This window comes from Nansenia antarctica (genome assembly GCF_963989245.1).
Source record: "Nansenia antarctica genome assembly, chromosome: 6".
Lineage (NCBI taxonomy): Eukaryota > Metazoa > Chordata > Actinopteri > Argentiniformes > Microstomatidae > Nansenia > Nansenia antarctica.
In genome coordinates this window covers 32,836,614-32,892,534 of record NC_137676.1, presented here as the reverse complement: position 1 = coordinate 32,892,534, position 55,921 = coordinate 32,836,614, and the positions used below count along the sequence as shown (strand labels likewise).

The following is a 55,921-nucleotide window of genomic DNA, read 5'->3' as shown; positions in this document are numbered from 1 at the left end:
ACAATCTAGACAATTTGATGGCAGCTACTAGATTGTAAACATAAGTGCAATATTGTAATACAACTGTGAACGTTCTAAACCTGCTAACTGCGACACTTTAATGAATGTGCAACACATATTATGTGCAATATGACAACCCATGTGTACATAAGGTTCAGATATAGGGAAAAGTTAGGATATTTATAGCATAGCATAGTGTACAGTACAGTGTTTTATTGTATAGTATAGTAGTATAGTATAGTAGATAGTGTACATAGCCTTATTTATGTCAACCAGCTCTTTTCTCTTTTTTTTATTTATCCTTGGCTCTCTTGTTTTTAGTCTTTTTTCCAAGCACCAGGGGAGCCCCCCCTCCTAAATTTCGTTGTATGGTACCTGTACTGTATTAATGACAATAAAGACCATTCATTCATTCAGTTAGGTTTCCATTCAGCATTTTATGTAACCCTAACCCTAACCCTAACCCATCCCCACCGTCCCCGTCCACCGTCCCTCGTCCCCACACCAACTGCCTGGATGTGTTCGGCAGACCTCATGTAGCGAAATGAAAAGGCAGGCCAGAAATGTAATCAGGGTGTCTGCAAGGTGTTTTGTGTGGCACAATGTTATAATGGATGACATCATAATCGGGTACCAATGGAATAGAATAGAGTCTTGGTGGGTGAACATTCTGGCAGACAGCTCAGTTGCAGAAAGACAGCGCATTGGTAAGTACACTCTTTCAAATTGTCCCAAAATTACAGACACGTATATCATGAAGAATATTTTCCAGCCAAATACATGTATGATAGTATGATAGATAAATCTTCTTTATCTATACAGTATACTGTGGTAGATTGACATAATAGGCTAGGTGCACGATCTCACTACTTCCTGAAAGGCAGCTGGTATGAACATATCCTGTCTCACTCTATTGGTTTAATTGATTAATCAGCTGTGCGGTAAACCGTTGGAACACACAGTGCACAGCTGATTAATCAATTAAACCAATAGAGTGAGACAGGATATGTTCATACCAGTTGCCTTTCAGGAAGTAGTGAGATCGTGCACCTAGCTAGCCTATTCACCCACGGAACTATGGGTTGGGAGTATTGTTCCTCAGTTAGTCGATCTGTTCCTGTTATTTGATATCTCGGCACTACACTGGTGACCCAGTCAGTCTCTCTGAAGTATCCGAGACTGAGCCGAACTTGGCAAATAACGCCATTATTCTGAAATTGCCTGAGTTTTGGGAGACGTCCGCGGCAGCATGGTTCGCTCAGACGGAGGTTCAATTCGCCCTCCTAGTGCAGCAGATTAAATCAATATTTCATAAGAATCGTTCACTTGGTGATACAAGCACCAAATTTGGCACAAATGATGTCCAGGATGTACTTTCTAAGAAAAGTACGGTTTCCAGCTGAAAATCCAAGATGGCTGCCACTTTTCAAGATGGCCACCTCATCAGATGCAAAATAACGTTTTTTGGAGTAGAACTTGAATGAACAGAAATGGGTTAATGGTCCAAACATCAAAATGAATGTATCCTTACTGGAACTCAATTGTGTCAATTGGCGTCTTTGGAGCAAACTCATCCTCAGGTTTTCCATGAATTTCAGCTTGGAAAGTTTGTGGTCCACAAGACTCACAGGGAGTTCTCAGGCTTACCCATTGACCAAGCTCACGAGCAGGCCAATGCAGTTGTGGTGGTGTGGTGGATGGTGTCTGGACCAGAAGTTAGCCAGTTAGTCAACCAGTATGAGTTGGCATCTCAAGTCAAAGAAGCAAACAAAGATGTCAGGCATCATGAGCAGACCAGTCAGTCTCAGAAGTCCTTCACTGACAAGGTCCAAAAGTTGTTTGATGTGATGAAGGATCTGGGCAATCCTTTCCAGGAAGAGTCCAAAGATCTGCTCACATTGGACACAAAAACCATCGCACATCCCAGTGCTGCTGAGCTTGTAAGAACTCACTTTGAGAAAGGTCAAGCTGCCTTCAGAGACTTTTTCAATGGTCTGGGGGATGAGGGTTCCTTCTATAAGCCCATTAAAAAGAACAAAGCCGACTTATTTCGCCAAGAGGCAGCTGCAGCTTCCAGTGACATGAAGAAGCAGGTACTCAAAGATGACTGTCGTCTGTTCTCGCAGCTTTTTATATCGTGCCAATCACGAGAGTGTGACCTGCTTGAGTTCTTTAAGCATGAGAATCAACCTTTCCCTGCTGCACTGAGTGACACAGGGAAACTCCACTCTGGCCAGAAGTCTCAGCTTTCAAAAATTCTGGAAGCTACCATTTCTCCTCCTGACAAACAACCAGAATGTGATGCCATTATCATTGATGGTTCCTCTCTTGTGCATTCATTGTCTCCTACGACATCAAAGACCTTTGAGGAATATGCTGTCCAGGATGTAGTTCCTAAAATCCAGACCTACTCATCAAAGTATGAGCGAACAGATATCATTTTTGATGTCTACTGGACTTCAAGCCTGAAGGCTGAAACTAGGTCAAACAGAGGTATGGGAGGTCGACGAAGAGTGACAGACAAAAACAAACTGCCACCCAACTGGAAAAGCTTCCTGCGAGACAGCAACAACAAGACTGAGCTCTTCATGTTCCTAGCCGACAAGATAGTGACCCTGTGTCTCAACAATGTCATAGTTGTGACCAAAGGGGAGCAGGCTCTATCAAACAAGCCCATCAGCCTTGAAGGCTTAAGTCCATGTAACCATGAGGAAGCTGACTCCAGAATCTTCATACATACTCTTCATGCAGCCAAGCAACAGATGAAGTCTGTGTTGATCAAGGCATGCGACACAGATATTCTTGTTGTTGCAGTCAATGTTTTTGCGACTCTTCAGGATGCAGGCTTAGTAAGGCTTTAGGTAGAATTTGGCCAAGGTCAGTCCATTAAGTGGTTGCCTATCCATGACATGGTGCTTTCTCTTGGCCCAGAGAAATCCAGTGGCATGCTGTTCTTTCACACCTTCACTGGCTGTGATGTTGTGTCAGCTTTTCGTGGCAAAGGCAAAAAAACGGCATGGCAAGCATGGGAGGTTTGCCCTGAAGTGAGCCCTGTCTTCAAAAAGCTCAGTCAGTACCCACCTATCATAGAAGATGCAGACCTCAACATCCTTGAGAAGTTTGTCATCACCATGTATGACAAGCAGAGCACTACAGGCAAGGTTGATGAGACAAGACTAGAATTATTTGCGCGGAAGCAAAGGTCTTATGATGCCATTCCACCGACAAGCGCATCCCTCGTTCAGCATGTGAAACGGCCTGCCTTCCAAGCTGCCTGCATATGGGGCCAGGCAACAGTGTGCAAAATGCAAATTGAAAGCCCTGCCAACTGGGGCTGGAAAAAAGATGGTGAGGTCTGGCAAGTGGTCTGGACAACCCTTCCACCGATTGTTCAGACGTGTGAGCAGTTGACGAAATGCGGCTGCAAGACTGAATGCAGAGGACGATGCAAATGTTATCGATTCGGCCTGAAGTGTACCCAGTTGTGTGCCTGTGAATGTGAGGACTAAAAGAAGAAACAGCCATGATTGCCAGCCATGTTTTGCTCAGAATTGTACAATGCAGCCTATGCTTGGACATGTTTTCTGTGTTTCCGCTAACTACAGTATAAATGAAAAAAATAATATAATAATAATAATAATAATAATACAAAATACAACAACAAAAAATTGGGGGGGAGACAAAGACAGCCTCTACGTGGCCTTGATTGATTGATTGATTGAAAACTTTATTAGAAGATTTGCAGAAGTAGGTACATGAAAGTACATATTACATACAAGGTCAACTAACAGGATAAAAACCCAAGAAAGCCACTGGCTTATTTCAATTGGGGTCCTTGATAAGTAGCTTACAGGTCCAATAGCCAAAAGTGAAACTAATGTCTTTAATGCATCTTTTAGGAAATTGCTCAATCATTCTGGTTATTTTGTGTCCTTTTTGAAATGATAAAATAAAATAAATTTGTAGCACTGCTTAAATGCAATATGCGTATTTTGTGTATCGGAAACAACACCAAGAGAGTGTTTTTAGTTTAATTCCCATTTTATCACCATAATATTCAATAATTTTGATATTCTAAATGCAGAATTGGATTTCTCACACTCAAAAACATATATTTCAATGTATAGGCCATCAAAATAGGATTATTCAGTCAAAAACGCTGTTTGAATCAATTTCGAATGGCGGCCATCTTGAAATATGGTGGCCATTTTGTTTTATCAAGTGGAAACCGTACTTTTCTGAGAGAGTAGGTCCCAAAGCACTTGTGTGCCAAATTTGGTGCTTGTATCACCAAGCGAACGATTATTTCATTAATCTGCTGCACTATCCGTGGGATTACAGATGACGCCTCATTTCCACATTGTCTCGGCCCTGGGGAGCTCCACTGCAGCCAGGACGCGAATTTGCGAAACCTAGGATGGTAGGGGAAGGCAGGGCAATACCGCTACCTGATTGAGGTTAGGGTTAGGGTTAGGGACCGGGTTAAGGTTAAGGTTAGGGTTAAGGTTAAGGTTAGGGTTAGGGTAACCATAGGGTTTCCAATTCAAAATGGAATAATCCCGAGAGAAGCCCCGACAGGTGCACATAACAGGCGCACCCCTGCGCTATCAGAACGAGCTACCCCAATGTCACGTCGGAATTCGACGTTTGGATATGGTTTGTGGGTATACAATGTGACAAATTGAATGTTAACAAGCTGGTTAATATCAGAATAAAACGTGCAGACTGCAGAATGAGTGTTTCTGGTTTATTTTATGAAGCTGGTTCACATGACTAAGGTCAGGCTAGTACTGTATTTACACTGACTGTGTTGCCCAGTCAATAAACATGTTTCCTTATGACTTCTAACTTCTCTGGGCGTGAGACACACGCATTTCAACCCTTTCACACGCCGCATTTCAGCTAGCTAGCCAAGGAGTCTGGCTAATTAGATGGTAGACTCGCCAGCCAATGAGGGGGCTCATCACGAGTGCTTCGCCAACCAATCAGGTAGCGGTATTGCCCTGCCTTCCCCTACCATCATAAGTTTCGCAAATTCGCAGCCAGGACGGTGGGCTTCATTACATCTCCCCCTGCCCTGAATAAATATGCAGCGTTTAAGACTCTCCTCCTCAAGACCTTCAAGCTATCACGGTCAGACCGACGTCTGTTCGCAATTCAGGGTCTGGGAGACAGCAAGCCTTCCAGGCACATGCTAAATCTGCTAGGTACGGAAGAACCACATTTCCTATTCATAGAACTGTTTCTTCGGCACATGCCGCCACATGTCCAGACAGCGCTCGCTAATACAGCTATTACTGAAACCCGCGTTTTAGCCGAAGAGGCTGACCTCTTCTTCCTAACTACCCAGCGTTTCGTCCCTGAGATGTTAGCCCCGACACACAGTTACACACCCCCAGACAGAGACAGGCTAGCTAACAAGGGCTCTACGACCACCGACAGCCGTGCTAGCCCAGGCATGTGCTATTTCCACGCACGCTTTGGAGCGAAAGCGAAGAGGTGCCTCTCTCCTTGTAACTACAACTCGACGGGAAACACCAAAGCCTGCGCTCAGTAGTGGCCGTGAGCGTGGGCACAACAAACCGGCTACTGCTCATCAGAGACACTCTCTCCGGGCGCAAATTCCTCTGCGACACCGGTGCACAGAGGAAAATCCTGCCAGCTACAGTAGGTGACACCGTCGGTGGAGATGGCCCACATTTAAAGTACAATAACGACACCCCCATCCGCACCTATGGCACAGAAACTGTAGGCCTGTGTTTCGGGGGTCAGCGGTTTTAGTTTAGTTTTAGTTTATTGTTTATTTCACAGGGACAGTGCATATTAAAATACATATGAGACACAAATGCAATATGCCAGAGTTAGCCAATAAGGCTAGTTTAAGTCCGTAGTCCCTGGCCAGATGTTCAGTTGGCACTTGGAAACCTAAAACAATAAAAACAATTAAAATCAACAAATCAAGTACTGGTTAGGCAGGCATAAAAGCAACACACATATTACATAGAGGCACAGACATCAAAGCCGAACATAGTACAATACAAACACCTTACAAGCAACATGCACTTGACTTACTTGACTTAGGTCCTTTTTCTTCGGGTGTGAAGAGTAGGGCCTCCAACGAGTTTACGCCACCGGTCTCTGTCCCTCGCCACAGCAGCCGCCGCCTCCCAGGATCTTAGACCCAGCATGTCACGCTCCCTCTCGACGGTTCTTCTCCAGGTTTCTTTGGGGCGTCCCCTTTTTCTTCGTCCATCAGGGGTCCATCTGAGGGCTATGCGTTGATGGTCATCCGGGCTTTTCCTCAACACGTGGCCGATGTACTTCCATCTTCTCTTTCTGATCTGCGTGCTTACCATCTCTATACCAGCAAGTTTTCTCACTTCTTCGTTTGACACCCGTGTAGGCCAGAATATTCTCAGCATCTTTCTTAGGCATTTGTGGACAAATGTGTCTAGGCACTGTTCGTCAGCCGCTGTCATCTTCCATGTCTCACAACCATATAACAACACTGAGATTACATTCGACTGAAAGATTTTCATCTTGGTCTTCCTCCGATACTGACTGCTGTTCCACAACTTCTTTAAACGATGGTAGGCGTTCCTTGCTTTTCCTATACGAATCTTCATGTCTTCAGAAGCACCACCTGACGTTGTCATTGTTGCACCGAGATATGTGAAGGTGTTGACGTCCTTGAGATCTTTCTCATACACTGTGAAGGCTGTGCTTTTCTTGGCGTTCATCCTCATCGATTCCGTTTTGTTTGCATTGATCCTTAGCCCTGTTTGTAGACCATATTCATTCAGACGGTCAAGCTTTTGTTGTGCATGACTCCATGATTCTGCTAACAATACTATATCATCTGCATAATCTAGATCTTCTAACATGTTCATCATTTGCCACCTGATCCCTGTCTTTCCTCCACTCAGTGTTCTCCTCATTATCCAGTCTACAACTAGTAGGAACAAAAAGCCTGACATCACGCAGCCTTGCTTCACACCTGACTTTACCTCAAACCACTGAGACTTCCTGCTGCCATGCAGTACTGCCACCTTGCAATTCTTGTAGAATGCCTTAACCGTTGCAATAAACTTGTCTGGTATTCCATATGCCTTCATGATCTTCCATAGGGTGTCCCTGCTAATAGAGTCAAAGGCTTTCTCATAATCTACAAAAATGAGGTAGAGGCTAGAATTCCATTCAAGTGATTGCTCTATGATATTGCAGAGGATAAAGATCTGTTCTGCTGTGCCTCTGTTCTTCCTAAAGCCAGCTTGCTCCTTCCTAAGCCTTTCATCCACTCCATCTCTCAGTCTTCTTACAATACATCTTCCTAGAAGCTTTGCTGGTATTGACATCAAGGTGAGTCCTCTCCAGTTTCCACACTTGGCAAGGTCTCCCTTCTTTGGTAACTTTACAATGAGACCATCTTTCCAATCTTCAGGGACTTCTTCAGTTTCCCAAGCCAACCTGAATATCTTCTCAAGTTCCTTGACAGTGACAGCCTTGTCAGCTTTCAGAACTTCTGCTGTGATGTTGTCCGATCCAGGTGCCTTGTTGTTTAACAGGTCATCCAGTGCACTCCTAATTGCATCTCACTGGAGATGCAATCACTGCAGACAAGAATCTCTTCAACTCCATCGGTATCCACCTCTGCCAGTATCTCTGGTTCTGGGCGATTCAGGACCTCAGCAAAGTGCTCCTTCCATCTCTTCAACACTTCATGTTCTGATGTCAGCAGTTTGCCGTGCTGGTCTTTGATGGCATCCATTTTTCTTGGCTTACTGTTGCAGAGCTTCTTTGTGCTTTCATACACACCTCTCATGTTTCCAGCCTGATATGCAGTTTCAGCTTCTCTTGCTAGGTCATCAGCCCACTTCCGTTTGTCACGCTGAAGGCATCTCTTCACTTCTCGTGCTTTCTTCGCAAACTCTGTCTTCATCTGTGCTTTTATCCTCTCAGATTTTGCGTCTTCAACTTTCTTCTTGAGCATCCTCCTTTCGTCTATTTTCTTCCAGCTGTCTACACTTATCCAGGGCTTGTTTTTCCCCCTCTGGAACCCCAGAACCTTTTCTGCAGCCTCATTGTAGGTCTTCTTAAAGTAGTTCCACCTCTTCTCCATGAGGCCGATGTTCTCCATTTGTGTGTCCACAGTTTCTCTTTCTTCTTCTTCCACTGTCTCAGCTAAACAGCTGAACCGGTTCTTGAGCTCCAAGCTGAATTTCTGGTTCACATCTTTAAGCATCAGCTTTTGGTAGTCGTAGCGTTTTCTTCGCTGCTCCTTTTTGCTCACACTGGCTAGTTTCAGCCTGAGGGTTCCAATGACGAGGTGATGGTCACTGTCTGCATCTGCTCCTCGGTAAGCTCGAACATCGGTCACAGATCTCTTGTGCGGGCCGTTGATGGTAAAATGATCTATTTGATTTCTTGTGGTTCCGTCTGGCGAGGTCCATGTGTACTTATGTATATCCTTGTGAGGGAACATCGTTGATGCTATGGCCATGTTGTTGACTTCACACGATGCTACAAATCTTGCTCCGTTTTCGGTTCGGTCACCTTTTAGGACGTGTCTGCCCACAATGCCCTCTTCTCCTTTCATTTGGGTTCCAATCTTCGCATTGAAATCGCCCATGGATATGATCATGTCGTGTTTGGGAATCTCAAGCAACATGCACATTACAGGGTTAAAAGCACATGGAGCTACATTACATTCAGCATGCACCAGGACAGGGTACATCACAGGGCGGCACACAACGGTGAAGCACAGCATGGGCACTACAGACACAGACATAGACATAAGGTTACGTAGACAAGACAGTGGGACAGCATGGCAATGAAAGGCACAGGCAAGCAGCTCAGCACTGTCACATTCATAGGCATTTTAGTGTTGGCAGATTTGGTGTGTTATGAGCCAAAGCTTTAGCTGTCGAGAGAAGGCTGTGTATGTGGTGGGTTCCCTGATGTGATTTGGTAGGGTGTTCCATTCTTGTGCAGCTTTAAATGAGAAAGCAGACTGACCAAAGGTGGACTTCCTCAGTGGGACAATACAGTTCCCTCTTGCGACTCCTCTTGTTATCTGACTTGTGTGTGCTCGTTGTTTTACAAAGCCACTGAGAGGAGGTGGGGCCAGATTGTGGAGAACTTTGTAGACTAGGCATAAGTTGGCATACTTGATTAGATTGTCCCAGCTGAGAAGGTTTTGTTTTTTCAGTATGTGGCAGTGGTGAAATCTGTTTGTTTTTTTGTCAAGAGTTTTCATGGATTGTTTATATAGTGATTCTAGAGGCTTCAGGGTTGTGCTGCTTGTCTGTGACCAAGTGGTTAGGCAATAGATGATGTGAGACATAATCATGGCGTTCATGAACATTTTGGCTGCTTCAAGAGACATACAGTTGCGGATATATCTAAAGGTTGCTAAACTGTGTTGAACCCTGTACTGTTGCAAACCTTCTTAACCTGTGACTTGAATGTGAGGTTGGAGTCGATCATTATGCCTAGATATTTAATCTCTTTAACTATCTCTAGCTGTTGACCAAGAACCGATATGTGTGGCTCAGCATCGGTGGCGGTACTTGCTTTCTTGGTGAAAAACATACTCTTGGTTTTTGATACATTTAGTTCGAGGCAGCAGTGATTTAGCCATTCGGCTACGTGAGCCATTGCATTGGTTAAGATGAAGGCGGCTTGGGTCTTTGTCTTGCTGTGTACAAAGATAACTGTGTCATCAGCGTACATTTGGGTCTCTGCATCCGGACAAACAGATGGTAGGTCGTTCATATACATGCTAAATAGGACCGGACCTAGCATGGAACCTTCTACATGGGACTTCGTCACGGCTGACATCTCCTTCCCCCTCCTCAGCGCGGATTTCCTATGTGCTCAAGGACTGCTCGTGGACGTCAAGAACAGCCGCCTGGTGGACACACTGACATGTTCCTCACTTGCGTGTGTCCGCGGTGAGGCGACATACGGCGGGCTCTCCAGCTCACTCTCAGAGGGAGACAAATATCACCTTCTCAGCGAGTTCTCCAGATTGCCACAGCCCACCTTTTCCGCCGCCACTACCGAACACAGAGTGGAGCACGACATAGACACTAAGGGCGCCTCCATCTATGCTAGGGCCCGATGACTCAACCCCGACAGGCTAGCGGTTGCTAAGTCTGAGTTTGCCAATATGGAGCGCCTTCATCCGCCGCTCGAACAGCCCTTGGGCCTCACCGCTCCACATCGTTCCACCGCCTCAACGATGCTACGACACCCGACCTCTACCCAGTCCCCCACATTCAGGACTGCTCTGCGCACCTGGTGGGCAAGCTGGTTGTCTCCAAGGTGGACCTGGTGCGTGGCTACCACCAAGTTTCTGTGCACCCCTCAGACATCCCTAAAACAGCGGTGATCACGCCATTCGGGCTGTTTGAATTCCTGTGCATGCCGTTTTGCCTTAAGAATGCAGCTCGGTCCTTTCAGCAGCTGATGCATTCGGCACTCAGAGACATGCCATTCATCTTCGTCTATTTGGAAGACATCCTCGTCACCAGCTCCTCGGAGGAGGAGCACCTGGCACATCTTGGAGACCTCTTCACAAGGCTCAGTCAACACGGCCTGATCATCAACCCGGCGAAGTGTCTGTTCGGGTTACCCTCCATCCATTTCCTCAGGCATCTCATCAACAAAGATGGGACCGCCCCCCTCCCATCGAAGGTGGAGGCCGTTTCCGTCTTCCCCCGCCCACACACAGCTCAAGCACTCAGAGAATTTCTTGGCAACTGGGTGGATAAACTCCTGTGGGTCATGCTTGGCCTCAGGTACGCCCCCAAAGAAGACTTGTATTCCTCGTCCCCCAAGCTTGTCTACGAGCAGACCCTACGAGTCCCCGGGGATTTCATCCCGGACACCACTGTCTCCTGGTCTGCAGCCAGGCAGCGCTCCTTACGATGGCCCATTCAGGGTCCTGCAGCTCAGGGACAAGAGCCTGGTGGTGGACTTGGTGGTAGGCCTGAGACTGTCCCCCCCCCTCCTCAGCCCCTGCTTTCCACACCGGCCAGGGTCAGGTCGTCGTCCCTCCCCGACGCAGGGATTTGGACAATGGACTCTCGGGGGGCTTGTGTGGTGGATTGACATAATTCACCCACAGAACTATGGGTTGGGAGTATTGTTCCGTACAGACTGTTTACCGTGCTGTAACCTCAGTTAGTCAGTCTGTTCTTGTTACTGCTATGAGTGTGTTGTTGACAATCGTTCATGTCTATTAAACGTCTAGCTTTGACATTTGATACGCCGCCTCTGACTCCCGCCTCTCGGCACTACAATAGACAGATTAAAATGGCACATAACTTGCCGGTTTTCCGTTCAATGTGACTCTATGTAGCGTGTGAGTCTGTGTCTGGGGGAAGACCATCCAATGTGACTATGTAGCGTGTGATTCTGTGTCTGGGGGAAGACCATCGGCGGTGCAGGAACAAGTTGAGAGTGCTGCGGCAGGCCAAACACTCCAGTCCATGGGAGCAGCTGGGCAACAATCCTAATAAGCCCCGGTCCCCACTGGCTAACTAAGAACCCGAACCCCCTGGCTGACTGGCTCTTCTGTGCCGGTGACCCTAACCGGTTCACAAACACGCCACCCCCCAGGATGAGTGTGAGTCCTGTAGCGAAAGTGGGTCTGACACCCAGACCGCAGCGCACCCGTCATGCCTTGCCCGTCTCCCGGCTCTGACTTAAATGTCCTAGCAGAGTCTCTGGCAGAGTTCACGTGCAAGGCTACAGGTGAGCCTCCCTAGGCAATCACACTACAACATTTTAAACCTTTTCCATTACCAAAAAAAGACATTGCAAGCCCACAAAGCTTCTTCTGAAACATATTTTTCTTTATTAGTTTGTAGACTTTGATAGCCAAACCAAACACTGTTTTCTTACTCCCCATGTCATTTCCATTATAAATTGAACTTCAATGTAAATGGACTGGACTGATATAGCGCCTTATTCCAAAGCGCTTTACAACGGCCTCTCATTCACCCATTCACTGAACACAGGTTCAGTGTCTTGCCCAAGGACACCTCGACATGTGGCCAGCCGGGGACCAAACTACCGACCTTGCGATCATTACACGCCGGCTCTACCTCCTGAGCCACAGCCACAGCCACATATGCGTCAATGTGTTTTCCTCTGTGGCTCTATGGTGTTCAAAGGAAGGCCAGTTTACAGTAGCTACAGTCAGTGGCTTGTATAACAGGGCATGTCAAACATTATCATGACTTGATTGGCCACAACGCATCAATTGCATATGAACAGAGGCTGAGGCAGCATAGACAACAATAAATAGATGGGCTGTTAGAAGAACCTGGGTTTATCTCAGTGTGTATAATCTATGAATGAATGAATGAATGAATGAATGAATGAATGAATGAATGGTCTTTATTGTCATTGATATAGTACAGGTACCAAACAACGAAATTTGGGAGGGGGGGGGGCTCCCCTGGTGGTAGGAAAAAAAAAAAAAACTAAAAACAAGAAAAAAAAGAAAAAAAAAAGAGCTGGTTTACATAAAATAAAGGCTATGTACACTGTCCACTATACTATACTATACAAATAAAACACTGTGCTGTACTCTATGCTATGCTATACCTATTCTAACATTTCCTATTCTCTGAACCTTATGTACCCTAGGGTTGTCATATTGCACATAGTGTTATTGCACATTCATTTAAAGTGTCGCAGTTTGCAGGTTTGAAATGTACACAGTTGTGTTTCAGTATTACACTTGATTTCAATCTAGTAGCTACGGTGGCCGACAAGGGCAAACGCGCTGCAAATACCGAAACGCGCTGCATATAGAGAAACGCGCTGCATATAGAGAAACCGACAAGGGCAAACGCGCTACATATAGAGAAACGCGCTGCATATAGAGAAGCGCGCTGCATATAGAGAAACGCGCTACAGAAACGCGCTGCATATAGAGAAACGCGCTACATATAGAGAAACGCGCTGCATATAGAGAAACTCGCTGCATATAGAGAAACGCGCTACATATAGAGAAACGCGCTGCATATAGAGAAACGCTGCAATTCAGTTCACAACACAACGGAAGTGTTCTCACAACACAACGGAAGTGTAGAAAACGCTGCAATTCAGTTCACAACACAACGGAAGTGTTCTCACAACACAACGGAAGTGTTCTCACAACGGAAGTGTTCTGGGGGGGAACGATAAGTGGAACGGACCGGAGACGTGTTTTTGAAGAAGTTCCGAAAAGCAGTTCTGAAGAGGTTGTGGAGTAAGAGGCGACATAAAAGGTACATATTATATTTCTTATTTATGTCTGCAGATAACATGTGCTGTATTTCAAACCAAAGGGCTCATTCTATGCCCTACACCCTACGAAGGGTTCGTAGAAGCTTGTGCAGGGGAGGGATTCTTTATTGGGAATTAGCCGTTGGATCGTATTCAGACATAACGTAGGCTGGTTCTGTCAAGATATTTGTTGGCATTATGAGGAGGACAGGTGACTTCCTTAAACCTGTGAGAGGGAAGTCACTTCCCCTTGATGTTCAACCACAATGGTCATCTGACCAACTGTTGGATGCTGCTTTAAAGAAGCTGAACGATTTGGACATGAAAGATGTTGCCTATGTCTTGCTGTACCCCGATGGTCAGGAAGTTCGAAACATTCCAGGAACAGACACCGCTTTCACAGTGGAGAAATACAAGGAGGCCATTGGAAAGGCCTACCAAAGAATAACACTGTACATTTGCCCTGGTGAACAATTCACAAACAGTTGTAAGTGCAAGTTTCCACCTTGTTTTAAGCTCCACTCTGTAAAACTGAGGCAATGAGTGAAATTCATCTTTATACCCACATCAATTATGCCAATTATTATTTTTCAAAGGTTACAGTGGACAGTCTTCAAGTGAAGATGATGACGGTGTGGTTCAAATGGTTAATTTGGCATCTGGAGACAGTCCACTTTCAGACACCGTGGTCAGTTTGCATCATGGCATTTCTCCTTAAATGAAGTGAATTGACAATATTTTGATAATATTTTCATCTGATCTAATCTGTCATTTGTGTGTTGTATGCAGGTGTGGGACGGTCCAAATGAAGTGAGCACTCCAAATGAAGTGAGCACTCCAAGAATGGAGAACATTTTGCAAGGGTAAAACACAGCACAGTCAACATGAACTTTTCTTGCACAAGCAGCACAATACAGTACAGCAGTTTAAATTGTTGTTTTTTTCCAGACCTGCCAGACGCTTACAGACAGCATCTCATCAAGTAAGAAAATCCATATCCTCTAGTGTTGAATGTGTGAACCTGAAATTATGAAATGCCTGTAAATAATTTCATTAATTCACCAAGCCAAACTACATGTAATGTGTGCTGTTTTAGTTACTAAGCCAATAACACTGTCATTAAATTAACTGCTAATTTTTGGGGTAAAACTAGGATGGAGGACAAACCGCAGTCCAGGAACAAGACAAATGTGCCCGGGGTCAGAACAACTTCTACAGGTAAGCTGTGTTGACAGATGCAACCTTTACACATTTGCTAGTTTACTCAGAATTGTGTGGATTTTCAATGTATTTCTTGCATCTTTGTCAAATGTTTACGGGCAGTGTGCACCAATATGCCAAATGTGCTGGTATTGTATGTTTTAAACCTAATGTTTTTCAAAGAAACCAGACGAGGATTGACATCTGAATTTAAGCCGTAGGTATTTTTATTTTTCAGCTCAGTGAAGCAGGGTGCACAAGGCGACAGGAAGAAACCCGTGTACTCGGATTCTGGAGAGACTATCTTCTTGACACAGAAGGTTTATTTTAATTATCTCATCATAAACACACTCCCTACCCTGCAGAAGACCTGAACAGTCCCCAGATCTTTTAATTATGTCATCTTGATATCATCTTCTATTGCTGGCAGTTCCATTGAAATATTATATTTTACAACTAAACTAAATCTACTTTTTTCAGAGAAACAAACAGGAATCTTCCACCAGGACATCCTCATGTTCGCCACAGGACTCGACGCACTGCCTCCCTCTGGGATCCAGCCACCACCCAAACTGCTTTTTCTGCGGACATCACGCTTCCCAATGAGCAGAACCTGCGCCAACACAATAGAGATACCGATGGCCATGAATTACAATGAGTTTCAGAACAACATGGACTTTGGGATACAAAATTCCCCAGGGTTTGGACTACAGTAAACTAAACTGGCTTAACTAGATTTCAGTAGTTAAAGGGTTAACTTTGTTCTTTGAAATGTGTACTCACATATCATGACATATCAGCCATGTTCTTCAGTCTGATATAGTTCTGTACACCAGACTGCCAGGTCAAGGCCTGCATCAGACCAAGCCTTCTCTGCAGGTTCTCAAAGTGTCCCTGGAGATGCTGATCTCCACATGGACTGTAGGTAGACTCCGAAACAAACTGGCCCAGTTCGTGTGGTGGGACTTTGAACCCACAGTCAGTTCCGCCAAACCTGTGGGTAACAGTTAACTGGCACACTAACTGTACTGTTTTCATTAAAACATTTTGTTATAAATGTATCATTGTATCAAATAATCATTTTTTTGAGAAAAGTATTTCAATTGAAAGCTACTCAACAGGCAACTACAGTTGATTGCATTTTAGACAATTAGAAGTACATGTGAATTGTGAATGTAGAAGTACAAGAATGAAAAAATTATTTTAATTGACCAAACCTGTGAGGCAGGTTGTACATGACATCTGGTTTCCCAGATGGACAACGAGACTGGTGAACAGGTCTGATGGTGTGTGTGTTCCACTTTTCCCTGCATTCATCAAGGTCCCACTGTAGCACACCCATGAACACAAACCGCACTAGGCATGTGTGCTCATGACTGCCACTGAACAAATCTATCTCCCTCAGGTCATTCATGAGGTCCATCCAGAATTGAGATCTGAAAAAACACTCAAATTAGAGATGTAGTTTGTTGTAGGTGATGCATTTCCATGTAATGGATTTAGAATTAGCATAATGATCATCAAACAACAGAAAACCTGCAGTGCCACAAAAGGTATTTATTAAATAGAAGGGGTCCCTCTGTGTTTTAAGGTGTTTCTGATCAGTTCAGTGGAATGGAAATCAATGCTCCAACAACTAGATGTACCACCAAGTAATCAGAACGAATGAAATTCCATGGGTATTTTAAGATATACTGTGTTCCCTACTAGGAAACTTACATTTCTAATAAATTAGTCTACAATCTAATCATGACCTCAATCTTACATTCAGGAAAGTAGGCTTCCATACTGAAAACTATTGCATTAGTATTCCCAAAGGTGTGTTGTACCCCATATTCTGCAAACAAACTCAAATACAATCATCATGTCTACTCATAGGGCTTTCACACCGGCAAAGAACCGTGCCGGTTCGCGTTCGCGTTCGGAAACCTTGGTGCTGTCTGGCGAACGAGCCCGCGTTCATACCAGTGTAACCTGAACCATCCGCGTTATCAACCCTGGGTGATGAAGGGGCGGGATGGACAAACATAACACAACTAGATGGCAGCTACTTCACTGGAAATGAAGATAATATCTTCCACTACAGTATCTGAAATAAACAACATTTTCTGTGAAACAAAACAAAAGACACTTTCTACACGCGTTATTTTACTAATCAGCTGCTCCGTTACTGGAATAGAAATGGCTTACGAAATTCGCGTTCGCGCATGTCCGCGCGCGTGTGCGTGTGTGTGTTTGCTGAGCATGTGAGGAAGATAGAGAGAATAATGACACTTTTGATATTGTTTTGGATCACTAATGATTAGATTTACATTAGATTACATTTTGTCTACTTCCTCCTTGCTGGTCTCTGCAGCCTAGAATAGGACACACCCACTGACGACGTGACTGTTCTACGTTTTGGTTCGCGCTTGAGAACCACTATTTTTTGGTGCCCGCTGCGAACCAACTTTTCAGGTTCCGAACCAATTGAGCTTCGGTCTGAACGCGCCGGCCGGTTCCAGACTTGGTTCGCGTTCGAACCGGCACGGTTCTTTGCCGGTGTGAAAGCCCTATCACTGTTGCCTTCAGGTGCTGCCAAAAACTGTACATGTTTGCCACATGAGCCACAGAAGACTTGAACAGTCCCCAGATCTTGGCCACAGAAAGGACAAAACATGGCAGCCTGGAAGACAGGCATTGATATGGTTTATTATTTAATATTAACACAATTATAGTATTAACATTAATACTAACACAATTATAGTATGGAACCCCAGCCAGGCTGATAACCCTCCGTCGCGGGAGGGGAGAGTGCCTCAGTCGGCTGTGAATTCCCAATAAAGAATCCCTCCACTGCACAAGCTTCTACGAACCCTTCGTAGGGTGTAGGGCATAGAATGAGCCCTTCGGTTTGAAATACAGCACATGTTATCTGCAGACATAAATAAGAAATATAATATGTACCTTTTATGTCGCCTCTTCACTCCACAACCTCTTCAGAACTGCTTTTCGGAACTTCTTCAAAAACACGTCTCCGGTCCGTTCCACTTATCGTTCCCCCCCAGAACACTTCCGTTGTGAGAACACTTCCGTTGTGTTGTGAGAACACTTCCGTTGTGTTGTGAACTGAATTGCAGCGTTTTCTACACTTCCGTTGTGTTGTGAGAACACTTCCGTTGTGTTGTGAACTGAATTGCAGCGTTTCTGTATATGCAGCGCGTTTCTCTATATGCAGCGCGTTTCTCTATATGCAGCGCGTTTCTCTATATGTAGCGCGTTTCTCTATATGCAGCGCGTTTCTCTATATGCAGCACGTTTCTCTATATGCAGCGCGTTTCTCTATATGTAGCGCGTTTCTCTATATGCAGTGCGTTTCGGTATTTGCAGCGCGTTTGCCCTTGTCGGTTTCTCTATTTGCAGCGCGTTTCTCTATATGCAGCGCGTTTCGGTATTTGCAGCGCGTTTGCCCTTGTCGGCCACCGTAAGTAGCTGCCATCAATTTGTCTAGATCAGCGGTTCCCAACCTGTGGGCCGCGGCCCACTGGTGGTCCGCGAGAGTACTGCAAGTGGGTCGCCAAATCATGGGCAAAACAATTGTTTTATTGACGTTTTTTTGTTACAAAAACGTTTTAATTTTAAAAAGATAAAAAATCTTGGATTGAACAGCCTTGATCGTATTGTGTGTGGTGTGCGCCGATATTTCCATCCGAAAAGAAGAAGTCAGCTCGCTTCTTGATTGGCTACATTCCATCCCGGACTCGCGAACAGGGTTGCCAGATGGGATCGACATTTTCCACCCTAACCACAGTCTAAAACCGCTAATTCCACCAAAAAAACCCGAGCCCATCTGGCAACCCTAGTCGGGAGTCGGGAGTTGCCCACACACAAGGATGTTTGGTCGTAAATATTGAACACATACAACATTTACGATCTTGGTATTTGATCACCTGCTATATAAAACATCACCGCTCGGCTTTAATGGTTTAACGCTATTTATTTTTATTTTTTTTGCCACGCTCCCTCTAGTTTTTGGTCAAATGACGTCATTGTTTTGAGCGCTCGTGCGCGTTTCATGCGCGTGCACGCGAAAAAAAGTTGCGCGCGCTGCTGAGTGGGCGCGAATACTGGACATATCTGTAAAGTGGGCCGTGAGTCCTAAAAGGTTGGGAACCGCTGGTCTAGATTGTCCAGGGCCTAGAACCTAGGTCTTTGCTGTGTTCAGGGCCTGAATGGCCCTGGGGTAGAAGCTGAGCTTCAGTCTGTTTGTCCTTGCGAACATGGTCCTGAACCGCCTGTTCGAGGGCAGCCGAGCAAAGTGTTCGTACCCAGGGTGGGATGGGTCTCTGGAGATCTTGGAGGCCTTCCTGAGGCAGCGTGTGTTGTACAGCTCTTCCAGAGAGGGGAGGGGGCGCCGGTGATCTTCTGGGCCGATCTCACGACTCTCTGTAGCGCATTCCTCTCTGCGGCTGTGCAGCTGGAGAACCAGATGCAGATGCAGTAGGTGAGGATGCTCTCCACTGCGCAGCGGTAGAAGGCCACCAGCATCTCCTGTCCGATGTGGTCTTTCCTGAGGACTCTCAGGAAGAAGAGCCGCTGTTGTGCCTTCTTGATGATGGCTGCTGTGTTGTTCTTCCAGGACAGGTCATCCTGTATGTGCACCCCCAGGAATCGGAGGGTTGAGACTCTCTCCATGCTCCCTCCATCGACGAGCAGGGGCTGGACCTCAGATTTTTTCCTCCTGAAGTCCACGATGATTTCCTGGGTCTTTGACTGGTTCAGCAGCAGGTTGTTAACCTTGCACAGCTTGCTCAGCTGCTCTACCTCATCCCTGTACGCCGCCTCGTCCCCCACCGAGATGCAGCCCACCACGGTGGTGTCGTCTGCAAACTTTACGATGGAGTTGCTGGGGGTGAAGTCGTAGGTGTAGAGGTTGTAGAGGATGGGGCTTAGCACGCAGCCCTGGGGGGACCCAGTGCTGAGTCTGAGGGCTGTGGAGGTGTGGGAGCCCACCCGCACCCTCTGGGGGCGGTCAGACAGGAAGTCCTTGATCCATGCACATATAGAGTGTGATAGTCCCAGGTCTAGTAGTTTGGTCACTAGCCTGTCTGGAAGGATGGTGTTGAAGGCAGAGCTGAAGTCCACAAAGAGCAGTCTCGCGTAGCTGTTTCCCCTCTCCAGGTGGGATAGAGTGGAGTGGAGAGTCGTCGCAATGGCGTCCTCTGTGGACCTGTGGGCTCTGTAGGCGAACTGGTATGGATCCAGGTTGGGCGGGAGGCGTGTGACTATGTGGGCCCGGACTAGTTTCTCGAAGCACTTCATGATGATTGGTGTGAGTGCCACCGGGCGGTAGTCGTTTAGACAGCTCACCGTGCTTTTCTTCGGGACTGGGATGATAGTTGAGGTTTTCAGGCAGCGTCCTATAGGACCCTGGCATAGGACCTATAGGATACTGTGTGCATATATAATTCAGCATGCTGTTGTTGGGTCCAGGCAATCAATGGAAATCAAATGCACAATGATAAGCCTTTATAATATGCATATTATGCATCCCCATCCAATTCAACACTTCATACAACAATTCTCTTACTGTATATTGGGGGGGGGGGCATTTATAACATTTTTGATGGGGGAAGTTATCTTTTCATGTTGTTCTATGGACAAGCCAAATAATTAATTAGATAGTGGTCTCACTGTTTTGTTAAGTGTTTTATTGACATTTTCACAACTATTCCTACCATAACAACTAACAAATCTGAATGAGACATCTTGCATTTACATGTTACATGTTATTGGGTCAATTCAGTGGAACTTTGTCCTCAACTGTCACTTGTCATAAAAACAGAAAGTAAAATATAAAATTAACATTAAAATACATGTCCTGTTTTCAACATGAAAAATTACAGGGGGAGTGAGAATGTTCGACCAATTGTGTTCTTACGATATTGCACTTTGAAAATGCCACATTGGATCTTTGGAATATATTCACAGAGAAACACATAATAAATAGCGGTTTTGATAACCTCCTCGACCATGGACCTGTACATTGCATAGTGTATCACCTCATTTATGAGTATTCAAGGAGTGTCTGGATTCAACAAAACAATGAGATAGAATATGCTTCACTATGACTGTTAGAACAATGTATAAAACAGAAAACACTAACCTCTAGACCTAGACCTCTAGAAGATTCCAGTAAAATAAAATCCTCAAATTATTATTATTATTATTTTTTTTTTTTTACTCGAATCGTTTTCAAATACAGAAAATATTCTAAAACCACATAAAACACTTGAACGTCCTTTCTGCACGTTCAGCAAACCGAGAATTGGCTTCTGGGGTTTTCCTGAATGAGCTCAAGCTCAGTAAAAAGGCACCATAGAAGAAACGGACACATTGACGTCGACAACACTATAGAGTTCTATGGCGCAGCACACTGCAGTGGCTCGGCCCCTCAGGGGTCTATGAATGACACTGCGATGTATCTGACGCCCGCCGTGGTCCGGAGGCCCTCATGGTAGTGGGTGAGGCGTCCAGGGTGCATGATGGACCAGCCTTTGCGTGGCGCCTCGATGGAGCAGTTATACCGAATGAACCTGCATCCTCCACCCTTTATGAGAAGAGCCAAACACAGAGACACCGTTACAGGACCATCCAGCCTGGAGACTCACAGTCACACATACACTATTTAACATTCAGTGAGTGAGAAATATTTCTTCTGGGCCAACAAGAAAGCACTTCAAATACTTGGCTAATACTTGAGGTGATCTTCATTTAGCTCTCTTGGCTCAATTGTAATCAATTGAACAAGTACAAAGTACAAGTACAAACCCTGCCTGACCAGTGCGCAAAGTCGACAGCACCCCAAATATTTTCCAAATTATTTCCAACAATTTTCGATTCAGTCAACTTATACTGCAGGACTACTCAGGAGAAGACTGAAGGCTTTTGCCACAGGAACTTACATGTAAACAGGAATGAAGTCAACAAATAATAAACTGTAAAACCGTGACAGTGTACAGACAGAACTTTCTTCTCTAAACATGACCAACCAGGTGAGGTGACATCGGGTTTGGTGTTTTTATTGTCTGAGTACGAAAAATGCAGAGTAATAACACTGATGTAATATGACAGATATGAAGAAGAAACAAAATAATTGTTATTTTTTCATGTCGAAAGAAGAAAAGATGACATTGAAACTCTAATGAAGAGAGGTGGGATGGGATGAAAACATTCACTATCTATAACAACAAAGAAATGGTCTACATGCTAATGACATTTCAGAAGACATACTATAATAATAACAGTGATCCATGCCGAAATTATGACATCACCTTTTGATTTGCAGACCATGCCATGACCAGTTAGCCTTTGCAATAAAGCCCATATTCTTTCCTTCCTAATATGCTACTCTTACATATTCATTTCTCATGGACATCAGTGCGCAACTTGTTTGTCTACACATGTAAGTGAATGGGTTATATTGGCCTTTTTGTTGCTGGGAGAAGGACCTACCGGAGATATACCGATATATAAATATAATAATAATAATAATATATAAATATAAACGTATATATATATACATGTATATATAAAATGTCATATATCCAGGCTTTAGTTATGAAATCTGAGGCCCAATATTGTGTTACAGACTTATCTAATAGATCAGAGGGATGGATGGTGCTAAAAGCTGAACCCTACTACATCCCACTGATCTGTCAGATAAAGACTATTCATATTTACACCGTGTGGGCGGAGTCTGAGTTTACACTTTGAGTTTATTCCACTGGTGCTAAAACAAGTGAAAAACCTGGTTGAAACGAAGTAAAAGGATCAGCATCTCAGCATTAGCCAAACACACTCACCTGGTAATCAAGCCCCACTTGATTGAGTGCAACATTTATAGTGAATGTGGACGCGTCATGGTGGGGCCTTAGAAGGGGCTGCTCGTCTGGCTTATACCTAACTATAAAGGCCAAGTCAAACTGAGCCTGCAGAGAGAGAAAGACAGACAAACACACAGACAGACACCAGGGGGGTGCAAAGAGTCATGCAGGCATTCATAGGAGGAGCCGCTGCTGTCAGGAGAGGGTGTGTGTGTGTGTGTGTGCGTGCGCCCTTTCACCTAGAGGGAAAAAAAAAGAAAGAGCGAGCGAGCTCCCTGATGCACTCCCAGAAAAAGAAGAGATGGGAGAGGGGGCAACACACCTGCACCATGTCCCTAGGCGGCCATTTTGAAAGGTGTTTGTCTGTGTTACCTGCCAGTTTGACTGTGTACCGTGTCAGGCACAGTACTCATTTACCTGATAGTCAATCTCTTTTCTGTTGAGAGCTACGTTAATAGTGAAAGTGGAAGCGTCGTGGTGAGGCGTGAGCAGCGGCTGCTCATCAGGTTTGTACCTCACCACAAAGTTGAGGTAAGAGGTACACTGATGAGAGAAGAGACGCACGTCAGCAGGAAGACATGGGACACTAGAGCTCTCTGGCCATTTCCTCTAAGGAAACAACACATGTAAGTATAATCTATAAGATGTTTTCTATATGTATTGTAGGGATAATATAGGCTATTCTAAACAGATTTGTATCATCAAGTGTGTGTGTGTGTGTGACACAACAAATCATATGGATCTTTATCATTAGAAAATCATCCGAAAAATGTCTTGTGAATACATTTACTCTCCAGGAAGATACGATTCTTTCACACCACATTCGATATCTAAAAATTCTGAACTACCATACTAATAAGAAGAGATGGTCTTATTGTACATACTGGAGAAAATATAAGTTATATATTCTGCTCATATCTATACAGCTAACACAATACAACATGTTATCAGCTGAGAATGTCTGAACTGTTTTTGCAGTAAATGCTCTCCTTGGTTTCTCTACAGTGCAGGGTTGACTCATTTAGATCCTAATAGTATTTCTATCATGTGACTGTCAACTTGCATGCAAGATATTTGGTAAAATAGACCTTACCTTGGTGTAATACCCTGGAAACATCTTCTCAGTGATTGGTGCGATGTAATCCAACAGGAGCTTCTGCCACTCTTTCTCATAACCAACTTGGTTCATGTGGATATCAATAGTGGGGACGTTCTCATAGCCACCCTGAATCCTTTGGTCCTAAAACATAAAACAGCACCATGATGAACTTCTCAATAGTAGGTATAATAGATATGTCAAGGATGTATACAGTGCCACACCATTTAGAAATGACAACCCTTTTTAATACCCTAAAGGTCTGGAAAAACGGTCTTGTTGACAGATAAGACTAATATGATCATGTACCAGAGTGATTGCAACAGGAAAGAAAAAAGGATCTGCCCAAGATTTACAGCATACCACCTTTTTGTGAAACATGTACGGGCATGTATAGCTGCCATAAGAACTTGTATTAATTGATGATATTAATCCTGACAGCAGCAGAATGTACAGAATGTATATCTGCCTTAAGAACGTACTAACGTGTCTTCATTTATCATACTGTTGAATGAACAGAAACAGCTTGTCTGCTTGAGCACAAGCAAATGCCTCCAAATGTATTGGACAGTGTTTCGTCATAGCAACTAGGGACTTTTTCAGTGCCAAAAGATAGAAAGCTCTTGACTGGCCAAGTACATTTTCTGATTTAAATCAAATCATACATTTATGATGATGATGATGATGATGATGGAGATTTTAGGCAAAAGACAGCATCTAGTGGGGTCAATGTGTCACAGACTTCAGGCAGTTATTAAGGATTGTTAACCAAACACTAAACATTTGTACTTTATTTGGACATTTATATGATCTTTTCCCAATATTTTCGAGCCCTGAAATAGAGGGAATATGTCTAAAACATTTAGCTAACAATATGCTAATGAATGAATGAATGAATAGTTTAATGACCACACGACCTAGGTCGGTGGAATTTGTTGTCGGTACAGCTCAAACAGCAGTGTCAAAAAACATACACACATTGTACATGACTATTACATGGACATGAACACACATAACCACAAGACAAGACAAGAACATATTTACAATTTACAATTTATACAGTGCAGTGAGTCAGGTGTTGAGAGTCCTTATGGCAGAGGGGAAAAAACTGTTTTTGAAGCGGGATGTTTTGGTGGCCAGGGATCGGTAGCGCCGTCCAGAGGGCCACAGTTGAAACAGGTGGTGAGCAGGGTGGGAGGGGTCAGAGATAATTTTATGTGCTCTATTTGTGGTGCGTTTGAGATACAGTGATTCAACTGATGGGAGAGGGGTGCCGATGATCTTGGATGATTTCCTTACTATTTGCTGTAGTTTCCTTTTTGATTTACTGTCCGAGCTGCCGTACCAAACTGTGATAGATGTAATAAAACATACAGTACCGTATTATCACCACCTGACCACTTCCCAAAGTGTTCCATTTCCTCAACAATGTGGTCGCATCCAGTATCAGAGAAGAGTGGGAACCAGTAGACATCAGGACAAGGCTAGGGGAGGGAAGCACCATCATAACAAACATGAACGACCTTGCATTTTCAAAGATGAACAGAAGAATGTCCAACTTTGTCAATAAACCCAGTGTCCTTAAAACAGGAAGCACACAGTTTGTACGTTCCATTTATTTTCTCTTCATACATTAAGTGCGTCTATCCAGCACCTTCGAAATTAAATTAAGCTTTATTTGCCATTTTTATCAATCATTCTCATGTTAGGCATCTTGAGTAACCATCTATGTTAGGCTGTAGTGGACATATGGGGGGTGCTCACGGTTTCGATAAGCTTGTCTTTCATTATCCGACTGTAATTCTGATGGATGTATCTCTCCTCCCAGTCCTGAGGAGAAGGGAGAACAGACAAGCATCACAGCAACATCATTAGAATCATGAAATAATCTGAACATCTTAACTTTCATACTTTTGTCTACATGCATATCAAGGGAAATGTGAAGGTGTCATGTCATGTCATTCTTAACCTACCATAGTCATACAGAATAGTATACATAGTAAAGGCCCTGTGTTTTCCCTGGTCATGTCACCTGACCAGGACACAGGCCGGGGCCTAGTTTTCACCTTTTATTTAATCATAATGCAATCATCCCATAACAACACTGTGCCAATTGCACTTCAAGCCAACTCTCAAAAAAAGGGCGAGCTACACATAATCCTAGTGTGTCTGAACACAGTTAGATTCCTGCCTATGTCTGAACACAGTTAGATTCCTGCCTATGTCTGAACACAGTTAGATTACTGCCTATGTCTGAACACAGTTAGATTCCTGCCTATGTCTGAACACAGTTAGATTCCCGCCTATGTCTGAACACAGTTAGATTCCTGCCTATGTCTGAATACGGTTGGGTTTCAATCTCATGAGTGACTGCTTTCTACAGCTCTATTCTCACCGCAGGGTTTTCGAATATCTGCCAGAGGTCATTGTGGAGGTGGTTCATCTGGTAGTTGTCTGTGGACAGGATCCGTCCAAAGGTGTGCAAGTTTGTGGTGTACATGAAGACTCCCTATAAAACAGAAGGATAGGATGAGAGAGTCAATCATCTGAGAGTTGTTTCCATTTAAGTCACTGAGAATTTGGGGTGATTCAGGAATGACATTTCTAACATTTAGGGGAAAATTTACTTCCACAGCTTTTTGGTGAGAACATAGGTAGAGAACATGCATATATGGCAATAAATAAACCTAAAAAGTGGATTCAACTCTTTCTTTGTCCACTGACTGCTGACAAGGTATGGTAACCAAGGTATTCCAAAAATATCATTTTGTAATTTGGGCGAACTCTTCCTTTAATCTGTTGATCCTGCACTGAGACGCTGACTGTCATTTTATGTCTTTAAAAAAAATCAATAAATCAACTAATCTATCGATCCATCTATCTATCTATCCATCCATCCATCCATCATGGCCCGACCCCACAGACCTTATTGCGGACATTGTGACAGAAGGCCATGTCAGCGTCCAGGGTGTTGTGGTGGAAGAGGTCCTTAGCTGAGAGTTCATCATGAAGAAGACTCGCCTTCACCAGGTACACCCGCGACAGGTACGGCACATTCCACACACCCCTGAAATGAGAACAACTTTATTTATATTTATTTATAAAACATTCTCCATACATTGTGTACAAAGCACTTTCTAAAACAAACATCATACAGGTGTAGTATGATGTAGGATCTGTATGATGAGATGAAGAGAGAGAGAGAGTGCCCACCATCCACACACAGAGAGAGTGAGAGAGTATCCACCATCCACACACAGAGAGAGTACCCACCATCCACACAGAGAGAGAGAGTACCCACCATTCACCATCCACACAGAGAGAGAGTACCCACCAGTCACACAGAGAGAGAGAGAGAGTACCCACCATTCACCATCCACACAGAGAGAGAGAGAGTACCCACCATTCACCATCCACACAGAGAGAGAGAGAGTACCCACCAGTCACAGAGAGAGAGAGTACCCACCAGTCACACAGAGAGAGAGAGAGTACCCACCATCTACCATCCACACAGAGAGAGAGAGTACCCACCATCTACCATCCACACACAGAGAGAGAGTACCCACCAGTCACACAGAGAGAGAGAGAGAGTACCCACCAGTCACACATAGAGAGAGAGAGAGTACCCACCAGTCACACAGAGAGAGAGAGAGAGTACCCACCAGTCACACAGAGAGAGAGAGAGAACCCACCAGTCACACAGAGAGAGAGAGAGAGAGTACCCACCATCTACCATCCACACAGAGAGAGAGAGTACCCACCATCTACCATCCACACAGAGAGAGAGAGTACCCATCAGTCACACAGAGAGAGAGAGAGAGAGAGAGAGAACCCACACACACAGAGAGAGAGAGAGAGAGAGGGAGAGAACCCGCACACAGAGAGAGAGAGAGAGAGAACCCACACACAGAGAGAGGGAGAGTACCCACACACAGAGAGAGAGAGAGAGAACCCACACAGAGAGAGAGAGAGAGGGAGAGTACCCACACACAGAGAGAGAGAGAGAGAGTACCCACCATCTACCATCCACACGGTCAAGGAAAGGAAGCACCCCGAAAAGTAAGTAAGATGCAATATGTCAGGTTATGTCATAACGTTGTAGCTATAGCTTAGCCAACCCATCAGTGTGTCTGTAGCTAGCTGACATTGATTAAACATGTCCAGATTGCGATAAAAACGGCAGTGCTGGTGTGGTTCGCTTTTGCATATCAAAGCTTGCTTGGCGAGCAAAGTTAGGAACAATAAACAATCATGTTTACTTTCGATCTATTTCTAGCTTGTTTAGAAATTGTTTGGCTGGTTTAATTGAAGCTAGAGATTCTAAGATACTGGTGGATACTGATGTTTGTTATTTATTTATGTTTGTTATTTACTGTATATATTTTGTGTTGTTTCAGTATTAAGAATGGAAAATTATGTTTATTTATTTATGTTGTGTATATTAAGAATGAAAAAGTATTAGAACGGATGATACTGAAATATATGTATTAATTAATTGGATCATATAATGTAAGTATAATTGTTAAGTATAAACAGGGGTAGGACAGGATAAGCCTAGGCTTCTTCCTACTCCTTTTCGAACAATTGATAGGACTGTACTCTACATATTAGTTATTTATTATTTTAAATCATGTTCGAAATAAAGATTAATTCATTCATTCATAAGGTTTCTGCGCGTCTGTGGTAAAAACACCCGCTACTGACACACTGATGGGTTGGCTAGCTGGATGGTTATGGTTAGGTAGCTGGTCAGCTGGCTTGCTGGTTAGCTAGCTGGTTGGCTGGCTGACTGGTTGGTTGGCTAGATGGCTGGTTGGCTGGCTGGCTAGTTGACTGGTTGGTTGGCTAGATGGCTGGTTGGCTGGCTGGCTAGTTGACTGGTTGGTTGGCTAGATGGCTGGTTGGCTGGCTGGCTAGCTGACTGGCTGGCTGGCTGGTTGGCTGGCTGGCTGGCTGGTTGGTTGGCTGGATGGCTGGCTGGCTAGCTGACTGGCTGGCTAGCTGGCTGGCTAGATGGCTGACTGGCTGGCTGCTCACAGAATCGTGACTCGGACTCGAGTCCTGATTTTCGTGACTCGTGACTCGACTCGGACTTGAACACTGGGGACTCGGACTCGAGATTTAGGGACTCAACTACAACACTGCCACACACACAGAGAGAGAGAGAGAGTATCCACACACAGAGAGAGAGAGAGTACCCACCAGTCACACAGAGAGAGAGAGAGATAGTATCCACACACAGAAAGAGAGAGAGAGTATCCACACAGAGAGAGAGAGAGAGAGAGTATCCACAGAGAGAGAGAGAGAGAGAGTATCCACAGAGAGAGAGAGTATCCTCACAGAGAGAGAGTATCCTCACAGAGAGAGAGTATCCACAGAGAGAGAGTATCCTCACAGAGAGAGAGAGTATCCACACAGAGAGAGAGAGTATCCACAGAGAGAGAGTATCCTCACAGAGAGAGAGAGTATCCTCACACAGAGAGAGAGTATCCACACACAGAGAGAGAGAGTATCCTCACACAGAGAGAGAGTATCCTCACAGAGAGAGAGAGTATCCTCACAGAGAGAGAGAGTATCCTCACAGAGAGAGAGTATCCTCACAGAGAGAGAGTATCCTCACAGAGAGAGAGTATCCACAGAGAGAGTATCCTCACAGAGAGAGAGAGTATCCTCACAGAGAGAGAGAGTATCCTCACAGAGAGAGAGTATCCTCACAGAGAGAGAGAGAGAGAGAGAGTATCCTCACAGAGAGAGAGAGAATCCTCACACAGAGAGAGAGAGAGTATCCACACACACAGAGAGAGAGAGAGAGAGAGAGAGAGTATCCTTACAGAGAGAGAGAGAGTATCCACACACACACAGAGAGAGAGAGAATCCACACACACAGAGAGAGAGAGTATCCACACACAGAGAGAGAGAGAGTATCCACACACACAGAGAGAGAGTATCCACACACACACACACACACACACAGAGAGAGAGTATCCACACACAGAGAGAGAGAGTATCCACACACACAGAGAGAGTATCCACACACACACACACACACACACACACACACACACACACACACACACAGAGAGAGAGGGAGTATCCACAGAGAGAGAGAGAGTATCCACACACAGAAGGAGAGAGAGAGAGAGAGTATCCACACACAGAGAGAGAGTATCCACACAGAGAGAGAGAGTATCCACAGAGAGAGAGAGAGAGAGAGAGAGAATCCACACAGAGAGAGAGTATTCACACACAGAGGGGGAGGGAGAGAGAGAGAGAGAGAGTATCCACACACAGAGAGATCATCCACACACAGAGAGAGAGAGAGTATCCACACACAGAGAGAGAGTATCCACCATCCACCACTTCAAACTATTTACATATGGGACAGGGTCGGGCGAACAAGTCCCCAAATAGGGCAAGGTAATTTTTCAGTTTTACTGATTTACAGATTAGGTGTAGATTGTAAGCTTTCAAATGATGTGTTAATCATTGAAATCAGAAAATAGTTGAAGAAGATATGCTTATCTGAATGTTGGTGCACCTCAAAAGGACAAATGGAGAAAATGGGTCTGAATCAAAACACATTGCTATACTAACATCTAACTGCATGTTTAGCACATCAGAACATGCTGATAGAACATCAACATGCTAAAAACACATAACTACACATAATTAGATGATTACACAGTCCTTGCTTTTGAGCATGTCCTAAAACGTAAGTTTGTTTACAAGCCATGTATCACTTACGGCCAAGCTCCACCATGGCCATCGAGCGTTGCGTCTAATGTGCGTTGCGTCCGAAATTGGGATCAAATGCATTGTAATCAATGAAAGGTGCTCCACCTGCTGCGTAGCGTCGCGTCAGCGTTGCGTCCGATGGCTGCGTCCAAAGTAGACTTTCAAAAAAGTTTGATTTTTGACGGTGGATGGACGCAGACGTCACAATGAGACGCCCCACGTGGGCGCCGTGGGGCGTCAATCACCGCACCTGTGGTGAACTCTTGTTGCAGGAATGGATACTCTATGTATCAGATGAATAAACGTTGGTATGATCATCATCTGACATGTCTGTAGTTTAGAATGATAAGGTTCTATCTCCGTTTAGAATGATAAGGTTCTATCTCCGTTTAGAATGATAAGGTTCTATCTCCGTTTAGAATGATAAGGTTCTATCTCCGTTTAGAATGATAAGGTTCTATCTCCGTTTAGAATGATAAGGTTCTATCTCCGTTTAGAATGATAAGGTTCTATCTCCGTTTAGAATGATAAGGTTCTATCTCCGTTTAGAATGATAAGGTTCTATCTCCGTTTAGAATGAGAAGGTTCTATCTCCGTTTAGAATGATAAGGTTCTATCTCCGTTTAGAATGATAAGGTTCTATCTCCGTTTGTATGTAACTAGATTTATGGTTAAGGATAGGGTTAGATTTAAGGTTAGGGCAAGGTTTAGGATTAGTGGTTAGTTAGTTGAAATGTTGTTGACAGTTAGTTGAACATCTACTGAACTAGCAACTATCTATTTGGGAATATGTAGATAAAATATTACCCTGATTGGAAAATGTTCTGTATGATGTTGTTATTGTTGTGGACATAATTGCAGTCAAGGGTGAAATTATTCCTGTATACAAAAAATGCCAGTGGAGCTAGAGTAGAACGTTGACGTTGACGCAACGTTGACGCGACGCAGCAGGTGGAGCTTGGACAACGGGAAGTTGACGCAACGTCGATGGCGAGTTGACTCGACGCAGCAGGTGGAGCTTGGCCGTTACCCAGTAGCCTACGGCAGACAATACAGTGAATCCAATTCAACGATAAGCGATAGTGATCCTAAAACTGTCGTTTGCCATATTGAGTGGGCTCTTCAATATGGAGGGTGGATCGTGCCACATTTAAATGCAATACACACATCGGAATGCAATACACACATCGGAATGCAATACACGTGTAACACTAAATACAATGCAAAAATACGGCATATTTGTGCCAAAATAAAATCAATGTGTATTACATTTGAGCGCAGCGTATTACATTTGGTCATGAGTGTATTCCATTGAGCATGTGTATTACATTTGGTCACGAGTGTATTCCATTGAGCATGTGTATTACATTTGAGCGCAGCGTATTACATTTGGTCATGAGTGTATTCCATTCAAGTGTCGGTGTACTCATTTGCATTGCTTTTCGATATCCGGTGTAATTTGCATTGTATTGCATTCCGATGTAGGTCCCATATTTTCCTTCCGGTTCCGGCCATAGGTTCTGCCCTTTCCGGCCATAGGTTCTGCCCTTTCCGGCCATAGGATTCGCGATGCCAACGATGACGACGAAGACCCGTTAGTAGATCTGAAACTGTTGTGTGTTGTGTGTTGTGTGTGTGTGTGTGTGTGTGTGTGTGTGTGTGTTTCGCGCGCCCGCGCGTGTGACCAATGTGTCACAGTTACATGTGAGGCTACATTGTCTATCAATTTTACCAGGGAACGTTATGCGCCTGTTGCCCAAAACCAGCCACCACAAGTTCCTCCTTTAAAAAGGCAGAAGGGACACGGCTGTCCTTTCTGCCACTCAGGCAGCAAAAGTTGTGGGTGTAAGGTGAGGAATTCTCTCTTTAAAACCAAACAGATAAAATAATGTATTGTGCAACGTACTATGCACAGTTTTTTGTATATGTAAGCTATACATTGCCAAACTCGTAAGCCCCTCGAGCCCCCTTCTATTCATCAGCTTCTATTTATTATTGTAGTTGTTATAGTAATATTCTTGCAGTTCTATTTCAAGTATTCAAAAATATGTGTGATATTGTTACAAATGGCAAATAGGTGTCAGATATGACAAAAAGCACGTTTTGTGCTTATTCATAAAAAACTATTGTGGATGATAAATTAAACTTGTTCTCATCTCACTCCATTTTCCAGGTGGACCAGGGAAGACCCTTTTATTTGAAGGGGAGGAAAATCATTTTGTGCCATCCACTTCCAAAGTCCTGCTTGACAGTGGGCTTTTTGTGGTTGTGGGCAGAATGATTGGCCATTATTTTATCCACGGGGGTCCCAGGTTGACTGGACTGAGCCAGGCACTGTTTGACAACACTCAGCTGTCCTGTCTGGACTGCCCAGACATGGACATACGGGAAATGGTTGAGATTGTGAGTTCCATGTTTATTAAAAGATTTTCCCTCCATATCCTTGCTTATCATTTGCATTTGACGACAATGCTGTAATGGTGAACAACAGTAATGTAGTTCGGGATAAGTGCCTGCTAGTAATTGAAATCAAGGGTCAACTGATTGTGTAACAACATGATAATATTTACATGTAACCTTTTAACAGGATTCGTGCTGCTTTGTTTGTTTTGTAATTCACAGCTTGATGGCCAGAGAAACCTCAGGGAAGACGAACAGCAAACCCTGCATGACCTGTGCCTGAACTGGGACCTGCCCCAACTCACTTCTGACAATAGGAAATGGCTGGCTGAGAAGATTCTCATCCATGCAGTAGGTTTCAGTATTTGCTGTTGAATCAATTGCCCTTTGGAGATTGCTGTTGTAATCAGGTTAGGCTCATGCCTTAAGCAAGGCATTGGCCATAGAAGTGGATTCTTCTTCTAATAACTGTTATAAATATTTTTCTTCTAATAACTATTATTGTAGGTCCTTGGCCAGAGAAGGGAGCAGATGAAACAGCTGAGGAAGGGGCTGAAGGAGTGTCAGGTCCTTCACCTTTTAAAGGAAAGACCGGAGGCAGTGGAGGTTCTTCTTCCAAGATCGTCAAGCGTAAATGTGGTCCCAGAGGTATTAAAATTCATTCAAGGCATCAAATGGATCAGTGTGTAAGTTTTAGTGACCATCTAGTGGTAATGTTGAAGTTGCAACCAACTGATTATTTGGCAAACATTTAATATAATATTCATAAGTATGTTTTAATTAAATTAAATCATAATTACACACTGATCAAATATGAATGGTCAATTATTTATCCAAACAAAATTAGTACTACACAATACAGTGCATACTGGCAACTCACTTACAAATACAGTGAGCACTAGATGCCTCACACCAGTCAATAACTGGCCTTGTCACTCCTTGCATGTCCAAGAGTACAGTATACTCACTATGTCCCATGTTATGGAAGTGTACATGACAGTTTTAACTGGTCCTATAATCCAAATATTTTGAGTAAAATTGTCTTATTTTCATAGATGATTCTAGGGCGAATTGTGTGGCCAACAGCAGAGAGCGAAGACTCGGACGACGACTACTCCACCAATATCTCGCTACTTGAATGCCGGTGTCGTGTGACAGGGTTCTTGAGGGAATATATTGAGAAAGGTAAGTAATCGATTTGTATTGCTATTTATTCTAGACCGTTGTGTACGTGAATGTTCTGTTGTCTGACTTGCAGGTAAATTGAAATGTCCAATTGTATTCAACAGAACATTTCAGGGAATGTAGTTACATTTTACAGCACTGTGGATGTCCAGTTGTCAAATAGTCAGTTTGTTAAACGCGTGTGACTTATTGTGAGTGAAGTGTCTTTTTTTCTGCAGCCACATCAGAAGAACTGAACCAGCTTTTGAAGTTCTGGGTAGGGTGGAGTGTTCTGCCAGAAGTACTTCATGTTGAAGTTTGCTTTGTCCAGATGCCCACTTCAGCCACATGCTCAGAACTGTTAAAGCTACCTGGTCGCTACACATCCTTCCAGGATTTTTCAAATGATCTTGTGGCTTCTGTATCCACAACTGACACTGGATTTGGACTTCTCTAGTCACTCCGCCTGCCTGACCCCCAGCCTGTCTGCCGACCACTCCGCCTGCCTGACCCCCAGCCTGTCTGCCGACCACTCCACCTGCTTGACCCCCTGCCTGTCTGCCGACCACTCCGCCTGCCTGACCCCCAGCCTGTCTGCCGACCACTCCGCCTGCCTGACCCCCAGCCTGTCTGCCGACCACTCCGCCTGCCTGACACCCTGCCTGTCTGCCGACCACTCCGCCTGCCTGACCCCAGCCTGTCTGCCGACCACTCCGCCTGCTTGACCCCCTGCCTGTCTGCCGACCACTCCGCCTGCCTGACCCCAGCCTGTCTGCCGACCACTCCGCCTGCCTGACCCCCTGCCTGTCTGACTACCTGCCTGCCTGACCCCCTGCCTGTTCTACCTACCTCCAACCTGCTTCCCCTGACACCCCAACCCTTACAATAAATCACTATTATTGTTGTACTACCTGTTCTCCGTTGTCTGCTTCTGGGTTCCGCCCTCTGGTCCTGACAGGTCTGAATACACTTACGAATGTACTGTATGTAATATTAACTGTATTAGTGTATACTACTTTCATGTTGATGTGGCATTAGTGATTACTGTTTAGTTTCACATTGCCACTGTGTAGATGTTAATAGAACTGTCTGTAACATTGCCACTGTTTAGATTCAAATGGCAGCTTGCCCTGATGTACCCTCATGTATGCTGTCCAAATGCGCTCACATGCACAACGATGTTTACTGCTTGAAGGATTAACGAGGGGGCACAGAAACCACAGTACTTTTCTGACCAAGTAGTGTGTGTAAAATAACTATCTGACCAGACAGGCCATTTCAGGACAATGGTAGGGACAGGGGAGGTGGTTAGGGGTAGGGGAGGCTGTATGCATATCAGGGGGGTGGCAGGGTTAGGGGAGATGGGTAGGGGTAGGGGAGGTTGTATGCATGTCCAGGGGGGGGGGCGGGGGAGATGGCATATGGTAAGAAGAGGGGTGTGGCCATAGTAATTAATACATCTCTACCATTCTCTGAAGAGAAAGTGATAAAAGATAATAGGAGAAGATATGTAATGGTTGACCCTATTACATTAACCATAGCTAAAGGTAATTAATCTTTTTTTCATTTCATACCTATTAGTTTACTCTAACGAATTAAAATGATTAACAAGCATAATGGCACAGAGAATGCAGAGATTTGTAGAAATGTCTACCTTGTCATGATTACAAAGATACCACTTGAACACACACACTGTGACACATTGGTCACACGCGCGGGCGCGCGAAACACACACACACACACACAACACACACAAAACACACAGTTTCAGATCTACTAACGGGTCTTCGTCGTCATCGTTGGCATCGCGAATCATAGCGAATCATAGCGCTACCTATGGCCGGAAAGGGCAGAACCTATGGCCGGAACCGGAAGGAAAATATGGTACCTACATCGGAATGCAATACAATGCAAATTACATCGGATATCGAAAAGCAATTCAAATTAGTACCCAACACTCGAATGCAATACAATGCAAATTACACCGGATATCGAAAAGCAATGCAAATGAGTACACCGACACTTGAATGGAATACACTCATGACCAAATGTAATACGCTGCGCTCAAATGTAATACACATGCTCAATGGAATACACTCGTGACCAAATGTAATACACATGCTCAATTGAATACACTCATGACCAAATGTAATACGCTGCGCTCAAATGTAATACACATTGATTTTATTTTGGCACAAATATGCCGTATTTTTGCATTGTATTTAGTGTTACACGTGTATTGCATTCCGATGTGTGTATTGCATTCCGATGTGTGTATTGCATTTAAATGTGGCACGATCCACTCTCCATACTTCAACACTTAAACTTTCGTAATATGAAGAAAACGGAGAACACTTTATAAAATAAAAAAAGGTCATTTGCGCGACTTGAGATTTGCAGACCTTTTTACCAGGCCGTGTCACACATGACACATTAGTAGTAAATGAGTAAATACGAGTATGACATTATAGGAATACTGTGCCTCAGTTAGTTGGCTCATTGATTAGTAAGTTATGGGTGAGAAGAACGATGTCACAGACTTACACTCGATGTCCTTGCACAATGTCCACGTAGTCCTCAGACCTGGCGTAGAAGCCGTCCGCGCTGAGTGCGCCCCAGAAGTTGCTCCAGAGACGGCCAGCTCGAGTGATCATGGGAGCGATGACAGGCCTGGCAGGAAGGAGGACAGTTTCACCAGTGGTGTAGTCTAGTTTTTTCTAGTGGGTATACTGTGATTTTTCCCTCCCAGCCTCAAATCGTTCATTTCGGAACCCCATAAAAAAATAAATCTGCGCTCCCTGTCTAACGTTATATATATATATATATATATATATATATATATAACATTACATGTTATAAGGCTGATCTGTGCATGATAGTGCTGCATTTTGACATATTTCATGTCGCATCTCCCCCCGTTGATGGTATATGACGCAATAGTCAGTCCCAATGGTCCAAAATTCAAGTGCTTCGTAACACAGACGGGGTGAATTTTATGAATGAAAGTGAAAGTTCTGTCACAAAACGCTGTTACGTATCCTCACACATTTTTAAGTGGGTATATGGAAATCCTTGGCCTTTCCTAGTGTGTATACGGCGTAGTCCTGCATATCACGTAGACTACACCACTGAGTTTCACACAAGACCTAATCGGAATTTAAGACTCCAGACTCTTCCTCTAATGTTTTCACCCTCTAAAAAAGAAAGGCCATGATGCTTGTATATTTGGAGTTTATCCGATGAGAGCATAAACAGTAGGGGTCAGAAGACTTGGCTTGGCCTGCGGGTTGGCAGACCTGCTGGGCTTGTTTTGACTTGTACTTACACATTCTGCTCAATAAGAACTTTGAGGGTGTCCTCGTTTTTCAGAACCACTTCGACGTCCACGCTGAAGAAATACTGGCAGTCCTTATCCTGCCGGCAGAACTCACTGGAAGGAAAAGACCAGAGGAGTGTAAATAAAACCATGCCCTTCCTCCTGACATTGCAGAATCAACATGCCAGTAATACTTTACATGTTGGTATGAAGAAGAGGAATGTTTTATTTGCCATGCAATCAACTTGTCTGTCAATTGTAGGATTTTTGTCTTTTTTTGCTCGAGGCACAGTGTCGGCTATAGTCAGCGACCATGGAGAAATTAGGGGTTAAGTGCCTTGCTCAACTCCACATGCAACTCCCTCCTGAGGTTTGCTAACCGACCTCTCTAACCTCTAGGCTACCACTGCGCCCTAAATTATATGTTATGATATGTTATGACATGCTACGTTGCTCGGGGTGACACAGAAGCACAGGTATAACAGGACGTAGGAAGTGTCCCTTGATCTGAGGTCAGTCTTGTGTTACCCCCTAAATACACTGCTCAAAGAAATGAAGGGAACAATTCAAGGATATGTCTCCCCAGACCATCACTGACACGCCAAGCTGGATGATGTTTCAGGCAGCATAACGTTCGCCATGGCGTCTCCAGACTCTTTCACGTCTGTCACATGTGCTCAGTGTGAACCTGCTCTCATCTGTGAAGAGAATTCGGCACCAATGGTGAACCTGCCAATTCTGGTGTTCTCTGGCAAATGCCAATCGAGTTGCACAGTGCAAGGGCACCAGCAAAATGCAAAACTAGAGAATAATCAGTCAGGAAGGATAAGGAGAGAGAAATGGTGTGTGGCCACCACTTGCAAAACCATTTCCTTTTTGTGGCGTTGCCTCTCCTGTCCACCTGTTGTCGCTTTTATTTGCACCAAAGCAGGTGAAATTGATTAACAATCATTTACGCTTCCTAACTGGACAGATCGATATCCCAGAAGTTGAATTGACTTGGTGTTATACTCTGATGATTAAGTGTTCCCTTAATTTGTTTGAGGGGTGTAGTTCAGGTTAGGATTTGCAGAACCCTAACCCTGCAGTCACTACCCATCTTCCAGACTGAAGACCCATCTCTTCAGGTTACACCTTAACTGCTCTTCCTGAGACATCTACAACCCCCAGCACTGAGTATTTTGTCTTTTGTTTTGTTTCTTTTCACTTGCTTAGTCAAATGTATTAATTGTAAGTCGCTTTGGAATATGCCAAAAATGTAAATGTAAAAATGATTTGGAAATGGTGATTATTTAGGTTTTTAATAACTGTGCTTTTGTTTTATGTTGTATTTATCTACCGATGCTTGTTCTCTCCATGGAATGTAGTGTCTTTACTGAGAGAGTACTGAGAAAAACGCTATACAAAATAAATGCATTATTATTCTCATTATTATTATTATTATTATAAACTCACAAGCCAAGGTTGCGTGAGGTCACACTGTCCGCGTTCTCCTCAGGCCCGATGACCTTGACGTCCTGGTATTCTGTCCCATGGGCCTCCAGGAAAGAGCTGACCTGCTTCTCGTGGTGCGCCTCCTTGGAGCGGAAATGATTTTACATTTCAGTCTAAAGACTTTTGTCATTTAGTGGATGCTCTTTTAAAAGCGTCTTACATAAAAGTTCAATGATGGAAGATTGTTGCCACCGGGGGTGATCACAAGCCAAAAGTTGTCCCTTAAATAGTCTGAAATAATGTCCAGAAGTGAGCTCATTGTACAGAAAAGCCTTAGTTTTTACTTGTTCTGTTGTTTAGCTTTACCACATGCTTGTCACTCTTGTCCTGTACTGTCTGTGCAATTCTTCACGTTCACCAAGGAAGAGGCTTCAGAGCAACGTGATAGCATCATAGCAGTGTGATGAAAAGGCTGCTGAGTGAATTGTCTTGCCTATACTCACCATCTCTGCCAGAATATATCCATGTATGACATGTGCTACATAAACATTGACACGTGCTACATAAACATTGACATGTGCTACATAAACATTGATTTGACAAAAGAACAGAGTAGTAGTTTACTTTCTAATAGTTTACTACTTTCTATTTGTCCCATACTGTACTCCTACATAACGTGAGCCATTGTATGCTCTGGTCTGGTCCATTGGATGAAACTATTAGGGACTAGTATTCCTTTCCTTTCCTCCTACACAGCGGCATGTTGTGCATAGATTAACTCTTTGATTCAACAACCCCCCCCCCCCCCCCCTCCCAAAAAAGACAGAGACAAAATGGACACTGAAAGACACATTTCCAACAGGATCTCTAGTCTCTCTCACCTGGTTGGAGATGAAGAGTTTGAGGCGGCTCTTGGGGTATTTGAGTTTGAACAGTCGCTCAAAGAACACCGTGACAAAGGGGGTGGGCTGCTGGATGAAGATCCCAATGACCACCAGGGGATACTCACTCTCCTGCAGAGAGAGACGGCAAAAACCTGTCACTTCATGTCATGTGCAGCCACGTCACACAAGAACCAACCACTTAAGGTAGTCAGAAATTCAGTTCTTCTATCTATTCTTCTATTTAAAACCACCTGGAACATGTGATACTTATTATAGAAGGAGTGTGCTGTCCTTGTGTGACAAAAAAGTGACACGTACTGATGTACATGATTTTTTTTTGCATTTTGCTGAATGCACAGCTAGGAACATAAAGGAGGGAATGACTACCTAGTTGCACAATATGGGTGGGACGGAAAATAAAGCCACATTTTGACGACGGAACGATGAGTATGCCCTCTGAATACACATGCCTCACTGTTAACTTTTAAACATGACATGTTTTTTGTTTTGTTTTTTTTGCACTATGTTTATTGTTTTTCTTGAACCCACCTGGAGCCCAGAGAGTAGCCGCAGGTCCTCGTGACACACAGTACAACCTGTCTCGAACGTCCACACTTTGGGGATGTAGTTGCCTAGATAATTTATCTGGAGCTACAACACAAAACACAGAGAGAGAGCGAGAGAGAGAGAGAGAGAGAGAGAGAGAGAGAGAGAGAGAGAGAGAGAGAGAGAGAGAGAGAGACATGTTTTTCCTTATCATTAATGTAACTGTTGTTTCTCTCCCCAAGACTTAAATCGTTTTTTGCCAATGTCAATCTGTTTGTTAATTGGCCAAGGTTGTGATGTTGGATTGTTACCTTGGTTGGCCCGTTCCCATGGATGAGCACAGGCAATGTGTTATACAGCACGTTCCTGGCACGCACTTGACCATCCTCAAACTTCAGCACCACCTCATCTGGACGGACACACGGACACACGGACACACGGACACACGGACACACGGACACACGGACACACACACACGGACACACACACACAGCTTATAAACTTGTTGGACTTAATGTAAATATAACCCAAATATGGTCCCTCTGGAATCCCTACAAAAGCGGTCGAAATCGAAGATATAAAAGTGATCTAAATGGAGACCTCCAGTGGTCGAATCTAATATCAACAAGAGTCCATTTCTTACTGCTTGTTAGTTTTACAACTTTAAAGGATTTACTCATTCATTGCATACACTGAGGAGCGACACCAGATCTAAACAACAGATTGCATGGGAAACTGATTTATTCATCATTAGTCGACTTTTAAGATCCAAAAAACATCTAGTTTCACTTCCATTTTGGGTGAATTATCACTGTATGGCTGTGTTCGGAATAGCATACTAGCATACTATTCATACTATGTATGATGTAGATTTGAGTATGTAGTGCGTTCACACTGCATAGAATGTGAAATTTGTGTACACAAGAAATACTTTTCATACTCAACTTCCCCAAAATGCATTGTCTCTTCAGTCTTGTCAAACTGTGTCATACAAACTCATCATACAGCTGTTGTTTACATGGTCCGATAGCCTGAAGAGACCGAAAACTCGCAATAAACAACGTTTGAGTGTGCGCATGCTGCTTTTTTGCACTCTAAGTTGGTTTTTAGTGTGCTTGCTGTAGCAAGCAGCACGACACTCCAGCTCTCAGCAGCCTCACAGAGCATAAAGTGAGACGCGTGCTGAAGGCGGTGGACCCCAGGAAAGCCTCGGGGCCGGATGGCGTCCTGGGACGGGTGCTGAGGGACTGCGCCGACCAGCTGGCCGGGGTTTTCACCAACATCTTCAACCAGTCCCTGTCCCAGGCCACCATCCCACCCTGCCTGAAAACCTCAACTATCATCCCAGTCCCGAAGAAAAGCACGGTGAGCTGCCTAAACGACTACCGCCCGGTGGCACTCACACCAATCATCATGAAGTGCTTCGAGAAACTAGTCCGGGCCCACATACTCACACGCCTCCCGCCCAACCTGGATCCATACCAGTTCGCCTACAGAGCCCACAGGTCCACAGAGGACGCCATCGCGACGACTCTCCACGCCACTCTATCCCACCTGGAGAGGGGAAACAGCTACGCGAGACTGCTCTTTGTGGACTTCAGCTCCGCCTTCAACACCATCCTTCCAGACAGGCTAGTGACCAAACTACTAGACCTGGGTCTATCACACTCTATATGTGCATGGATCAAGGACTTCCTGACCGACCGCCCCCAGAGGGTGCGGGTGGGCCCCCACACCTCCACAGCCCTCAGACTCAGCACTGGGTCCCCCCAGGGCTGCGTGCTAAGCCCCATCCTCTACAACCTCTACACCTACGACTTCACCCCCGTCCACCCCAGCAACTCCATCGTAAAGTTTGCAAACGACACCACCGTGGTGGGATGCATCTCGGGGGGGGACGAGGCGGCGTACAGGGATGAGGTAGAGCAACTGAGCAAGCTGTGCAAGGTTAACAACCTGCTGCTGAACAAGTCAAAGACCCAGGAAATCATCGTAGACTTCAGGAGGAAAAAGTCCGAGATCCAGCCCCTGCTCATCGACGGAGAGAGCGTGGATAGAGTCTCAACCCTCCGATTCCTGGGGATGCACATGTGGGATGACCTGACCTGGAAGGACAACACAAAAGCCACCATCAAGAAGGCACAACAGCGGCTATACACCCTGAGAGTCCTCAGGAAGGAACACAGCAAGCAGGAGATACTGGTGACCTTCTACCGCGGCGCAGTGGAGAGCATCCTCACCTACGGCATCTGCAACTGGTTCTCCAGCTGCACAACCGCGGAGAGAAATGCGCTACAGAGAGTCGTGAGAACAGCACAGAAGATCACCGGCGCCCCCCTCCCCTCTCTGGAAGAGCTGTACAACACACGCTGTCTCAGGAAGGCCTCCAAGATCTCCAGGGACCCAACCCACCCTGGGTACGAACACTTTACCCGGCTGCCCTCGAAAAGGCGGTTCAGGACCTTGGCCGCAAGGACAAACAGACTGAAGAACAGCTTCTACCACAGGGCCGTCCAGGCCCTGAACACAGCAAAGACCTAGGTTCTGGGCCCTGGACAGTCTGGACGGATTGATGGCAGCTGCTGGACTGAAAAAATCAGGTGTAGTGCTGAGGCACAAATATGTACATTTCAAGCCTGCAAACTGCGACACTTTAAATAAATGTGCAATAACACTATTGTGCAATATGACAACCCTAGCCGTCTATCTGTACAGTATAGTATAGTGGATAGTGTACATAGCCTTTATTTATGTAAACCAGCTCCTTCCCTTCTTGTGATTTTTTTAAAAGTGTTTTTTTTTCTTTCCTAACACCAGGGGAGCCACCCCTCCTAAATTTCGTTGTTTGGTACCTGTACTGCAGCAATGACAATAAAGACCATTCATTCATTCATATGTTATTGCTCATATATATTTATTTTAATCCTGTGCTTTTACCAACTGCTAAGACAACAATATAATAAGCTAGTTACTTTAGCTAGCTAAAGATATTGACCCTCAAATCATTTTACAACTTGTTTAGCTATTATGTTCCGACATTTCTGTCGAACCCCGCAGTAAAGGTATCTAACTAACGTAACGTAGCTAGCTAACGTTAGCCTACAGAAGTGGAAAACAAACGTCTAAAGGTTATTTTGATAAACTGGCCACATTTTGGGAATATACATGGTTACTTTCTCACCTGAAAACATATTAAAACGTACAAAATAAGAATTATTATTAATAATAATAAAATGACATGTATAATAATAATAATAAGCCAAAATTACAGATTTTAGCCCATGGAGGTTTAACCTGCTTTAAAATCCTCGCTGCCGGCCAGTGCGAAATGCATTCTGGGATACTGAGCTGCATACTTCAGTGTGAACAGTCGTCTGGTAATGGCATACTTATTATGAATTTAGTAGGCAGTATGCAGTATATACTCATTGAGTATGTAGTATGCAGTATGCTAGTATGCCATTTCGAACACAGCCTATGCTATGTCTGTAGTTACATATAGGACATGTGTTGTTGTGGAGTCGGTGGGGAATGTAGCACTGACCCCTGTAAACGCAGCTGTCTGCTGTTTACACAACACACACCAAGCACTGTGCTCTAATAGAAAAAGCATGGAAAAGTCTGCTTCCTCCCCCGCTCCCCCTCTCCTCCCCCTCCCTCTCTCCCTCCTCTCTCTCTCCCTCCCCATTGCTGGACTACGTGTGCTGAGGCACATCCCTCTCTCACAGCAAACTCATAAATTCCTAAAGCAGACGGCAGAGAGAGGGGGGGGGGGGGGGGAGTGCGGGTAGGAGGAACAGAGAGGAGAAAGACAGAGTGAGTGAGGGATGAGAGATAGCTCATGGCAATCTGGCTACAGTCCAAACTGCAACTGCTCCAGGGGCAGATGGATCTGGAAGATTCCGTCCTAATGAAAATCAGCAGGACGTCTTCATCAAAGCCAGCACCTAATCCCTAGTACTACAGCCAAGCAGGAAGTGAAAGCAGAGGGGAGCTCTCATTTTCCTCTTTACTTCTAAAGGCACCTCTGTAGAGTCCACTGAAACACCACATGTGATTTACCCCTCAGAAGGGAGTAGGGATGCGAAAAAGTGATTTTAGCAGGTTTTCAGTGAAACAGGGGCCTTGGGTGTGGACAAGGCAACTTATAAGATCACTATTTATGACTATTCAAAAATATCCTAATTTTATTTCATGAGTTACTGCTATTTTGGATTATTGTAACATACGAGATATGAGTACAAAACTTAGTTGAAAGTGGGAAAAGAAACTTACCAAGAGCCCCATGAAGATTCTGAAACAATCTGCATTTGTTGTCCAGTGTTATATTTATGGATTTCTAGAAGAAGAAATACAACAAACCATGAATAAATTACTTAGTGTAAAATATGTGTCACACTACAAAACGAAGAAGCATAAAAAGAACCATATGATGTAAGATTCCTACTCTTTTTTCTGGGTTGATATAAATCTTGGTGAAGAAGAGTTGATCACTCTCATTGTCTTCTCCTGACCAATCAGCAACCATCTCTTTGAGGTTGGGAAGGTAGCCAATGAAACCTGGGGACACAAAGAAACCGTGGCAGAGCAACAATCTGAAGCAGTGCAGGAAGGAACTAAGCTAACCAATTCATGAGCATGTTTGGTCCAATGTTTGGTCCTCTGGACCACTTGGTTTCCTGACAAACAGCTGACTTAAACATTAACATTGTACCGTAAAACAGAAACTTAGTCTGAAGCTGCCAGTGTAAATCATGCACAGTTTCTACACTGTTTGTGTAATAAATATGTGGACAGAGAGGCCTATAATGTTTGCGCTAACCCTACGTTTTCTACTTTTGGATAATACATTCACACTGGGGTTATAGCACCACTAACACCCACAAATATTTTTTGGGAGGAATGTTACCTCTAACAAATATCTGCCAGCTATTGCTAGATGACTGTGAATGGCTTATTGACAGTACATACCCCCTGACCCCAAGAACCTCTTGCCGTCTGTGAAGTGGGGGTGCTTGTCCTCTAAGTGTCTGTCCGGCCAGATGAGGGTCTCTGCAGAGAAGACCACTTTGTGTTTCGCCTGCTGGAACTTTTTCAGCAGCTCTTTGGGACCAGAGGCGAAGATTACATCGTAGCTGTTCAGAGCATGAGAAAAGAATAAAACCTTATTGAGACACATTCAATCATCAACATTACATAACACATCCGAGGAATAGAGGGTTGTATGCCTGTAAACACTGGCATTCTTTGTGTACAGACTGATGTAAATATGTTTATTTTAGTCCATTTGATTATGACTGTCCTCAAAGAAAGCTTGCATTCCGAAGACAGTGATCAGAAATGTCTAAATCAGTGTTTCTCAAGTATTCTGGGGGTCTTAAAAGGATGCACATTTTTATTCTAACCCAGTACTACTAACACTGCCTCTACATATCACCTGTGTATGAGCTGGGCTGGAGTTGAGCATGTAGGGTTGGTTTTCCAGCCAAAGATTAAACCTAGTCTTTGACTAAAATCGTGACAACCTGCTTTGAGGAGGCTTTAGTCTAGGTCTAGGACAAGGCTTTAGTCTAGGACTAGGCTTAAGCTGTGTCCAGGACACCATCCTGACATGCCAATAACAGGTACATGCTCACAAGGTATCGACAGTTCACCAAGTATCATCTACCTGTCGACAAAGAGGATGACCTTATCTTCCTCCGTCATTTCCTGCAGAGCCGCTTTGAGGATACGCACTCTCTGCCCTCCTCCTGGTGAAGACATGTAGTCTCCACCTCTCCATTCCTCCCCCCTTCCAAGCACCTTCCAACCACAAGGAAACAACTGTCAAACCACAATTCCCACAATACACCAGCTTCTTCATGTCACAAACAGATCAGAAAATGCCCCATTAACAAAGAGTATGTCTGTTTCCAAAATTAGCCCACCAGACTTAATAATAAATAATAAATGTTATTTGTAATGCACTTTACATTTGGAAAACTCAAAGTGCTACAGATTAAAAACAAGAAAGTGCTAAGAGCTAACCCTAAAATAATAAATATTTAAAAAGGCTATTAAAAGGCTATTAAAAGGTAGGTTTTAAGGCCTCAACTTGATGTTCGCCACAGGGGGGAGAGAGGCAAGAGAACAAGAGAAAGAGAGGGGGAAGGAGGGGGATTGTCAGTATGATCTTGGCAGTATTTTCCATACCTTGACAGTGTAGTTAAAATGTCGGGCAGACCTCATGAAACGCCTGAAGCCGTCTGTCTCTTTGGTCGCAACAGTCACAACGACAAGGTTTCCTGAAAAGCATACCTTTTATTAATAGAGTTTAGTGACATGAGGGTTGAATGGTGCATTCATACCTAAAAGTAAATACATGTATGCAGTCAATGTTATGTATGCTTTTGGAACACACCCTTGGATTACCCCCTTGCATTTTCTTCTTAATGAAGTGCCAAATGGATTGAACAAGAACTCAGCTGAACCCCCCAAAGGGCATAGTTAAATATCTGAATGCACATGCTCCAATGAGCATCATCTCATTCATTGACTAACATTATGTCCAACATTATGCTTAATCATTGGTTATGGTCAGAGCAGTAAATCATGATGTCATGTCTTTTCTATAACTGAATACATTCCTGTATGTTGAGGGTCTGTGAGGACATGTGTCTGCCTGCCCAAGTTTTCCCCCCTCGTTTCCTGCAAGTTCAATAGAATGCGGTGCCATCCGTCTGGATTTCAGTTCTTTGTTTTTGAATTCTTTGAAAATGATAAAGATGTGTTTGTTTCTTCGTGGCTATCAATGTGGTAGGCTAGATTAACATAAACATACACCTTTACATGTCTGTCAGAAAAACGCGCAATGCACATTGACCAGCATAATTACACATGCAATGTTTGCTTTTGCAAGTAGTCATATTTCATATTTACATGGAGATTACCACCAATTATAATGAGTACCATGCGTTCATAAAAAAAAAAAACTGGATATTTGAGATACATGCACATATAGCTCTATCACTTCCCTTCCAGGTGCGTGTTTCGCTCATTAAGGACGTGCATTGACACACCCAGTATAGCATTAAAATAATTGTGTATTATTATCTTTATTATCAAGACACAACCAAACTACCGCTAACTCAGGGTACCATCCCGTCCACGTCATCGGCATGGAAGACTCGAGAATATCCTATCCGGTAAACTGTTCTGTCCCAAAAACAGAGCTTCGATTTCAGTGTGAATGTGGTCAACTAACTATGAATACATGCAATGTACGTGATCATAAGGGTTACAAAAACGACATGCCTGAAAGCTGGAGGAATTTGCAAAGACTTCTAAATGTTCGGCAATATTAGTAGGGCAAGCTGCCATGCCAGCAGATCCTACCTTCTTCCAGCTCTGTGGAACATAATGAAAATGCAAGAAACGAAATCCCAGCGAAAAGAGACAAGGCAACAGCTCTCATTTTCGATTTAAATATTCACTGCGATCTTCAGCAGGCATCGGCTATTTAGAAGGCTGGTTGGTTTATAACGGACTCCTTGTTAGGCAGTAAAGTTGGCACTAGTTGGTTCTTCCTAAATGATTCCCCTCCCCTTCAGTGACAGCCCAGTCCCTATCCCTCCCCTCTATCCCTCCCCTTCAGTGACAGTCACAGTCCCTATCCCTCCCCTCTATCCCTCCCCTTCAGTGACAGTCACAGTCCCTATCCCTCCCTCGTATCCCTCCCTCACCCTACCACACTGGTCATTTATTAGGGTTCAATATATCACCTATCCCAAAATTATGTAACATTCACAGTATACATCAAGTGTCAGTAATATATGAAATATGCAAATGTGATATGAAATAAATATTTGCAATTCTTGTAGCATATATTTCACGAAGACCCGCGTGATGAAATCGTGCCAGTTGGTTACCGGGTCCCCTGTCGTACGCGACAGAGGACACGTGTCTAAATACCCTAACCCTAATCCTAACCTACCTCCAGGAACATAATTCACCTAATTTAACAACTCTGTTACATACTAGCATCTAGAATACAATTAAAATCCGGAAATGGTTAATACGTTGATAAAGCGCATATATTTATTTCATATCATTTATTTGCCAAATGCATTCACATTCAAACGCAACTCCGAAGCAATTTCCACGTAACTGAAAGGTGATTTTGAATAGGTTTAGGGCCGGGGGGACATTGTAATCGGGTTAGGGTTAGGGGGACGACGACGACGACGACGACATCGTAATAGGGTTAGGGGGGGGGGGCATTGTAATAGGGTTAGGGGGGGGGGGGGGGCATTGTAATAGGGTTAGGGTCAGGGTTAGCGGGGGACATTACAACTCCAAGCGTTTGTTTTATAACCAAGCATTTTGTTTGATAACTTTGTAGCCAACAGTTGGTGCGAGATACATTTTTACGACACTTTCCGCGCTTGTTGTCATCCGATCTGACATGCTGCTTTACGGCAAACCCCAAACCCAGAAGTGTCATCGATACGATAGCTAGATTGGTGAGTTGATATGTAAAGAATATCTGATAATGTTATGGAGTGCTAACACACATCAAGAAGGAATGAAATCGAACCAACGCTAGACACAAGCGACAAAAGATCAACATGCACTCAATGGACGGTACGATTGCCACGATGTGAGAGACAACTGCAAAGTGTCGCCTATCGCTAGCTTACAACCACCATAGCAACGAGCTAACTTGGTCAACTAGCTAGCTTGTTGACTTTGCTCGATTTGGCAGTAAACAATGTTTGACGTAGACATATTTATTTCGCTAGCAAGTAAAGTTCTGTTTGTTGCAAGCAACTAGAAATATACCATTGCTTGCCTCTTTGGTCATATGATCGAGTTGTTTATGTCGCAGAGCAGAGATAAGGAAGTAGGCTACAATTATAAATTCAGTCCATAAACCAGCCACACCACTTTAGTGTTGGCTAATTTGGGATCTCCTGTCTGACAGTTTGCCAACCTCATTTCAGCTCTTGCTTTTGTTTAGCAAGCAGGTGGAGAAAAAAAACTCTGTCCGTCCTCTGTCTTTAAATACAAAAATGTGGCTTCAGAGACTTCAAAGACTAAAGGGTCTGCCAGGTTTGCTGTCAAGCAGCTGGGCCAGAAGGCTTCTCATTGGACTGCTTTTTTTCCTTATCTTCTACTGGTACTTAAGCTCAGACGGCATGTTCAGACTATTCAGGGGTTCGGCCCAGTCAGGGGGCGTGGCGGGACAATGTCTTCAGACTGAGATCCACAGGTGGAAGTCCCTGGTCGACCGCGGGGAAGGAGTCTACTCCACGCCTCAGGAGAAAGCCGTCACGCCTTTCGTGTCAGGTAACGGCCATTTCCTGGTGGACATAGACTCCAACAAGCTGTGGGTGGCCTCCTCCTCCCAGCCCGGCTCGGCCCCCGTCCACCAGACTGAGTACTCCCCGATAGTGGGCGTCCATCTTCCCGACAAGCGAGCAGAGGCCCAGGCCACGATGCTATGGTTCCGTAAAGGGGCCGTCCTGTCGGTGCGCTGCATCCTGCCAGCCGCCTCTCAGTCCGCCCACGACTGCGTCACCGTCAGAGAGGAGTTCATGGCCCACCGCAGCCGCCCCAACGTCTACCTGCAGAGGATCCACGTCAACAACCCTTCCGACCGAACCGTCACTTTAGAAGTCTCCTCGGAAACGCCCTCTTTCGGGAGCAAGTTCTCCGCCAGCGTGGAGAAGGTGGAGGACAAGGAGTTTGTGCTTTCTTCCGGCCGGGTCCTGGTGGAGAAGAACCGTATCGTGCTGGTGGTGGTTGCCACTAAGAAGCTGACCAGCAGGATCCCGGTTGGGGCCAAGTCGGAGTACGCAGACAACGTCCTGTCGGCGGTGTGGACCTCGGAGCCCATCGAGTTGTCCAAGCTGGAGGAGACCTTTATCAGACTCAAAGACGGGGCCAAGAAGGAGCTGGGGGAGCTGCTGAGGGCCAATGTGGAACATCTGGTTCAGGACCACCAGCAGGCCTGGGTGGACTTGTTCATCTCTGGTGAGTTCTGTTGTTGTTGTTGTTGTTGTTGTTGTTGTTGTTGTTGTTGTTATTAACTCACTAACTGCTAAACATTCCGGAAAAACTCACCACCTAGAGTGGCCTAGAGTGTTTCATGTGGTATAGGCCTACTATTAGCAACAATACTTCGGTTGACTACTAAATGAAGTGTCATAGGCTGTGTTCGTAAATTCGTTCATGGAATGCCTCATGTCCAATCAAATTACTTTGTCCCTTTAAGACATTGAACCCAGTGTGTGCTCTCAGAGTGAATTCACGAACGCAGCCTGCATTTTTGGGTGAATGAAGTCAGATGCCATTGACAGTGCAGATGATGATGCTGTGATATTTAGCTTGTGTGAGAGAGTGTTCCCCCATGCACTGTCGAAGAGGGTACATTCTGAGTCATTAAGAGAACCTCCGTCATTAACAACGACTTTTCCTTCTTAGACCTACAGGATAGGATGCATGGTTACTAACGAATGAATGATGCAGTCGTAAGCATTTGCTCCACCATTGTATCTCCTTCCTGCAGGGGTGGAGATGAGGAAGATCACCGACTCGCACACGCCGTCCAGCCACACGGTGAACACCACCCTCTACTACATCCTCTCCTCTTCCATGGCGCCCATGCTGGACCTGCGGCTGGGTGGCGAGGAGCGCGCCCGCCTCGAGTCCAGCCTCAACTACGCCGACCACTGCTTCAGCGGCCATGCCACCATGCACGCCGAGAACCTGTGGCCTGAGCGCGTCAGCAGCGTGGCGCAGATCCTGCAGCTGGTCACGCTGTGGACCCTCACCCTCCAGAAGAGGGGCTGCAAGGTGCTGGTGGCGGCCGGGGCCCACGGCCTCATGCAGGGCACGGTGCTGAGCTTCGGGGGCCTCCAGTTCACCGAGAACCACCTGCAGTTCCAGGCCGACCCGGACGTGCTGCACAACAGCTACGCCCTGCGGGGGATCCACTACAACCAGGACCTGATCAACCTGGCTGTGCTGCTGGACGAGGGGAAGCCGTTCCTGCACGTGTCGGTCAAGCAGCAGGACAAGCCCGTGCAGCTGTATGGCTGCGAGGCGGGCTGCCTGAATGAGCCGGTGGAGCTGACGTCGGAGCTCACGGGCCACACGTTCCCGGTGCTGGTGACGCAGCCCATCACGCCGCTGCTCTACATCTCCACGGACCTGCGGCACCTGCAGGACCTGCGGCACACGCTGCACCTCAAGGCCATCCTGGCCCACGAGGAGCACATGGCCAAGCAGTACCCGGGGCTGCCCTTCCTGTTCTGGTTCAGCGTGGCCTCGCTCATCACCCTCTTCCACCTGTTCCTCTTCAAGCTCATCTACAACGAGTACTGCGGCCCCGGCGCCAAGCCTCTCTTCAGGAACAAGGTATAGAACATCACAGGTGCTTGAACTGGGAAAACTGAACTGGGAAAAAAGGAAAGGAAAAAAAAAAAAAAATTCTGATCCTCTTTGCTTTGTTTTTGTTCTGTGCTTCTTTTTGTGTGGTGGCAAAGATTTTCCCCTTGCTCTTTCGATCCTCTGTGCGTCTTCCTCTCAGTTTGTCTGCTTCTCCTGGATCTTGAGTGTGGATATCTTTTGGAGTATGGGATTTTGTGTTTGGCGTGGGTTTGCATAATTGCAGTGCACTGTACACACCTTGCCATTTCCCCCCCTCAATCCAAATATTATTCAGTGATTTGTCATTTTCTATGGGTGTACATTTAGTCAGAAGATATTTTGAAACAAATACCCAAATTGGAAATTATTAATTAAGGCACAATTGTATTCCCAATGTGTATTATCCTCTAATACAAGCCTTTGTCATTTGATTTAAACATTTCTGTTGTCGTTGAAAGCACCAGTATTAAGGGCTTCTTATTTGAGGAGAGGCATGCGCTGCACTTGGCAAAGTCTGTCAAAGAACTTTAACGTTGGTCAAAGGTCAGTCAGATTGAATCCCTGTGCTTGCGCTAAATGTCTGGCTTGAACAACCCATTAAGATACAGCTGTTTAAGAAAATGCAACTGCCCTAAAACAATGGCTCGCTCGGCATGATGCTGTTTTTTGTGGCGCAGACCTGCTTAAGGCTAGATGTCCTCTTTTCAAGATGGTGGACCACAAAATCTCAATTACTGGACATTTAATTCCATGCACTAATCAATGTAGCTAATAACAATGTAGCTACATGGATTTTCTAATGCAAGTCATTGTAATCCATCGATTTCCAAAACAGACCGAGGAACAAGCTTTTTGTTGCACCTATACATAGTTTCGAATGTAAAGCAATTGTCATTCTCATGGAAGATAAAACTAGGTTTGGTGGTGTTTCCTCTGGTGTAATACGTTCTGAGCTCAGTTCACCCTCAGTTCAATCCTGTTACTGGTGCCTTCAAGTCTTCTCTCGTACACAATGGTGCAAAAAGGTTTCTCAACAACTGATTTCATCCTCCGCATTTTCCCGGTTCTGTTTGCTTCCGTAGTAGTTTTACCACCTCGGATTGACACGCCATGCACTGATGACAGTGAGATTTGAAGATGTTTACCTATAGCCTATACCCAGATATATCTCTTTTAAATACAAACTCTTATCAGAGGAACCCGACTGGAAGACACCCAAGTCAAACGAGGTGGTACAAAGTACTGACTAGTTCACAATTGCCGCAATTTTCCTTGTCTTCAATCATGTTAAATACTTGTCTACAGCATTGATTGCAAAATGAGGTGTGTGTGTGTGTGTGTGTGTGTGTGTGTGTGTGTGTGTGTGTGTGTGTGTGTGTGTGTGTGTGTGTGTGTGTGTGTGTGTGTGTGTGTGTGTGTGTGTGTGTGTGTGTGTGTGGGGGGGGGGGGGGGGGGGGGTTGTGTGTGTGTGAGTATGGGTGTGTGTTGGGGGTGTGTGTGAGTGAAATAGTAAGCACTATAAACATATCTCTACCATGGGTGTGTTAGCTGTGAATGAGCGCAAACTAATATATTTTTTGCCATGTGGCATTTTTGTTTGTTTGTTTGTGTCTTGGATGGTGTTTTATATTAATTCTCTCTTGATTAAATTAACAACAAATTTACAGGACGACTTTGTTTCTTATATTCAGTCTAACTGTTGCTCATCCCTATACAGATACAGAATGTGTCCAATTCCAAATTGACCCCTGGCCTAGACAACACCCCAGAAACATCTCTATAGATGTCTGACAGGATTGACTAGGTATTACCAATATGGTGAAAGTGGTGCTAATTACACCGAGCAATCCTATCTTTTCAAAAGTGCCTGGGGACTCTGGGGTTGATTTGGAATTGGGCAATAGTCACTGTTTGTAACCGCAAAAGTAATACCATCCTGCTTTTCCTTTTTCTGTGTTTTAATCCTCCCCTCTTGACCTCACCAGATGACGAAGACAGTTGAGGAATTGACCCCTTAGGAAGCAGCCATGACATCACAGGTGCAGAATAGCAGGAATGCTGCATGAGAAAATAAATGTCTATAAAGTATGCTGATTGATCTGTTTGGAGCGGTGGTGATTTGGCAGTGGTCTGTTGTATAGACTGTCTTCCAGAAAAGAACGCTCTAGTCAAGACCGGCTCTGTCATTGGCAAAGCTGTGTCTGACATTGTTCACATTGCTCCCATTCCACCTGAAAGACTGTCACCCACAGAGAGTTGTCACCTGTCAGTAGTCGAAACACAAAACGGAGGCCGTCTCAAGGTTGAAGTATGAGGATGATTTAAAGGAACTATCTGATTTCCGTTTAAATCATTGCCACTGATGGGATGCATCGAAATGCTTTATTTGGTAATTTCATTCATGGTCTAATAAGATTGGGGGGAAAAAACTAAAGCTTTCTCAAATGTTTGTATTTTTTGTGCAGTGATTACTCAAAGGATGGAAGGAAGGAGGGATTGATTTTAAAGTACCTGAACTGGGCTACTGTTCTATAGCCCTATCCTTCTACCCATACTTTCTACAGAGTTTCATGAAGGAGGATCTTGTTTAGTGTGACTCACTATATTGTCCTGGGGTCACAGGGGCTGGTTGCATAAAAATAGACCCAGTCTTAGACTTCGATCTCACTTTAAGTCAGTCTTGCTATAGACTCTAACGTTTTCCTGTTGCATAAAGCTAACCTATGAGTGACTAAAGTAAGACTGACTTAGATAGCCTGTCACGCAATGCATTCTAGCTAAAATAAGACACTTGACAGAAGAAAAAAAAACATGACGGCCGAAACAGCAAGATATGAGAGATAAACAAAAATGTCTTCTGCTGAAAACATATGTATATTGGAGGAATATAATTTGGAGAAAAGTATGCCTCTTAGCAGTTTTAACCAGTGAAGTAGTTTACCGCGCTGGAGTTACAGTGTTAGCTAGCTACGGTACTAGCCGTGACTTGTTCCCATAGCAACACAGCTCTTAAATCAAGCTTAGCCAGGGGGGAAAGTGGCTAACTTTCTAATGTCAAAATAAGTCAGTCTTATTTTTTATGCAACAGGCAGTCTTAATTAGACTGGTCTAACCTGAGAATAAGACTAGTCTAAGGCTTAAACCAGTCTTAATCTATCTTTATGAGAATATAAGACTAGTCTAAGGCTTAGACCAGTCTTAATCTATCTTTATGAGAATATAAAACTAGTCTAAGGCTTAGACCAGCCTTAATCTATCTTTATGCAACCGGCCCCTGGACGGCAAGCAAGCAGCAGGGTCCCGCACAGAGTCATAATTCCTATTGGAGGAAACGACTAGTCAGTCTTATTTTAACCTTAATATGCACTTCTGACTTCTAAACCTGTGCTTTATAAACATAATCCATCAATGTGTTGGAGACCAAAACATGGTAGCTTCTACTTCTGGGGGGTATTTCATCAACAACACTAAAGGAAAATCTAGGCTTATTTTGATAAATCACGCAAGGGATCTCTGTTCTTTCACTTTTAAATACATGTTCTTGTTTTCTCCCACACTATCTTTATGGTGACGAGGTCAAATCCAGACACAAAATACATAAATACTGTGCCCTCCATTAGTGTTGGAAAGAGGAAGCATTTATCTCTATTTTAACTTCGGGTCAAAGTAGATGAAGATCTCAACTTCATTTCAATGGTTTCTTTTTCAAAGTGGGTTCACCATTTAGAAAGTACATCATTTATTAAACCCTATTTCAGGACTCCAAAAGTATTGGAAAAAGACAATGTTCAAAAAAGCACTCACTTTTAGTGTTGGGTCGACAATCCTTTGCATTCATTAACTGCCTGAAATCTGCGACACATTGATCTTCTCTGGTGACCTCTGACCCCACCAGATACCGGGTGTCTTCTCTGGTGACCTCTGCAAGGCCTGTACTGCAGCCATCTTTAATTGTTGTTTGTTTTTAGATCTTTTTGCATTAAATTCCCTCTTCAGAAAATTAAATACACATTCAAATGAATTTAGATGTGAAGATTGAAGGTCATCTCCCGCCTGGATTACTGCAATGTACTCCTGGCTGGGCTCCCCGCTTCAGCCATTAGACCTCTGCAGCTCATCCAGAATGCTGCTGCCCGTCTGGTATTCAACCTCCCCAAATACTCGCATGTCACCCCTCTCCTTCGCATCCTGCACTGGCTCCCGATAGCAGCTCGCATCAGATTCAAGACCCTGGTGCTTGCATACCAGGCAGCTAAAGGGACAGCCCCTGCCTACCTGAAGGAAATGGTAACCCCCCAAACCCCTGCCCGCTCACTCCGCTCCTCCACCTCGGCTGGCCGACTGGCCCCACCTCCTCTACACAGCAGTCGGGCTGCCCGATCACGTCTCTTCACAACACTGGCTCCCCGCTGGTGGAATGAGCTCCCCACGGCTGTCAGAACGGCAGAGTCACTACCCATCTTCCGTCGTAGACTGAAGACCCATCTCTTCAGGTTACATCTTAACTGCTCCTCCTGAGACATCTTCTGACCCTCACCACTACGTCTCCTAAAGACACCCGCTTTCCCCTCTACTGTGTCCCTAA

The 55,921-nt window shown here is 44.6% G+C and overlaps 2 protein-coding genes across 3 annotated transcripts; one reads left to right on the top strand and one right to left on the bottom strand.

Annotated features, from left to right (window-relative positions):
* Nucleotides 1–20,171: 20,171 nt before the first annotated feature.
* On the bottom strand, nucleotides 20,172–47,433 carry plod1a (procollagen-lysine, 2-oxoglutarate 5-dioxygenase 1a). 2 transcript variants are annotated; one of them, XM_080535044.1, is made up of 20 exons: nucleotides 47,299–47,433; nucleotides 46,117–46,208; nucleotides 45,593–45,726; nucleotides 44,896–45,059; nucleotides 44,372–44,484; nucleotides 44,200–44,263; nucleotides 40,236–40,333; nucleotides 39,928–40,029; nucleotides 39,376–39,507; nucleotides 38,516–38,637; nucleotides 37,070–37,174; nucleotides 36,289–36,414; nucleotides 26,371–26,512; nucleotides 25,841–25,954; nucleotides 25,210–25,275; nucleotides 24,825–24,929; nucleotides 23,443–23,589; nucleotides 22,767–22,892; nucleotides 22,329–22,454; nucleotides 20,172–21,073 (listed from the first exon to the last, which is right to left on the bottom strand). In XM_080535044.1, exons 1-20 carry the CDS (start codon nucleotides 47,375–47,377, stop codon nucleotides 20,918–20,920), a joined length of 2,313 nt encoding a protein of 770 aa, XP_080391170.1. In that variant the 5' UTR covers nucleotides 47,378–47,433; the 3' UTR covers nucleotides 20,172–20,917. The 2 variants fall into 2 exon arrangements, with proteins under 2 accessions (XP_080391170.1, XP_080391169.1); XM_080535043.1 differs by lacking the exon at nucleotides 22,329–22,454.
* A 1,044-nt stretch (nucleotides 47,434–48,477) lies between these two features.
* Nucleotides 48,478–53,632, top strand: kiaa2013 (KIAA2013 ortholog). The gene is made up of 3 exons (XM_080534959.1): nucleotides 48,478–49,938; nucleotides 50,474–51,324; nucleotides 53,322–53,632. Exons 1-3 carry the CDS (start codon nucleotides 48,975–48,977, stop codon nucleotides 53,352–53,354), a joined length of 1,848 nt encoding a protein of 615 aa, XP_080391085.1. The 5' UTR covers nucleotides 48,478–48,974; the 3' UTR covers nucleotides 53,355–53,632.
* The last annotated feature ends 2,289 nt before the right edge of the window (nucleotides 53,633–55,921 follow it).

What these genes read in the sequence shown, in the direction of transcription:
- kiaa2013 (XM_080534959.1), top strand. Translation starts at nt 48,975, where the DNA reads ATGTGGCTTCAGAGACTTCAAAGACTAAAGGGTCTGCCAGGTTTGCTG. An exon ending in GGTGGACTTGTTCATCTCTG is followed by an intron (nt 49,939 to 50,473) that starts GTGAGTTCTGTT and finishes TCCTTCCTGCAG; the next exon opens with GGGTGGAGATGAGGAAGATC. An exon ending in AGCCTCTCTTCAGGAACAAG is followed by an intron (nt 51,325 to 53,321) that starts GTATAGAACATC and finishes TGACCTCACCAG; the next exon opens with ATGACGAAGACAGTTGAGGA.
- plod1a (XM_080535044.1), bottom strand. Translation starts at nt 47,377, where the DNA reads ATGAGAGCTGTTGCCTTGTCTCTTTTCGCTGGGATTTCGTTTCTTGCA. An exon ending in GTTCTTATTGAGCAGAATGT is followed by an intron (nt 36,415 to 37,069) that starts GTAAGTACAAGT and finishes CCTTCCTGCCAG; the next exon opens with GCCTGTCATCGCTCCCATGA. An exon ending in AAGTGGGGCTTGATTACCAG is followed by an intron (nt 21,074 to 22,328) that starts GTGAGTGTGTTT and finishes CTTCTCATAAAG; the next exon opens with GGTGGAGGATGCAGGTTCAT.